Here is a 72,089-nt window from a genome sequence, read left to right as displayed (position 1 = left end):
TTTCCAGCAAAGTAAATGCATAATATTTTTTGTAATTTGAAATTTAATATGCATAACATATGCATTTAATTTTATATTAAATGCATCCTTTCATGCAGTGGGAATTAAATGATAAGTGCTATACCCCATTTTCATATGGATCTTATTTTTTTACTTTTTCTCCGAGTTGTGGTCTGTTGATTTTGGAAAAAAAGGACAAAAGAAACTAGAGGAACATTAGAACTCATAAGTCATTGCATTGTAAGTCAAAGATAAACTGAGGAATCTTGATAAAAAGTAAAGGACCTAAAGGCATACAAAGTCCAACATAGAAAACAATACACTATGAACCCACATGAACTCCACCCAAAAATTGCGGTGATCTCCAGTGCTCTGGAAGGATAATTAAGCAGATCCTGCTCCACATGATTATAGTTTTGTTAAAATTTTTTCAGTGAAGATATGTTGGCCTTATCCACACATTCCTGGATTATTTACTTTGTCAACATTTGCTGAATTTATGTTTTTAAGTTCATGATAATATTTGGTTTTAAATGGTAAAAATTGGTTATTGATATTTGGATCTTTGAATATTACTTTGTTGAATAGTATGTTTAATTTCAACATTTGTATGTTAGTATAAAAAGAATAGGCGAGACATTTCTGTAGATACGTCAACAGCTTATGTACTGTTAATTGGTAGTCTTTACAAGTCACTTCAGTCAAATCCAACATGCAATGTACATGGTTTTAAATTTGATAAAATGGATGAATAAAGATGGAGAAATAGTTTATTTAAATAAGGAGAAGTGGTATGATTGTGATTAAGACTTAAGACCAATGTTTAAATGATGTGGATGTACAATGTAAGCAACTAAAGGTCACCTTCAATTATGAGTGAAACCCATACTGACAGTTTAGCATCCAAAAAAATAAACATCAATTTATTTACCAATTCAAACAATCTCCCATGTCCTTACTTGGAACAGACACACTCTGGCCTTCGTTAGTCTTGTATGATTTTTAACTTTAGTTTGTTGTGTATAATTCATAGTTTAGTATGACGTCCAGTATCACTGTACTAGTATACATATTTTTTAAGGGGCCAGCTGAAGACCGCCTCCGGGTGCGGGAGTTTCTCGCTACATTGAAGACCCATTGGTGACCTTTGGCTGTTGTCTGCTCTATAATCGGGTTATTTCGCTTTGACACATTCCCCATTTCTTTTCTCAATTTTACATAAAAAGTATGGCAAGTAAAATGATTGTTAACCCTCAACACTTGGAGAGTTTTGATTTGGTGAACTTTACAGATTGCCTGATTGGTACCAAGCACAAAAACAAGTTAAAAAAACAAGAGTCATTCATGGTCATTACACATAAAATAGATATAAGAAGATGTGGCATGATTGCCAATGAGACAACTCTCAATTCAAGTCATAATTTGTAAAAGTAAGCTATTATATGTCAAACATGTAACTGATTTTAATAAATAACATTGACACATTTTCAGGTTATAATATTTAGTAAGTCCCATTTAAGTTTTCTTTTGAGGTGAATGTGCTTACTAATTGTATCCTGATGAATACAGGGTATTTCTAATTTAGTGTAGATTAGTATTAGTTTTTCCTTGGCTGAAGCAATATAACATAGAATTCTTGTAGTTTTCCTCTTACCTGTAGATTTAATATTATAGTACTTGTTTATTTTGTTTTTGTTGCCAGTAAACCACACAACATAGTATTGCTTATCCTATATTCCTATTACTCTTTAACAGAATAGTTGCTTATTCAATGTGCATGCAAATTATATAGCAAAGTGTTATTCCTGATGCATACTAATTTTGTAACTGAGTTCTTTTCTATTAACATACAGAATTGCTTTTGCATGCAATTATATTAGAAAATAAATATCACATAATTTTACCCTTTCCTCTACGGATTTAAAAAAAAAATAATTATACCCCCGCTTTAAAAAAAGGGGGGGGGGGGTATACTGTTTTACCTCTGTCTGTCCGTCAGTCAGTCCGTCCGTCCCATGAATATTTTTCGTCGCATTTTTCTCAGGAACTACAATACAAGGATTTCTGAAATTTGGTTTCAGTGTTTATCTAAGTCAGCTATACCGTGTGATGCAGTTTCAGATTGATCACTCGACAACTTCCTGTTTACCGAACACTTGTATGATTTTACACATGATAGCCAAGTTGAAAATTTTCGTCACATTTTTCTCAGGAAGTACAATACAAGGATTTCTGAAATTTGGTTTCAGGATTTATATAAGTCAGCTATACCGTGTGATGCGTTTTCAGATTCATCACTCGACAACTTCCTGTTTACCAAACACTTGCATATTTTTACACTGTTAATATTATCCACTTGCGGCGGGGGTATTATCAGTGAGCAGTAGCTCGCAGTTTCACTTGTTTGATTTGCATAGGATTTTTTCAATTAAAAAGAATTATTAGGTTTATAAGGTTTAAAGTAGTAAATACAGTGTGAAAACACATATTTCATCAATGAAATTCCAGTCATATATTCATGATATCCTTTTTATATTAGATACAAATTTTATTAAGTCTGATACAGATTTTTCCTAGGTAAGATGTTTCAAATTAAGCACTACACAGGCGTCATTATGGAGGAAAGGGTTAAGTGAAGTCATTGATAAGTGACTATGAGTAATCATTTGTTGAAAATATCCCCTGTTGTGACAGGATTTATTTATTCTGGTTAATGACTGGCTGTATATTTAGTTGCATATCAAATACATGTACATGTACAAGTTGCTCCCTTTTTATTTCTTCATCTTTTTTTCTTATTAATTTATTGAAATATATTTCATTTCATGTTTACTGCGAGGATGCTGGAGAGGTGTAAGGAAAACAAATATTTATCAGTTTATTTTTTACTTATTTGTTAGTTCAGTTAACTTTTAATTATTTCATGATTTACTGCTTTGCTTTGTTTTTGTTTTTTTATTTTCCTTTAAAAACAGTATTAAATAACAACATAATTTGGTTTAAATTTAAAATTGCAGTACACATGGTACAGTTCATTTATATTTACCTCTTATTTAATTATAATGCAATAAAATTTAATTTTTATTAATTATTTAGTTTCCCAAAAGCATAAAAACACATAGGATAAACTTTTAACAGACCCCTTTTTCGATATTCATAATTCAATTAAAAATTAAAAGCAATCTCTGCTTCTGCTTCAACTTTTTAGATCTTTTGAATATTAATTTAAGAAAAAATATCACAAACTCCTTTTGCCATTAATGTGAATTGTTAATACCATATTGCATTTCAGATTTTTCTTTATTTTTCTTTTTTACTTTATTCTTCATTTTTTAAATCCATTTTTGGCTTTTGGATGTTTAAATGTCTCTTAATTTAAAGCCAGCAGTAGAACTTGTACATCTGATATAGTTTCTAATCTAAAAAAAAAATAATATAATAAAAATGTTTTAATATATTCTGGTCACATCAAATAATGTTAATATCAATATTTACCAACTGTCTACATTTTCAATTTGTAAAGTACATAGATTGGATAAAATTGTAAAAAAAGATCTTTTCTAAATGTAACACGAGTTCTGCTGATGAATCAACAACCGAAATTGGATATAAATCCTTTCTATTGTTGGATCGCTAGAGGGCGCTGCAAGGGTACTGCAGTGTATCCACCAATAAAACCGGTGGGCGTGTTTATTTCTATATTTTTTATTTTATTTTAAGTGAAATACATACTCTCAGTCTGACTTTTTGGTTTAAAATCATTTATTCATTGTTAGCCAAAATTCAAGAATTAATCATTTTAAGGCTATTGTTTTCATCAGATTTTTTTTGCTTGAAATTGTTACCTTAGAAAAAAGGCTATCATGTCATAAAATGTAACCTTTTCTTTGCAAGTCATTTAAAAAACCCTGATTGTTTACTATTTTCATACTGTCTAGAAATAGTTTAATATAAAGCAGCATTCAACCACAGAATCTCTAGCATAATTGTTAATTCTCCCCTCTTAACAATTAAATTTAATGAATATATTATTTTTATGTTTGAAAAATTTAAATTTGATTGTCTGAAGTTTAGGGAAGTTCCTCTCTTTTGAAGTTTTTATGAACAAATGCAATATTCAATCATTTCATATCCATGATCTATTTTTGTGCAATCAAAATTTATTAAATTTAACTTGATATTTATTATTTACTAAAGATTTAAAGAAACCCCGACATATTTTTAACTGAACTGTAATCATGCATCAAATTTTACACAGTTTTATTGAACTTGCACTTCACTTCCCTGTACGTTGCGTGGGCCTAGTTATCTCCCTTTGGTCTCCGCTTCGCCACGAATAATCTGACACAATTTCGTATCCGGGGATTTTATGATCTATAATTCATAAATAAGATGCAGAAAATGGTTTTACTTCATATTTTATACCCCTCCATACGTTACCAAACCTATTTAAGAAATGATTTGGAATTTTCAGTAGACCTACGTAAATTTTCCAAAAAATATTTCAACCTCCATCGTTGTTTTAGCATACTTTTATAACACTTTTCATAAATAAGTATACATAATAATGAAGCTTATTCATTAAAGATTTTGATCCTACAATGTTTATTTAAGTACGAGTTGCAATAAGACTATACGAGGTAAAAAACCACGAGGTGTGAACGTTCACAAAAAAACGGTAAACTCTGACCTTTTATCACGTGACCAATGTCTTGAACTTAGACGCCATTAAATCGTTTGCCGTTCAACTGCATGGCCTTAGAATGTAACTTTAACACACTAATTAGTGTTATTAAATTAGTTGTTATAGTTTATATATTATTCACGCAATATTTCGCTAAACAAATTTGCTTCATCGGGCGTGTGCATCTATCTAGGTGAAATCGGATGCATGACAAAAATATCTTTGTAGCTTGAGCTACACAAAATTCGTGTAAAAGTTTAACATATTGATTGATGGTCTATATAAAACATATTTTTGCCGTTTATTTTACATAACAGTTTTAAATCTAAACAAATTGTTGTTTTAGTTAAATAGAATGAAATTCATGATTTATTCCTTTGGTTTTGGATATAATTGTTTTTCGTCCCTCTCATTAAGTCCATCAGCTTCAAGAGTACGACTAGCTGATGCATCTAGAACCTTTCTCTCTGTTTTCTCCTTTCGGAGTCCCAATTTTGGTTTACCTCAATTATTTGAAAGGTGATATTATCAAAAGTATGTCCTGTTCTTAAGAGATGTCTCGTAATTGGACAGTTTCTTTCTTTTGACGTATAGAACGACCGGTGATTGTTAAGTCTGATGTTGAATTTAGTTTCTGTTTCACCAACATACTGCAGCTTGCAAGTTCCACAAGTAAGAATATAAATACTATTTTCCGTTTTGCAATTAGATGTAACATAGATGTTGTATCGCTGCTTTGTTACTGTGCTGCTGAAAGAGTGGTCAGTGTTTACGTCTTTACAGCACTTACAATTGCTTCTACCGCCTTGTTTGTAACACCCAAATTTAGAAGTTTCTTGTTTCTTTACTTTTGATGTCACAAGTATGTCTTTGAGATTTTAGGGTCTGAGATAGGCAGTAACAGGAGGTGATAGAAAAATTTCTTCTAAGGAAGAATCATTTTCGATAAGACGCTAGTGCTTTCGGATAGTAGATGGAATATTTGTCAAATCGAGATGGAAGTTTACAACAAACGGAATTCTATCTGCACGGGTCGTCTTATCTTTGTATTCTATGAGGCTAGCTCATATATATATATATATATATATATATATATATATATATATATAAATATTTCGTGTAGATGTTATAATTTTGTACAGGTTATTACTTGAAAACTTTGTACAAGTAATTTCTTGTATGATGCCATGAATGGAGTAATAACATAAGCTAACATGATACCGTAGTCAAATTTAGCTTGGGGACACTTAAATACGGACTACTGGTGCAAAGTTGTGAAAAGCAAAAATAAAATAAAACCCTTCTAACATGTATTTTCAAACAAAAATCATGACAAAAAGTTGCATATATAATATCAAACGTGTATATTGGAAACAAATACAATGCCTAGTAGATAAAAGAAAATGTTTGTTTGCACAAGACAAGAAAGCATGACATCTGGAATTACATAATAAGTTCAATCTTTTGCATTTACATATGCCTGTCTTATAGTCACCATAACAGCTGCGGTGAAGATGGCCTTGGCCGCCACTCAAGGAAAGAAAGTTCAGTGTTTGTGCCAGATTTGTAGATTTCGATATCAATGTTTGTTCTGATATTGTCGTTAAGTGATCCTGGTAGTGCATGATCAACTAATATTTTCCAGCTTGACAAGACAACTAGTCAACAAGGTCTACTGTCCTAAGATTGGTCCTATATTCTTAGGACAGAAATTATCATTAAGTTAAGAATGACTTACGACATGTCTCAGCATGCACATCGAAGCTATTTTATGATTATTTTAGCTAGGATACCATTGTCATAAACCTTGTCCTAAGTTTTGGCGTAAAAGAAAATAGCAAATGAAATCAAAGTACCGAAGTACTGACATCGGATGACCACAAGTTCTTGTGGATGGTCAAAAGCACTTGTTTAAAAAAAAAATCACATATCTCACTACAAGCCATTAAAAGTCTGAAATGGCCTATATCTGTACTCGACTGTACTGATTTTTACTCGACCAGTCTGAATTCGTCTGAGATTTACTTGATAATACTCGACTGTAGTCTGAACCATACTTAACAGTCTGAATGTGTACTTGACCAGTACTTAACCGTTTTATACGAGTCTGAACTGTACTCGACCTAGTCTGAACCGTACTCGACCTAGTCTGAACCGTACTCGACCTAGTCTGAACCATACTCGACCAAGTCTTAACCAAACTAGACCTATTCTTTGTATCTATCAACTGAAATTGATCAATTTAGGGATTTTTTTTTAATAAAAAATGAAATTGGAACAACAACTTGAAATTAAAAATGTATGCGATATAGTATTGAAATTAAAATTTCACAATAATCAATCATAATATAACTTCAACTCAATATTAATCAACACTTACATCATAATATAGATCAACTTTAAAATATAAATAAAACAAGCTGATCAAATAATCTAAAAAAATGAATTGTGACTAATCTTTTCAATATTATTCAAAATTTTATGAATATTTCGGAAGTATTTTATTGTAACTGGACTATTTTTACCATTAATTTAAGCCTAGTATAGATTTATGGTGTCAGTTGAGTTCAGGTAATACAAAAATGTAACGCAGTGAATGTTTTTTTTTTTATTAAGATATATATATATAAAATAGTATATAAAACAACTTAATAAATTTTAAAAAAATGAGAGCTTAATTGGTTTTTTTTGTATAATCATTAGAATAGAATTTCCATAGCAATCCTTGATAACCTTTTTACAAAAGGAAATGTATTCCAAAGTAACAGTAAAAAAAAGTTTCAATTAATTTAAGTATTTTTTTGTCAAATTAACATGGCATACATAAAGCACTTTAATATGTTCTAATTACCTCAGTACATGTGTGTTTTACAGGTAAAAAGAAAGCCCTATTTTCTTAAATTCGTGTATTACTTATCTAGTACATACATGTATATTCGAAAGGCCTTGTTATTTAATTTTAACAGGATGTTGCAATTTTGAATCAATGTTATTTAGAATTTAATACCTCTGACCAGGTGTGATCTTATTTATGAGTTTGCCCTCAAGCAGAGGTTATACTTTATATTTCACCACTAATGAGAAACACAATTTTATTTATTTATTTAATTTTATCCCTTTTTTATATAAGTTATATATTATATAATTTTTTTTTATCCTAAATATAATCAGAGATATATTTCTTTTATAAGGTTAAAATCTTTTATAAATTTTGTTGGCTGTTGTTATATATGTCAGTTGAAAAGAAATTTATTTTAATAGTGAAAACAGTAGAGTTTTTTTTTTTGGTCTAGTATGGTTCAGACTGGTCGAGTATTGTTCAGACCTTCGGTTAAGTATGGATTAGACTGGAAAATAGGTCGAGTACATGTCGAGAATGGGTTTAGACTGTTTCAGACTGGTCGAGTAAAAGTTCAGACTATTTTCAACGGCAAAGGTAAGGGTCAAGTACGATTCAGTACAGTCAAGTATGGTTCAGACTGGGGTCGAGTAATGTCAAGTAAAAGTCAGACCAATTCAGACTGGTCGAGTAAAAATCAGTACAGTCGAGTACAGATATAGGCCATTTCAGACTTTAATGCTTTGTAGTGTCTCTTTACCTGAAACTGAGATTAATGTACGGAGAATTATTTTTTTCTGAGACACGTTCGTGTGTGGATGACGAATAAATGACAGGATATTCAACTTCACCGTAATACCTATTATGTTGTAGTGATACTATAACATGGCATTTTCATATCGCTTGTATTATTAGCCCTAGGTCCAATATCAGTCCAATATCTGCATGGCTTGAGGCTTGATATTGACCAAAGGCTGAAAATACATGAGAATTAAAAAATGACCTGTTATGATCTTTTTATCAAATGCTTCAACAGTGAAGAAAAATAACAGATTCATTGATACTTTTACGTGGTTCCCAAATAGAAGCTCAAAGAGTGAAAAGTTCACGGACGTCGGACCACAAAGTTAAAACATTCGATACGAAATCTTTCTATCATAAGCCTCAACAGAGAAGAAATGGACGAATCGACAATATACATAATAAACACTGTTTGGAAAATCAACTTTTTAAAAGTAACTTTCTAAATATTGTTTGATACTATTTAAAATCGTTTATGTAATAATTTTTTTTAAAATTTTTTTAAAATATTTTGTTATTACTATTTTACACAATATACTTTCCAGTATCCAAATAATTGTTTTATACACTACTTCGTTATGTTTTTCATTGAAAATGTAGCATTGAGAAGTATTTTCCGGAATTTGCTGAGAATCACCGGAATGCCATGCGATAACGTTTCGGAAAGGCATGTGATAACAATAGAAGCATGTGCTAAACTTTTCATATCAGCCCGCTATGCCCCAATTCGAAAAATATGGAATTTACGTTCATTTAATGCTATTATCATAAATTAAAATCATATGTTATTTAGTCTAAGTATATGATAATATCAGATTATTACATGGCATTTTTTATATTGCATGTAATATCAGCCCTAGCTTCAATATCAGCCCAAGAGCCGCATGGCTCGAGGGCTGATATTGACCGAGGGCTGATAATACATCCGATATGAAAAATGACATGTTATGATCTTTTATCATATGCTTCAACAATGGAGAAAAATAACAACTAGAATTATATATTGATCCTTTTACGTGATTCCCAGATAGAAGTTCAAAGAGTGAAAGTTCACAGACGTCGGACTCCCAATTTAGTTCATTAGATATGAAATCTTTCTATCATATGCGTAAACAGGGAAGAAAAATATTTGAATATGGACGAATCGACAAAAAAAAATAATTCAACAATATACATAATGAACACTGTTTTTGGACATGTTGAAAAGTCAACTTTTTTAAAGTAACTTCCTAAATTATGTTTATTTAATAATTTGTTGTTTGTTTTTTTTCTTCTTCTTATTTTACAAAATATACTTTCAAGTATCCAAATATTGTTTTGTACACTACTTAATAAATTGATGTTTTTAACTGAAAACGTAGCATTGAGGTGTATTTTCCGGAATTTGGCGAGTATCACCGGAATGCCATGCGATAACGTTACGGAAAGGCATGTGATAACAATCGAAGCGTGTGATAACAATCGAATCATGTAAAAAAACTTTTCATATCAGCCCGCTAAGCAGCAATTCGAAAAATTTGGAATTTACGTTAATTTAATGCTATTATCATACAGTAAAAATCAAATGTTATTTAATCTAAGTATATGATAGAAATCAGTATACACTGATTTGTGGTAATATATCATATCAAAATAACGGTAACATGTATATATGATTTCCATCAATTTGTATATCATTATATTATATTATTCTACTTATGATAGTGCAATGCAAATGCATGGCGGACACTTTTCTGTAAAAATTCGATTTCTCTAAAAGTTTGGATACGAGTAACCATTCATATTTTCCCGCAAATTATATTTTTTCGAACCGTAAGTCCGCTTACGATACTAAGAATATTGTGTCAGGTTCCTAGACTATCGGTACGTCTGCATTGATATAATCAATGCTTTCATAGAAATTGATCCAATACTTACCCATTTTGGTGCGAATCATATCTCTGGCCTTACATTGATACTGTACTATGTACGCAATGTTTCGGGTTATTTCGGAAATGTTTTTATTCCAGGGAAAACTGTATTAGAGACCAGCCCTATTGTTTTGTTTTGATTTGTTTAGTTTTGATTTTTAATTTATTTCTTTTTTATTACTATTATACTTTAAGTTATTTCTTTTCTCTTTTCTTTTAAATATTTTAAACAGTTTTTAATAATTACACTTTTTAATTTCTTTTTTGTTTTTCTTAACTTTTTCAACCAATGTTGAATTAATTAATTAAGCGTTTCATAATACGAATTTGTCCTCAGAAGAATATCAGTTTACAAGTGTTGTTTACATGGTGTTCATAAATTAGTTCCGCACAGTTAAATGTTTAGTAGGAACTGTGAGGTTTAGATAAAATATGTTATAGCTCGTTTAACTAATTCACCAATGTTTCTGTTTCTTTTTAAACCTATTAATAGGTTTTTATTGAATTTAGCACCTATTGTAGAATCCGTTTTAATAAGATGCCAGTATTTCCTGAATACTTTTTGAAGTTTTTCTGCTTGAGGATGATAATTTGTAATGAATGATACATTGTATTCATTTTCAACTTCGTTCTTTTTCTTTAACTTAATTTGTCTGTCTTGGAACTTTAGCAGATCATGTTGTTTATTTGCATTTTCAAACATAAAGTCAATTTCTGACTCTTTTGCTTTCACCATCAAAATTCCATCATCTCTCATTCTATTATGAATTTTTTTTCCAGAGATTGGAGAGTTTTGAAGGATTGAGTTTATGTGATTGTAAATAGCAATGTCACATATTTCAGTGGAAGCTGTTGCTCCCATTGATGATCCAATGATTTGGCGATATGAATTTCCATGAAAGGTAAATTCATTATTGGAAAGGATGAGTTTTGTTATTTCAATCAAAAATTTGTTGGTAGGTTTTGTTATAGAATATTCAATTTTGTCATGTTCATCGAGTGCTTTTTGTAATGCTTCGGTGATTTCTTCAAATCTGAGATTGGTATATAGTGATGTTATATCATATGTAACAAGTAGTACATTATTATCAAATGTACAGATTTCAATATTTCTGATTAAGTAACCTGTATCAGAAATGTATGTTTTTTTGTGTTTTCACTAAGGGAAGTAAGATATAATCTAAGTATTTCCCTAACCTTTCAAGTGGTCCATTACACTGTGATATTATTGGTCTACCAGGGAAATTTATAGTTTTTATTTGATTGTTCTCGTTTTCAATGTTTTGTAAAACTTCACCGTCTAGTTTGTGAATTTTAGGGAGGAAGTATGCAATAGGTCTCAAATTCCTTTCAGTTTTTTTTTTAACTCTTTCATGATTTGTTTTATGGATGTTTTTGTTGTTGGAACAAAGTTTAGTCCTTTAGCAAGAACTAGTGTTTCAGCTGGTTGTGATAATGTTTTAGAGGATAGGTTCAGCACAAATTGTTTTGCAATTCTAAGCTTGATTTCTCGTTTATTGAATTTTATTTTATTTTTAACGGCTTTGAATTTTTCAATGTTTAATACTTTTTAACTCACCTGGCCCAAAGGGTCAAGTGAGCTTTTCTCATTACTTGGCGTCCGTCGTCGTCCGTTGTCCGTCGTCGTTAACTTTTACAAAAATCTTCTCCTCTAAAACTACTGGGCCAAATTAAACCAAACTTGGCCACAATCATCATTGGTGTATCTTGTTTAAAAAATGTGTCCGGTGACTCGGCCAACCAACCAAGATGGCTGCTATGGCTAAAAATAGAACCTAGGAGTAAAATGAAGTTTTTGGCTTATAACTTAAAAACCAAACCATTTAGAGCAAATCTGAAAGTAGATGACATTGTTTATCAGGACAAGATCTATCTGCCCTTTAATTTTCAGATGAATCGAATAATCGGTTGTTAGGTTGCTGCCCTTGAATTGGTAATTTTAAGAAATTTTGCCATTTTTTGTTATTACCATGATTATCTTGAATATATTATAGATAGAGATAAACTGTAAACAGCAATAATGTACAGCAAAGTAAGACCTAAAAATAAGTCAAACATAACCAAAATGGTCAATTGACCCCCGTAAGGAGTAATTGCCCTTTATAGTCTATTTTTAACAATTTTCACTTACATTTTCCACTGAAACTACTGGGCCAAGATCAATATAGATGGAGATAATTGTAAGCTGCAAGCATGTTAAGTAAAGTAAGATCTGCAAACACATCACCATCACCAAAACACAATTTTGTCATGAATCCATCTGTGTCCTTTGTTAAATATTCACATAGACCAAGGTGAGCGACACAGGCTCTTTAGAGCCTCTAGTTCTTGTTTTTATTAAATCTTCTATGTTTTACCATGCTTTTTTTTGTATTGGTAATAATTTTATTTTGTAGTATTTTACATACTTAAATATGAATCTGTATCACTATTCTCATTGGATGTTTTTAATTGTGTTATGACCACAAGGTGTATGTCCTTCTTCATTATTGTTTGGTCAGTATCTATAATTGCTATCTAGATCAATCGTGGATACGCAGTAGGCAATAAATAAACAAACCTAGGGATATAATATTCCCAGGTTTGTTGATTTACTGTCATTAATTTGAAATATATCATCAAACCAAGTAAAAGCAAAAGTAGAGTTTAGGTATTTTAGTAATCATTTGATAAAAGACAAAAGTTTGATATCGATTCTATATAATTTGATTAGTAATGATTACAGATTTATCTCACATGAAATAATTCTGAAATTTTGTAATTTCTGTTCGTTTTAATCCATATGTATAGGAATGAGATATTTCCTTGTTTATTCATAATTAGTTTTAACGTTATGCATATAATCAGTAACTTGTTTTGGTTAACAGTTTGGCATTCGTATACTTAGAAACACCCACACTGAAAGTGAATTTCAAACCAGAAAAAATCTCTTTATTGAAAAACTGTTAGTGAGAGGATATAAACGGAAATTGGTGGAACAAATTCTATCAAAAATAAATTTCCAAGACAGACAAATTAAATTAAAGAAAAAGAACAAAGTTAAAAATAAATACAATGTATCATTCATTACAAATTATCATCCTTAAGCAGAAAAACTTCAAAAAGTATTTAGGAAATACTGGCATCTTATTAAAACGGATTCTACAATAGGTGCTAAATTCAATAAAAACAGAAACGGTGAATTAGTTAAACGAGCTTTAAAATAATGTATCTAAACCTCACAGTTCATACTAAACATTTAACTGTGCGGAACTAATTAATGACCATCATTTAAACAACACATGTAAACTGATATTCTTCTGAGGACAAATTCGTATTATGAAACGCTTAATTAATTAATTCAACATTGGTTGAAAAAGTTAAGAAAAACAAAAAAGAAATCAAAAAGTGTAATTAATAACAACACAATTCAAAAACTGTTTAAAATATTTAAAAGAAAAAAAGAAAAGAAATAAATTAAAGTAAAGTAAAATAGTAATAAAAAAGAAATAAATTAAAAATCAAAACAAGAACAATAGGGGTGGTCTCTGATGAAGGTTTCCCTGGAATCAAAACATTTCCGAAATAACCCGAAACATTGCGTACATAGCACAGTATCAATGTAAGGCCAGAGATATGATTTGCACCTAAATGAGTGGATATTGGATCAATTTCATTGATTTTTTTGTACTTATCTATATCTATATATACTTACTACAAAACATTTTCATATTATTAATTAACAAAAATATTTTTATCAGTATTCATTGAAGAGATGTATTTATATGAAACAGCAAGGAACGTTATTTTGTACTAGATTATATGCGCGTATTTATCATGTTTATAGATCGGTTAAAATCCCAAAACTAGTTTGCATAACTTATGCATTAATGGAAATTTAGGCTATAGCAATACATTGAAATGACCTCAAGGTCATAGCGATGTAAAAATTGAAATATTGTATCAAAATTAAGGTAGCACAATACAAAGATTTTTCATCCCCAATCAGATATCTTTAAACTGATGTAATTCCACTCATCTTTCTTTAAATTTTATAAATGAGGTACTAAAAGAAAGAAGAAGGATTAATCTTTCAAATTGTGATAATTTCATTATGACATAATATACATAATTAATTGTTATGTAATTAGTTGCCATATTGTGATGTCCACACTTTTATGAATTTAGCTTCTTTGTTATTCATAGCATCCCAAATTTGTTTATAGATTCTTGCACAACACAGTTTGACCTCCAAAACTGTGTCTTTGATTTTTCCTATTGTATTTAATCCTCTCATAAATAATTAATGAAGCTTGCAACATCAATTCATAAGAGACCACTAAATTTAATTGGGTATACAATTTGTTCTATTGATGTTTTTAGAAATTTGAGACACAGTTTTGGAGGGCAAGCTGTGTTGCACAAGAATCTATAAAATATTTTGGGATGCTATGAAGAACAAAGACGCCAAATTCATTCAAGTGTGGACATCACAATATAGCAACTTAATTACATGATAATTAATTATGTAATAATTATGTCATAATGAAATTATCAAAATTTGAAAGATTAATCTTTCTTCTTTCTTTTGGTACCTCATTTATAAAATATAAAGAAGGATTAAATGAATTAAATCAGTTTAAAGTTGTCTGATTGGGAGTGAAAAAATCTTTGTATTGTGCTACCTTAACCTAAACATTTCTTGCAATGACTTTATGACTAGGCGTTAACTTATTACCTAGGATTTAAGCTTAATGCCTAATTTTACTTATTACTGCTAACATATTAAACATTACCATGATCACCTCAATTCCGATATATTTTGTTTAAATTGCTCCTTATCTCTTTTCATTATTTACATGCTTAAAATCTAAAAAATCTAAAAAAAATCCATAATTCTGTGAAAAATAATAAGCATTTCTTTGAGTTATGGGGGTTATCATTCCCTTAAGAGTAAAAATTACGACAGACCGGTAGGACATTTATATTTTAAATATACAATGCCATTTGATAATTTCTTACTTTATTAAATTTTGAACCAACACAATGTCAATTTGAAACTGAGAAATAATAACTTTGAACTGAGTAATATCAAGTTTGAAGTTTGAAAAGTCAAGTTTAATATGATAAATTTTAACGACAGTATGTAGAAAATTACCTCGTTGTTCATACACAGTCGTATCGTAAAATGGGAAGATCAAGATACATAAGAAGCCAAATGAATCCAACATGATATTTTGCTCACCATGTTGAAAAAAGTCTGGTTTCCGTTTTGTTTTTCCAAAGTATCAGCAGCCCTAGTATACATCTTGTTTGAGTTTAGATAACATATTATTGGTACGTTCCTTTTTGTAATTAAGTGAATCGGTTATGAAAATGATAAATTATCAAACTTTCAATAGTGTCCATCAAACTTATGTAATAAGTTATAACGCCTCGGACAATGGATATACATTTTATGACTTTTAAAATTGAATGTTCATTTTGATGTATGATAATTACCCATACAATATAGCTCTTTGGAGTCTGACAAGTTTATGTATTTTTTTTAGAAGAATAGAGACTGGAAACGGGAAATGTGGAAAAGAGACAATGATCCAGTGCAACTAAAGAGAATAAGATTGTTTTCTGTTTATCTCAAAAGGAATAAGAATTTCCCATCCAACGGTTATTATAGAAAATAATACTTTTTCTCACCTAACAATAGAAGATTTCATCAGCTTCCATATTGCCACGTATACATACGTGCTGTAGTAACATATCAGCAGCGCTAAGATATGCCGTATATACCTCCAATTTATACGCTATTCAAGATCTTTCAGTTCCTTATTGACGCCATGTTGTTTTGATTTACCGTTATGGAATATTCGTTTCTCAGATGACGACATATATGTCGTAATTACAGTTTGTCTTTTGATTCTTTTTACCTAAGGTTTTGTAAGTTTCGACGTACATGAGTTTGAATATCCTTTTGGTATCTTTCATCTCCCTTTTAAGTAATGTCTATCTTTCAGGAGACATTGTAGGGATTTTCCTGTTTATACACAACATTCTGAACAAGTCCTATTTCTTTCTGGATCTGTTCCCGTCATGACGGCCAGTTCAGATCTTAATTCGTGGAAAAGTCATTTAAGCTAGGCTTGTTTAAGTCATTTGATTCTGAAAGTAAATTCTATATGAACATGGACGCTTGTTTTCTTTATTGTTCTGACATAGCAGATATATTTGAACTTTCGACATTAACCATTATACACTACTTACGTACCTGATATTTCAAACTTACTTATAATACATTTGTACATTGTAGTTGGCTATCGAAATATAAGTTGATATTGTTTTGGTATATGGGAGATAATCCAATTTGAATCACGGTACAACGTCCTTATAAATGCATTACGAGAATTTTTAGGCTAATAATATACGATACTAAAAAAATAAGGTTTTTAATGTGGATAGCTTGGTCATCTCTAGCAGGAGTAGTATTACGTTAAACGAGCTTTGCGATTAATTAATATCTGTCTGATAGGATAAACAAATTGTATTTTCAAAATGATAATATGTATGATATATGATATATAGCTATACTTTTGTAGTCTGCCAGATGATATCTCAACCGTTTTTCTGTTGGTATTTTTGCTATTCTACCTTTTTACAAATTAAGTGATGTGCCAAGCAACTATATTTCCTTCTGAAAATGTAAATCTTTAACACATTCTTGAAAAATGTGTTTTGAATTCTTGTTGATACTTGATTTTATTAACATATAATTTTTAGATAAAAATGCGTCGTAAACCAATCCAAATATATCAATACAACTCCTAAGACCCAATTTTCCTTTTCTTGTAACAGCATATATCTTTAGAGTTGATGAAATAGGAACTAGTCCTTAAGCAATACAAACATCTCAATACTATCTCTCGGACACAATCTTCTATTTTTGTAACAATATGTTTATTCAGAATATCAAAGTAAGATCTCATTATCTCATCATTTAAGACATATATAGTTTATTTTAATATTCTTAAATATTTGAAATAGTCGGCCAATATTACTATTCGTTTCGTTTTGAACAAAACTATGTAGGCAAGTATCTATTGTAATATCACTTCAATATTTCAATCATACACGCATAGATACGCATAGATTTGGGTAGAAATCCTTGATCTGATGGTGCAAATTCACCTTGCGTTTCGGTTTAGGTTTTATATTACCTAAGCATTACCTTCAGTTACTATAGCCTTACAGCAACATGATAAACATAAACGAAAATTCTGGGGCACGACACTGGGTGAATTATCCTTCTTTCTCTTTATAATAAATTGCGAAAATCATGAAAATTTTGATATAGCTCAATCTTCTATGTTCTATTTAGTTTAGAAGATGTTAAATATTCTTTTAAATTCTTGTGTTTCTGGTATGCAATAATGGGTGTTTTTTTAAAGTTTGATTGCTGTGCTATCATTCGAAATTAAGTTTTCCCCAGTTGTTTAAACTCTAGGATTAAATTGTGTTATGAAACATAAAGATGGTGATATCCCTCTATGCATTGCTTTGTGCCGTCACGGCTGGTAATCTATTGCAATGAAAACCTTAGAGGTTTTTGGTTATGCTTGAGTGGAGTAATTGTCACTGCTTCGACAGATATTTACATTTTTAAATCGAAATTCTCTAATTCAACTGATCAAAATATTGAAAATCAAAGAATGCAATGCTGTTGTAAATACTTTAACAAAGATACACATGAATCACTTACTGTTGAGCATGGAGTAAAACACCAACAAAATCAATGGTCCAACGAGTAATTGTCGAAAAAAGTTATGTTTGAATATTTAGATGGTTCTAGTAACAGACCTACAACATAACCAAAAAATCCTTCCAGGGTTTTAATTGCAGCACCGGTTGTTCTGTGTGTGTACATTACCAGCCGTGACTGTAATGAACTTTCACTTGTTCTTCTAATTTGTGTTGTTATTATGGGTTCAATTTCGTCTGCAACATAACCCCAATTCTGGAGTTTTTCTCTGAACAATTGAATTTGTGATTCTATGTCCTCTACATTATTAGATGACCGAATAAATCTTATAATTTCTCCTGTAATAAAACCTTTGAATACAGACGATAGGTGGGATCGTGATCTATGCAGGTATAGGGAGTTATCTGTTGGTTTGTGATATAGTTTGATATCTAAGATTTCATTTGTATTAAATCTATTTCCTTAAATTTGTTCACTGTTACATCTAAAAATTGAACGTTTGTCCTTGAGGTTTCAAATGTGAACTTGCTGAGTGGATGAGTTCGCTATTTCTAAAAAGTCAAGCAATTCATTTTCATTTTATATACTGACAAGCGTATCATTTTTAAAGCATGTGCAAATTTTCCAAGTATTCTAGAGATGATTAAAAAAATTCTCAAGTCTGTTAAGCTTGGCGACATAGGGGTCCCACGGGAATACCAAATGATTGTTTATATATTACGCTATTAAACCCCAATTTATTGTTTTCTAGTGTAATTCTTAGTAATTCCAGAAGTTCTTTCCTTTGTGTGAATGGGATTGCATATTTATATGTTATAAGTTTATGCCGCGATCTGAATTATTTCTTCGTGACTCAGATTTGTGTACATACTACTTAATATGTTAAATGTAGCTAGTAGTGCCCCACAGTTTTCGTTTATTTTTATCATGTTGCTGTAAGGCTAGGGTACCTGATGAGGATAAAGCCTAGGTAATATTTAACCTTAACAGAAATGCAAGGTGAAATAACATCATCAAATCAGTTATTTCTTACCAATATTTATGTGTATCAATGCATGCATGGTTGAACTATTGAGGTAATAAAAAAAATATAGATACTTGCCTTCATTGTTTTGTTCAAAACAAAACTAAAATATTGACCAGCTATATATTTCAAATGTTTAAGTAAATGAAAATAAACTATATATGTATTAAATGATGAGATAATGAGATCTTACTTTGATTCTCTGAAAATAGATACTGTTACAAAAATAGAAGATTGTGTCCTAGAGATATTATTGAGATGTTTGAATTGCTTAAGGACTCGTTCTTTTTTTTAACATCTCTGAAGACATATGGAACGGGGACCCAGTTATTTGCCCCATTGGAACGCATTGAAAGTCATAGTAAATAAATGGGGTGCTGTTCGTTAAATAATTTTGATAGCCACCTTGGGACTTCTGTTTCATGTTAGGCATTAGGTTCCAAGTTTCTGAGTGCAATCTCAGTGCCTCATGACCGGCATTCCGTTGCAAAATTTTGTTTTGATTGACAACAGGGTCACTCAGTCTACTTCCGGTGAAGAATAAAGGCTAGAATTTAGACAATTTACTCCATGCACTGACGCCAGATTTTATTTAAATCAATCATTTTTTTTACAGAAATTCAAACTAGAAAGCCTACCCTTTCAAATAAATCTACATTCAGTTTCAGAACTTGTGTAATAATGACACTACACCATTTTAGAGAAAAGTTATAGTTTTTTTTTAAGAACTACATTCGTGGGTACCGGACTGGTTACCGTAACTGGGATCCTATTCCTGTCAGACTTTAACTTTTGTTCCAGACTTAAAACTTTACTTTTAAAATAAAGATATACATCTCAGTAGTTATTCTGAAAAGTTTTAATAAATTTCATCGAACAGTTACAGAGTTATTGATCCTTATCTATAACGTCTGATTTCTCCTCAAATATCAGAAAATTGGTCGGATAAAATCACATATTCATGAAGTAAATTTGCTTAAAATCAGCACAACATTTTTATTTGAAAAGATATTTACATTCTGTAAATTGCACATGGTAGATAAATTCATTCATTGTATGAAAATTTAGTAAAAATTAAATTTTAATGAATTTTTTTTTAATTAAAATCATTTTTTATTTAAAAAAATAAAAAATCCTTATTTTTTTTATAGGAATTACAAAAGGAAAGAAGTTAAAAGTGAAAAACTTACAAAAAATGTATATCTATGAAGGCAAATAAGTTCCTTATCATATATGAAAAGCAGTAGTTTACATGGTAATGCAATTAGTGGTAATCCAATAAAATGTAAGCCCTACTGTACACACACATGATCTCTTAGAATACACTGTCCAGCACCTGTAAATCCCCATAAAAGTGTCACTGTCAGCAATTAGTGGCAAAATTGTGTCAAGGAAGCTGACAGCATCTTCCAGTGATATAAATAATGCAAGAAAATGTAGAACATCATAAATTATCAGTCAATGGTACTGTAAATTACCATGAAAGGTGGCAAAAATCGACGTAAATCTTGCTTTAAAGCGGGTAACAGACCCCATAACAAGGGAATAAAGCATGAAACACAGTCTTCAAACAGTCAGCCAAGTTCATCTAATACACAATGGAAGAGGCTAGATGCAGAGAAGTTCTCACTTGTAGCTAAATCCGGTCAAGACGGCACCTCCTACAGTTTACCAGATGTCGAGGGAAATCCTGGATCTGCCAAGTTATTACGTCCACAGCCAAAATGTTTGAAGGTTCTGAAAGAAGAAGCTAAATCTGAGTCTCATGATGAAACACATGTTACAGATGAGTCATATAGAGTTGTTAAGATGAATAAAGTTACTCTGCTACTTAATGTAGTTGTTAAATTTCACAATTTACAAGACATTAAATGTGATAACCCAAACTTTGAACTGACAAAGTTAATTAAGTATGGATCTTGTGTAAAGTGCATATATAAATGTACAGAATGCAAGTTTACATCACCATGTGTTAACCTGTTCGATGAAATTAAAACTCCAAAACGTGGACCTAACCCTGGAGAGTTAACCCGCATGCTTGTATCTGCCTTACAGGAGACTCCTATTGGAATAAAAAGAGGAAGATTTCTGATGGCCGCAGGACTAAATATACCACCACCCACTAAAAGAACACTGCAGAGGCATTCTAATTTTGTTGCGAATGAGATTAAAGAGTTAAATGACAATGATATGAAGAAAAAACTTGAAACTGTGAAAGAAGTTAACAGAATTCGTGGTGTAAAAGAGCCGTCACATATTCCTGTAGCAATCGACACGCGTTATAACAGTATGCATATAGTAAGCACAAAAAAACCCGGACAAAATGCTTCCCAGGCAATATCATTGGCATGTGAGCAAGTGACTGACCATAAGTTCATTGTTGCATCAGTTTTTCACAATAAACTTTGCTGGACAGGTTCTTGGCTTAAAGGGAAGGGACTTAATGTAACCTGTCCAGATGGACATGCTGGTACATGTACAGCCAATGTTAAGCCAACCAACCCTTTAAGTGAATATCTCATGGGTAAAGAAATTGGACTTCAGATTGATAGGCAAAATGTGCTGGTAAAGTATGCAGTTACAGATGGAGACGGACGTGGAGCAGAAGGTATAAATGATGCACTCAAAGTTTTACACCCGTTGTGGAAAGTTGAACGCCAAGCTGACCCAATTCATCTCGGAAGATCACAGTTTCGACAAAGTAATTCTGCAAATTTTAGTTTGAACATGTTTTATGGTTCGACACGTGAAAAGAAAAAACAAGGACAGAAAGTTTTAAGTCAAGATTTGAAAGCCAGATGTAGCTTAGTTTTCAATGAAATGTGGAAAGAAAACTGTGGAAATTTGGAAAAGATTAAAAAATGCTTACCTAGAGTGCTTGATGCTACTGTGCGGTGTTATACCGGCGACTGCTCTAAATGTCCCACTAGCTCATACGTGTGTGGTGGGGGTCACACAAACTGTTGGTGGCTGAGATCCATGTACTTGGGTGCAAACAAGTTAACCAACCTGAATATGGATGACAATGACAAATTAATAATGCAGGAACTTTTAAAAATGAAACTTAGTGAGGAAGCATTAATGAAAATGAAATTTAATTTCAACACTCAAAAATGTGAAGCCGTTAACAGAGCACTAAGTGTATCCTTACCAAAAAATGTGAACTTTTCTAGAAATTTTGAAGGGAGGGCATCAGCAATAATTCACACTTTGAATAATGGTATAGCTAATTCCTGGAAACAAAAAGCAGAATGTATTGGTTTTAAAATATCACAAGGTTCATTTAAACACTTAGAGCAGATGCAAAGGGAGTGTGAAAGGAACAAAGTATACCAAAATACTCCAGAAAGGAAAAAGAAAAATTTACAACAAACCGGACAGAAAATTAAGGATCATGTGGAAGAAAAGGAACAAAGTAAATTTAAAGACCGATATCAAAAAGGACAACTTGATCCCAAACTTAATACGGCATTTGTTCAAAGCACAAAGGACGATCATTCATATGGGAGAGTAATGCCTGCTAAGAAGAATATACCTACCAGAAGCTGTACTTCAAAAATTCCAAAGTCAAAGAAGACATAGCTGCATCCATCTACATCTGAAAAAGATAAAGACAAAATTAAAGGTTCTTTTAAGGACCACCAAATCTTTCAAAAAGAGTCTAAAATTGTTGTACATTTAGTCAAAATTCTTTATATATAAGCTATAGCCCTACCCCTTAAATATCTTCTAAAAATAAATCCAGGCGGCAATCTGGATAATTGGCATGGCCCTGGCAAGAATTGCGGTGCTTACAATAAATCCTGTTGTTATTTATGTGATGCGGCTCTAAATTAATGTGAGCCGCATTCACACACAAACTATTATGACACAAATGACTGGCATCTAATATTTTATTTAACTCTAAATAATTGTTATAAACCATGTAACTGAATCTATGGGCTTTTTTCTTTTTCCAGGTACCAGAAATAGGATCTAGAAAAGAAATAAGCCCATATTTTCCATCTTTTGTTGTTCCCTGATCCCATAAAAAGCATTCATGATTTCTTGCCAGGTGGCTCTTTTCTATTATTTTTTGCCTATATTTTTCAAAAAATCCCTCCATTTTAACTTACAAGTGTATGAATTTAAATTTCCAACAAATGACCTCACTGTGACCTCTTTTTAAACTTTCAAATGAAAAAAAACCTTTTTTAAAATTTCATAAATTTAAATTTAAATTTAATTTAAAAAGTTTAATTCAAATTTAAAAAATAATTACACCATTGTTTTCCTTATTAAATTTTGCAGTTTGTAGCAAAATTTCACCCATGTTACTCGAAAAATAAGCTTACAGTTGTAGATTGAAGTGTTCAATATATGCCTTCTGACAGGAACGGGGACCCAGTTATTTGCCCCATTGGAACGCATTGAAAGTCATAGTAAATAAATGGGGTGCTGTTCGTTAAATAATTTTGATAGCCACCTTGGGACTTCTGTTTCATGTTAGGCATTAGGTTCCAAGTTTCTGAGTGCAATCTCAGTGCCTCATGACCGGCATTCCGTTGCAAAATTTTGTTTTGATTGACAACAGGGTCACTCAGTCTACTTCCGGTGAAGAATAAAGGCTAGAATTTAGACAATTTACTCCATGCACTGACGCCAGATTTTATTTAAATCAATCATTTTTTTTACAGAAATTCAAACTAGAAAGCCTACCCTTTCAAATAAATCTACATTCAGTTTCAGAACTTGTGTAATAATGACACTACACCATTTTAGAGAAAAGTTATAGTTTTTTTTTAAGAACTACATTCGTGGGTACCGGACTGGTTACCGTAACTGGGATCCTATTCCATATGCTGTTACAAGAAAAGGAGAATTGTGTTTTAGAAATTGTATTGAGATATTGTGATTGATTAAGGACTGATTTTAATTCAAACACTGGATTTATACCAAACTTTGACAGAAGCTAGTTTATGATCAAATGCTAGTATCTAGATGGTAATATGTAAAAAAATATTTCCTGTTTTTCCGTATATTACTTATAAATGGACTCATGTTTCTTCCAATAACATGTAAAATCACATACAGCCTGCAGTTTGAGTTAGTTAAACATTTAGTAGATTCACAAACCATCCAGGATTTTTACCAAAATTGGAAGAAGCTTCTTATACTCAAAAGATAGTATCGAGAATTTTATTTTTAATAATTTCCCCTTCCCCCATTTTTGTTTAGCCTGCAACTCAAAGCAAAAGTAGGCGACACTATTTTTCGCGAAACCCTTAATTACATACATTTTTGCCATGGCGTTGTCCGTTGATTTTTGATCTATGAGTTTGAATGTCCCTCTGGTATCTTTCGCCTATCTGTTGCTGTTCTTTGATATATCCTATCTACAGTCTGACCTAGTCTATAGAAAACTGAACTTTGAATTAAGGTTCAAAATGCAAAGGACTCTCAATAGCCAATTTAGCTCTTCATTTATTGTACGCGTCTTTCTATCTTTGATATAGTGGGGCTGGATTAAGCCAGTTCTTCAATTTAATTCACCTGCTCATTGAGAGTTTCTATCACCACTTGGAATCTGTCGTCCTTTAACGAATCATGAATCTTCACTGAAATAATTTGGCCGACTAAATAAATGGCAACATTTGTAAACTGGTGTTCAAAGGTCATAAAACGAGTGAGAGAAAACGGATCGGAGTAACAAACTAAAATCGAGGCAAACACATCAGATATAAGAGGAAAATAAAGGAACAACAGGAACACAGATCTGCCTCAAGAACAAACGCATACATACATAGAAACTAAACTAGAACTGTTTGATAACAACTGCCGTATTCCTGACTTGGTACAAGATATTTTAAGAATTTGTTTTTGAACCTGATTTAATGGCTAGCAAAACAAGTCACTTAATGACAATGTTAAAAATACCATTGAAATGACAACACTACTCGACAGAAATACAGCGCAAACACACGTCAGAACATATATCACAGAGAAACACACAAACACATAACAATATTTGACATAACAATCAAACTGCAGAACAAAAACAAACATATTCCATCAACGACAAACACCACAGGATATATACAAAAAACTGTGACGAGCATGCAATCTTACTTTTCTCGTCCAAAGAATTTTAATGAAAATGATGTCATAGAAAGGCAATTTTGTATTTATTTGGACTTCAAGCGAAAAGAAAACAGATTATTCAACCGAAACCATAATTTGATCATAAAAATTGAATACCGGTTCATAAAGTTGGATGTACAAAATACAGAGACTCATCGTATAGTAGTGCAAATTTATCAGATGTTCTGCAATTCTTTATGAAAGTATAAACATGCAATATATCCGAGCTTTCATTCACCTAGCTCAGCCTACTGATAATATTTGTGCTATTTATGTACATTGTCTTCGACCTCATTTCACGACTCCATGAACAAGGTTAAGTTTACGTGGTCAAGTCAATATCTCAGATACTACAATCAATAGGTATACTATATTAAGTTATATGGTATATTGAATGATTGTAAGGTGTACATGTCCAACTGGCCTCATTTTTATGGTTCAGTGGTTTTAGTAAAAATTCTGTGTTTTGGTATTTTTGTTCTAATACTATATGCAACAGGTAAACTGATAAATTATAAACTACTATGCAGTCCTTGGGTCTAAAACTTTTTAACAAACAAAATTCCTGTCATATTTAGAGTACCACAAGACACAGTACTTGATCTAATTTTATTCTTAATATTCATTAATGATGCCACTGCTGGTGGACGTTTCGTCCCCGAGGGTATCAACAGCCCAGTAGTCAGCACTTCGGTGTTGACATGAACATCAATTATGTGGTCATTTATATAAATTTCCTGTTTACAAAACTTTGAATTTATTGAAAAACTAAGGATGTTCTTATCCCAGGAATAGATTACCTTAGCCGTATTTGGCACAACGTTTTGGAATTTTGGACCCTCAATGCTCTTCAACTTCGTACTTATTTGGCTTCATAAATATTTTTATATGAGCGTCACTGATGAGTCTTATGTAGACGAAACGCGCGTCTGGCGTACTAAATTATAATCCTGGTACCTTTGACAACTATTAGCAGATTATATTGAGCATAGTATGTTTGAATGGTTTGCAGATTACAGCATTATTTATAGCGAAATTAAGTAACCAGATGACTGTTATAAATTACTGTCTGATCTAGAAGTGGAACTGGCTCATTCTTTTCACCATGATAAATGCAACATTCTCAGTGTAACACTAAAACGAAAACCTTTAGAATACCTGTATATATGTAGAAATATATGTATGTTTCATGATTTAATAGGACCGCCTTGAAAAATATGTTGTATGAAACATGTAACATGATATATAATGCCGTTCGGTGAGTTATATTTATATTTGATTTATAATAAATTTATCTAAACTTGCTAGTTTTCTTGTATGTATATGCCGTCAATTTCAAGAAATACTGTTACAAGTCCTGAAAAGGACGGCATCAACATATAATAAAACTAGTTGCCAAAAAGTTGGAAAACAAGTTTCCGTACTGTAAATATGAAATACTAGCAAGTTGCCGTACTCGAGGCTGGATTCATTTTTATTGATATTCTTTAAAAAAAAACCCGTTTGTTTTAGAAAAAAAAATCAGAAAATACATTGGCATACTATCATAATCAAAAGATTTGTCAGGAAAAAGAATGAAAATCAGATCAACGGTGGGATAGAGAGCGGTTGACCTTGACAATGTTTGGTACTAAGTACACCGTTTTGGAGTATAACACAACATTTGTTTGCTACTTGTTGGTATAACAAATTAAAGCTTTATATATCAGTAAATCGTCCCAGAATCGATATCCTCATCAAATCGTTAGAAATGGTATAAATTAAAGGAATTCTGGACTTGTTTATTTATTTTTTCTTTCTTTAGTACATTTAGTACCTATTTTCTGGTGAAGATGAAACACAGTGTACCTTGTAAATTATAAATCAAATATATAGTCGACGCCCGGCTAATATTCTTCAATAAATGAAGAATTGCTAGAAACTTGAAGAATAATAACTATATCATGTATATTTAAAGCAAGAAATGATTGTAAGGTGTATATGTCTGTCTTGCAAGATTCATCAGACCGTCACCTATATATCTAAAGCATATTTGGTGTATGAAATTACTGTAAGGTATACATGTATTTTAAATTTATCCAACCTAGACCTCATTTTCTTTAATCGTTTATGTGAACGTTATAGTCAAGTCTTATATTAAGGACTACATGTATCAACACTCAATCAATCCTATTATGGCCCATAAAGAAGCTGAGACATTTCCACCTTACCCTTCTCATTCCGCTTTTGTAAACTTTACGTAACCGGAAAATGTTAAAAAAGTAACAACTAACATGATCTAACATAGGAATGTAGATAACGTTAAGTTTGTTTTGAAATAATGGACATTTACGGGCTGTCGTATATATATATTGATAGTTTTATCATGTTTATCAGGTCGTAAGCAAACAAGTAAATGACAACGGGTTCACAGTTGTACTGGGAGGGGAGACTCGGTCAAAATACACAATGATTTCATAGTTTTATGAGTTCCTGTTCTCTGTGAGAAGGTTTATACGAAATATGAAGAATCACATCTAGTAATTACAGCAACAGGCGCAACAATTACCTTTGCATAATGTATATGTTTATATTTTTTGTACTTATCGATACGTGTTAAACTTCAATCAGGTATATTATAAAATTGGGTCATTGTGTATTTCTTTCTCGCTCTTGTTTGTTATGTATTGAGACGGAAATAAGAACCCACAGACACTTCCCGTGTAAGAACCCTACTGAAAAGATGTCATTGAAATTATAAACTAGGACAATACGCTGTCCAAAAAAAAAAAATCCATGTTGCACTTACATGTAGCTAGGTTTAATCTTATCAATAGTCCAAATATAAAAACACTGTATTTACAATAACAATTTCATAAAGGATTTTAAAACAAATCATTTCAGCCCTGTACATTGTTTCATTAACATTCATCATAACAAATAGACGAAATGGCTGTATTTACACCTAAAAACTACTCTTAACACATAATACTGTCCAGTTGGAAAAGTTTTAAGGCCTGTCATCCACTAGATAGACAGGCGCTTGTCTCATAAAAAATTTCCTATATACCCAAATGTTATATTAAGGTATATAGGATTTATTTATTCTAAAACAAGCCTGTGACTAGATATATAAAAGTTAAATGCATTTTGTGTTTCAAAAAGATATAATATTTTTTGGATTTGATGGGCATTTTTCCCATCTGCTTACCCTTCCGGAGCACCTGAGACCACCACCAGTTTTTGGTGAGGTTCGTGTTGCTTAGTCTTTAGTTTTCTATGTTGTAACTTCTGTACTATTATTTGTCTGTTTGTCTTTACTTTTAGCCATGGCGTTGTCAGTTTTTTTTCTGTTTATGAGTTTGACTCTCCCTCTGGTATCTTTTGTCCTTCTCTCTTTTATTGTAAACAGAAAGGTTATACTTTCAATCATGGAGGTAACACAAAATAAAACGAATTCGTTTAGTATATTTATATGTAACTCTTATCGCTATGGATGCTTGAAGTAAAGGTAAATACTTTCATTGGCAACATTTCTAGATAATCTATCAAAAGTCATACTAACAAAATACATCTAGTAAGTAATCAAATATTGAAGTTACTATTAATATATATTATTTTCATTGAAGATATCTACTAAAATGGTGTCAGATCTAGACTGTATGGTCTCTTCTAAGTGATAAATTTGTTCTATTAACACTCTTTAACAACTATAACCAATTCAATTCAATTCAAGTTTATTTTCATATAATTCAACATGTTTAACCCAGCCACATTCTGTATGTATGTGCCTGTAGGTCAGTGGCAGTCGTTTGTTAATGTGTTACATATTTGTTTTTCGTTCATCTTTTTGTACATTAATAAGGCCGTTATTGATCTCGTTTTAATTGTTTTGCATTTGTCATTTTGGGGCCTTTTATAGCTGACTATGCGGTATCGGCTATGTTTATTTTTGGAGGCTGTACTTTAACCTATAGTTGTTAATCTCCGTGTCATTTGATCTCTTGTAAAGAGTTGTCTCATTGGCAATCATAATACATCTAATTTTTATTAAACAATTTGTGATTAAAAAACCAAACCCATAGTATTATATAAATGACAAATAGAAAGCATGTATGATTATAATGAACAAGCTAATAAATACTTAGAATTATATAGTAGAACAGTTAATAATTGAATAATGAATCCCCACCCTAAAATGAATTACTGGATAATGTATATCACACGTAAAATTATAAATAGAAAACACCTACTGTTGACATTTTCAGAATATTTTTTACCATTTTTCCAAGTCAATCCAAAATAAACGCCATTATAAAATGAACATAAAAAAGGACGACGTCTGGAAATTGTTGAAACTAAAATTCTGAACACTGTTAGCCTAGAACAAGACTTCCACAAGATTAGTCCTGATTAATATCGTTTTTACTCTGTTTTAGAAAATGGAGTATCAACCATGTCAAGACCAGGGTCAATCTGTGTCTGTACAATGTTGGTGCTCCGAATGCGAGGAAGCACTTTGTGATAACTGTAAATCCTTACACAGATCATTCAAAGTTAGCAGAAATCACAACGTGTCAACATTAGCCCCCTTTTCAGGAAACCAATCGTCTAACAAGCAAAAAAAACTGGAAGATAATGGAAAAGACAAATGGCTGATATGTGATGAACATTGCGATAAATACTTAGAATACTTTTGTATACATCATGACAAGGCGTGTTGCATTCTTTGTAAACGACAATACCATAGGGATTGTTGCGAAGTTGAAAAGATTGATGACGTTATACATGAAAGCAAACTGGCAACTACCACAAATAATCTCTTATCAGGGATCGAAATACGCAAAACCATCTTAACTAAAGCCGCAAACAATGAACTATCACATATGGTCAATTGCATTATAGAAGTAGAGAACACTAAAAGTACCATTGATACGCATCTAGATTTTTTTTGCAAAATGAGGTCGAGAAAGACATAAACAAAACATATGAAAACGATAAAAGTGATTTAAGCAAAAGGGTAAAGAATATTTCAGCCAAAATAGATTTTATGACCGACCTACACAACATTATTGATGACACTGCAAATCAATCTAAGCTGTCTCTAGGACAAAAATATTTGATGTTAATACGCATGACACATATGGAGGATGGTAACATCAAAAGTCAAGAGACCCTATCAGAATGCAATTTGCAAGGTATCAGTGACGCCAAACTGTCTTACGAGAAAACTGAAGATAGTATAACCGTACGAGTCAATCGCAATTTGCCGAAAACAGATAGCAAGCTTGAAAAATCTCTTAAACATGAAAATAATATTTAATCGTGCTCTTCTGTAGTTGAACTTGAACCAATTGAACCAGAAACAGACAGTTTTGAATTGCCTGAACCAGTTATAGATTTAACTTCTCCTCAGACAAACGCACCTTCCATGCCTGTCTCATATTCTACAACCTTGCCTTCAGAATTGTCATTAGTGTCATTACCTGTGACATTGTAGTCACTTTCCGTAAGACCAACTACCAAGGGTCTTTGTGCAGCAGCCAGAGAAAAAGTTTCAGTATTTAAATTCTTTCTGAGAAATTCATTTTTTTATTGAAAAAAGAAACAAATATATTTTTATTACTGATGCAAAATTCATGCCAAACAATTTCTATAACAGAAAAATCATATCCTAAATGTATGGTGTATAACAAAGATGGTCTGAAAAAAGGTCAAATTGAGCTAAGCGGTTAACCTGACAGCATTGCAGTTATGAAAAGCAATCGCATTGCTGTAACTCTTACGGGAGAAGGGAAAGTATGTGTGATAGATACAAATACATGGCAGTTTATATACATCAACTTGAGTGTAACTTGAGAATAACTTAATAGCTAACTGCATAGATGAAGGTTTTGTGTATATAAATGATGCTGGAAAAATAGTCCAACGAAATAGAATTACAGGGGAATTTTACTTCCATCTTGACAACCAAGGAAATCTGTACTCCCTTGAAATGCAAACTAATAAGGTCAATGTACACAACTTGACTAGTGAGAAATATTCTTTATACCATCTCAAAGGTCTTAATAATACGGGAGGCAACCGACAGAGAAAAGAATTTACTTGTTTCATGTAATGACCATAACTTAATTTGTGTAAAACAGTCACTTCATTCAACAACCAATGTTGTATTGGACCGTTCAGACGGCATTGAACGACCATGGAGTATAGACTGCATTCTCGATAATGACGAACTGCTCGTTATGAATGATAATGCACGATCAGTATTCATATTCAAGAAAAAGTAACAAATTGAATCTTTATAGCGTTAAAAAAGTTGAATAATCTTAACTGTAAATAATATTTTCCATGTGAAATAAAGTCGAATTTTGTCACCTATTCTTTTACCTCCGTTCTAATTTTGTCGGGTATGACCTGCTATAGTATTGGTTACTTGAAAACCTTCATATTATATGTGCTTTTAAGAAATATTGAATAAAGTTCAAAATATAAATTCAAGTAGCATTTATTCATCGATGATCAAAACTCTAAACCAATAAAGAAGATCATACAGATTAAGGTAAACAGCAAAATAAGTTAGGCATTCACAAGAACCCCTAAAGGAGCAAGACATGATGCTCGGATAAGGTAAGCGTATCCTGCTATGCATCACACGCCATATAAATCCAACATTAGTTAACCTAGCTCAATAAGGGCAAAGTATGGTTATAAGCACCTTTTGCGGACTGGTATATACTGGTGAAACGGCGTAATAATCATATATGCAGCCACAACTAAGACTAACCAAAACATACAATGACATTGTTAACCACATTTTAATCATTCTGGTAAGTTAAAATTTCTGTGAGAGTTCACATCATCGAAAAACAAACAACAGAATAAACAATCATCATTTTGCAGCCCTTCTCCGTAGAAAAAAGGATTACTAGTGGATTTGATGATTATAAAAATGAGACCCCCTTTTCCGCTTTGGGTTGGGATTCGTGTTGCTCATGTAGTCTTATGTCTTTTCTATGTTGTGTTTTGTATACTGTTGTTTGTTTTTCGTTTTTATCTGTTGCGTTGTCAGTTTATTTTCGACATATGAATTTCGATGTCCATTTGGTATGTTTCGCATCTCTTTGTGAACTTCGAAAGCAACGATACCATGTGGTTGCAATAACAAAATTTGTGTTATTAGTATTCTATCTAGTCCTGCGTGTAGTTTAGTGAATGTGATAGATATCCCCACCCCGAGTAGACGTAGTCATTGGTATCGTCATTATACATCACCTACTCTCTTACAAGGAACTTAAGTCTATTATGCAGAATCTGTTGTGTATTCTTCATATTCGCACTAAACGTTATTCACTTCCCCATTTCGTTTTCTGTGCAACATCTGATGTACATCTTTCTAATTACCAAAGGTCTAAATAATCCGATAGGAATGGAAACAACGGAGAAAAGAATTTATTCAAATAATGAAAATGGCACAATTTTTGTAAAACAGTCACAACACTTACAAGCCAAGCTTGTTTCATACAGCTCAGATGACATAAACTAGAGGTATTTGAATATCTAAATATTATCTACACGATTGACATCATAACAATTGGTGATTGACTTTAAAGTCATAATAATTTTTTATAACAAAATGGATAGTTTTCATTATACAACTTATGTACATATACTTTTTTCTGAGGAAAATTCTTTTATTTGTCTACATTTAGAAGAAGTTTATTTATTCCTAATTGCTTGCTTCCAGGAAACAATTCGCCGACATATTTTCCGTATGCATAGTGACCTGGCGTAACCCTCCTCGTAAAAATCCGGCGATCGCAATACGCATGGATCTTTCATTAAAATAAACAATTATCTGATTGTACAAAAAGTCATGTAAAACACGTGCTCAATGCACATGCTTTTTGCTATTTGTCTACTCTAAGGTGACAATCGGTAAACTTCGACTTTAAAAACGGTATTTAATGAACAGCCATATTTGTTAAATCATAACAGACAGAGAGAAAAAAAAATTGACGATTATACGATATATTTGCGTAAAAAATGACAAAATCGTGCACAGAGTTCTAAGTTAATGATATATACAGGCATTGGTTCAAGAATTGGATAAACATTATTTTTCACCACTCACTGGTTTCATATGACTTTAAGATACAATAACAATAAAATCAAAAGTTATTTATACAGGTCTACTTACATTCGTTTTTACAATACATGTATGCTTAAGTTTTCGATACCTGTTTTCGTAGTCAGAATATCAGACTTTGTGTGTCAGTTTGTGACAAAAAGAAGACGCATTGTACAATCATTTGTGTATCACAATATGCATATGTAACTTGCCTAGATACATACATATCATCGAATGATTTAAAAATTCTGATAAGAGTTGAAAAGTTTACGAATGGATTGAGGGTCTGATATCACATTTATCGTCCTTTGATATCGTTGTCTTTAGAATATAGTCACCAGTGTGAACAGTGTATAACGCATTTTTTTCATGAACTTTACAAATTTATTTCATTATATTACGGGGATGAAAATGCATGAGCTGTCAAACTAAATTTAAGAGACCATATCAGGCTCCTGACTTGGGACAGGCGCATAGAAAATACGGCGGATTAAAAAATGTTTTTACGCGCACAACCCTTCCAATTAAGAATGTTTTCTGTTCATATTATATTATATTTAACCTGTGTTATCAATTAGTATTTAAGATATATGCTTTTGGTTCTGATACATCTATCAGCGTGGCTTAAGATAATAAAATAAGTTTATTTTATCCCAGTCTTATTTTGCTGATCACGAATCCTTTAATTGGAATGATAATATCGCTACCTTTATCGTATATTTATATACTGCAATAGGGATTGGTACATCGTGCAATACGGAATGATGTTTTTTGCATGGATAATTGTGCATCGTTTATAATTGGACTTATTATTAGGGTTTACACTAAGGAAACGACATATAAAGAAACAAAACATGTTTTCATATTCGATTTTAAACAATTGTAGTTATAATATAACCGAAAAGGAAAATTCTTGTTGGAACTAAGACAATAACAATCAAAACCAAGAAGTATCCAAAGACTCACAAAAACAAAGGACATTTACATCAACAGTTAGAAATAATAAATAAGAAACAACACGAACTCCACTAAAAACCATTTCTGACTCATTCACGTGAGTAAAAATCAAACGGAAATTTGTACTGCTGTTCTTCACACAAATGTCACAGTAAGCCCTTTAACACAATGTCTTAGTTTGGTTGAAACTGTACGTTTACGTTTTAGAGAGCTATTGCTCTCAAAAGACCCTTTTCAACGATTTGAATTCATAAACAGATGAGGTAAGATGACGAAAAGATGAAAGCTTATGAAATTACTCTTTTTAAAGTTTTTGCTACGGTGCAAGAAGAGCATATACGACTCTTGTGAGCTTCTAGTTATTATTTCAATATACAAAAAAGGAAAAAAAAGTGCCCGTCAAGGTCCTCATTATCAATAAAAATTCAGGCCTTTAAAGTCTTTTTAATCAATAATCTTAATACTTGTTGATCAACTGTAGTCGATCTTATCTCTAAAGAATGCATTATAACCACTATTTTAAAATGGTTTATATTTTATATTCCTGATATTGTTCATGTTGTAAGAGTTAGATAATTTGTTCATATAAAAGGAAAAAAAATCAAATCCTGACAAAAAAAAAAAAAACGGAATACAGCTTTACATATTTGTTGTCGAAGTGATTTGATATTGCAGATTTGACAAACTAGCTACAGGTACGTGACAATTTTATACTACTAATTTTCGCTTGCAGGGAAAAAAATTATATCCATGTTTAGTGCCTCATAATCAAAAATTCCAAACTTAGGAATTTCCTTGAATAAGATTATGTCTACATTGACCTTTGATAGTTCATATACACTATGTTTGTTGTATATCGTATCGAGCAGGGTTGATAAAACACCAAGAATGGATAACTTATCAGTAACATTTGAATTCGTTCTTACTATGAACGAGTTTTCTAATTTCTAGACTTATATATATATGCAAGTAATCAATAGCGTTAGATGGAATTCCAAGGAATTCCATAACGAGATATTTTATATGTGCAGGCGGTGTCGTCTTATAAAATGAAAGAATCACAGAACTAAAGATTTGGTATCAAATAATTGTAGAAAAAATCGGGTTTAGGCAAATTCATTGCATTTTAAGACTCGCCTCGAACAAAATCGTTACAGAATGTGTGACACAAGGAATACAAGCAGGCTGCTGCGCACGGAAGCGAAAACTATTTGTACAAAGAATTTTGTTTCAGATGGTCTAATATCGTTAATGTAATAGTATTCGTAGATGATTTTGTCATAAGTTACTGGAGCGGTAATCTGTCTGAGTCATTAGTCGGCGTCACAAGTTATTGATAATACTTACTTTAAGTTAATGATAAGGTGGTGTTCTATATATATATACAATGCCAACTAGAACGCCCACTAAAAGCACATTAGAACCATCTTATTCTTGTTTATCGTACCATGAGAACAAATCGTTCCTCGAAGATCGTGAAATCGTTATTTGGTTTTTTTTAAATCCCTACCACCAAATTATTAAAACCTTTAAGACGATGTCTACCTGTTGATACTTTTTATAATGTTTTTCTTGTTATCTTATATTAATACGGATCTTGTCTATATACCAGCTTTGATTATTTGGAATATCTACTAATTTTCACTTGTTCGTACTACATTTGTATGAACATCAAGATTATTCTCCTTAAATCTGCACAGGGAAGTTTTAGCTAGCTCTAATTGTATAATTTTATTGTTTATATTCACCCCAATTTGTATCTAGTGTTAAATTATGTATGTACATGACATAACTTTCTTGTAATTCCGAATTATTGGAAGAATTTTATACACATAAGTAGTATACCTAACACGACAAAGTTATTTTTCATTTCCCTGTAGATATTATAAAAACCGGTTTTTTTTTCAAAAGTGATTATTTTCGAAGGGTTGAATATTTCGCGGTGGTGTTTTGCCATGGCTTTGTTTGGACTTTTTTGTTTGCATTTTGGCCTTGTATGTTTGTCCCTAATATTTTATTAACTGTACATTTGCATTCAGGTATCGCAGATCAAATTTATTCGTTCATAGTGTGGTAATTTACGTTTTTTGATTGAGTTAAGCCTTCCAATTGATATTTTATCGTATGGTTTTCTATGTCGTGATGTTATGCTATTGTTTCAGAAAAAATGAGAAGGTTTGGTATCTTGGTCTTGGAAGGAGTACGGTAAGGTCCTAAAATGGCCTCCTGTTTTAGCGTAAATTTCAATTTAGGATTTAGTGACCAATATCACAAGAAATTATAGCTAATACAATGACGAGATAGGAAATAAGCCAATTCGATTTGTTGAAAATTTACGTTCCTGCTTTTTATGATGACGTCACAAGTTGTACGCATATTGATTTTCCACGAAAAAATCAATAAGAATGGCTAAATTTCCATAGATTATTGGACAAGAAACATAGAGCGCATACGCCGACAACAAAGTTCTTTAAACATAATGGTTGTGAAGATATTTCGCATGTCTTATTTGAATATCTAGTTTGTCGACGCCTGCGCTCTATGTTTCCTGGTCCTGAATATGGTTGAAATTCAGCTGATTTTGTAAAATTTTACCAAAATCTCATATTTTGACATTTTTGGGATGTACAAATCAACGTGCTAGAATTAAACTTTGACAAAAAAAGTTCCATTTAAGTTTCTCACACGTCTTAATGTCAACTTGAAACATTTTTCGTCTCGTAACATTGAACTTTATAATCGGGGCCAAATATGACCCTTACTGAACTTACTCCTTTGTAATGTTCTTTTTTCTATTTATAGTTTGGATACGTATTCTTGAAGTTTTATGGCAATATTTATATTTTTGGTAACATGTTCATTAAAACTTCAAAAATCTGTTACAAATTCAGAATAAACTCACGCAATAAAGATGATTTATGAGATATGCAAAGACAAAGTCTTGAATTAAATGCCAAATTTGATATTTAAAATGTTTCTGTTTCCATATTAGATGGAGAAGAACCAAGGTAAATTGAAACATACTTTAAATGAGGATGATAACAGCGAAGTATATCATATATATGATAATCTAATCAACAGGATGATCCAATGTATTCAAAGAAATTAAAACTTCTCTCTAAATGCCAGAAACTTGTTGGAAATGATAGACAAGGAAGACCACCATTGAACATTGCTATTATTGGACAAACTGGTTGCGGAAAGTCATCGTTTCTTAACACGGTTTTTGCCAGTTTAAATACAGATTGTTGGCGGGATATAGCTAGATCAGGATTTTTTAAGATAGAAGGTTCTCAACTACATTGCACAGAGCGGTTTAGAAGGTTAGTGAAATTAAAGGATGTTTATGAATAAACAATGGGCAATGCTCAGGCATTTAATCATTTATAAATCATAAAAATGACATCCAGTTTGCATTCATTTAATATTAAAAGTGGTATTGAAATCATGTATGAAAATCTTGAACTCAATATACACTTCTTCATATTGCTTTTATTCAATGCAAAAGGTGAACTTGCTATTCCAAAGCGTTGCTTTTCATCAAATGTCCAGTATTACTTGCTTGATACTGCTGTTGGTGAACAATCCGAACTCAAGTAACTAGTCGTCAATGATCAATACTTTTATTTGGGCAATATTGAATATGAAATATGTTGATTGTAAATTTTAAGTAAGAATCTTTTTAAAACTTAGTTTGCAATACTCAGTCAAAAATGTAAATTGACACGACGCGGTCTTTTTTTTATTGTTTTTCTTATCATTGTATGCTACTTTATATGTTGCCTCGTAGCGTTTTGATACGATAGTATACCATATGATATACTCAATACAAAACCTCATGATAGGAGGTAGGTGGCTTGGAAATATTTTCAGGGATATAATATATTTGATGAAAACAAAGGTTTAATTTTATTTCATATTCACTTTTTGAGCCGTTTTTGCACCATTTTTGGAATATTGGATCTTGCTCTTCAACTTTGTACATGTTTGGCTTTATCAATATTTCGATTTGAGCGTCACTGATGAGTCTTATGTAGACGAAACGCTCGTCTGGCGTACTAAATTATAATCCTGGTACTTTTGATAACTATTTAAACCACTGGGTCGATGCCACTGCTGGTGGACGTTTCGTCCCCGAGGGTATCACCAGCCCAGTAGTCAACATTTCGGTGTTGACATGAAGATCAATAATGTGGTCATTTTTATAAATTTCCTGTTTACAAAACTTTGAATTTTTCGAAAAACTAAGGATTTTCTTATTCAAGGCATTTGATAAAATTTACTGTTTGCAATAGCATTAATTGTTCTAAATAATAAGGATCTCTTATCCCAAGCATAAAAACTTAGCCGTATTTGACACAATCTTTTTCAACTTTTGATCTTCAGTGCTGTACAACGTTGTACTTTTTTTCGCTTTCGATCTTTTATATCTGGACGTCACTGGGGAGTCTTGTGTGGACGAGGCGCGTTTTTGACGTATTAAATTTTAAACCTGATGCTTTTTGTTATTCATTAATCATGTGTTTCTTTGTCTAATACGTTTTCCTATTTATTTGTATTATAGTCCTGTAATATTATGTTGTCATTTCTATGTTATATTTAACAATGCCATTAAAGTGCGAGGTTTGGCCTGCCACAAAACCAGGTTCAACCCACCATTTTTTCCTTTAAAAATGTCCTGTACCAAGTCAGGAATATGGCCATTGGTATATTATAGTTCGTTTCTGTGTGTGTTACAATTTAACGTTGCGTCGTTTGTTTTCTCTTATTTTTGAGTGTAAATTGACATTGCGATAAGACGTGTCACGGTACTTGTCTATCCCAAATTCATGTATTTGGTTTTGATGTTATATTTGTTATTCTCGTTGGATTTTGTCTGATGCTTGGTCTGTTTCTGTGTGTGTTAGTTACATTGTAGTGTTGTGTCGTTGTTCACCTCTTATATTTATGCGTTTCTCTCAGTTTTAGTTTGTTACCCCGATTTTGTTTTTTGTCCATGGATTTATGAGTTTGAACAGCGGTATACTACTGTTGCCTTTATAGATTACCTTAGCCGTATTTGGCACAACTTTTTGGAACTTTTGGTCTTCCACGCTCTTCCACTTTGTACTTGTTTGGATTTATAACTGTTTTGATCTGAGCGTAGACGAAACGCGCGTCTGGCGTATTAAATTTTAATCCTGGTAACTTTGATAACTATTTGATATAGAAAATATATGCAAATTTATGTTAAACTTCAGTATCCTGAATGAGGGTTGCTCTAACAATCTGCATATCTTAAATTCGAAAATGAGTACATGTATTGTTCTGAAAATAGCAATTGAAATGATCATAAAGATTTTATACCTTACTACACGATATGACAGCTATATATTGTTGAAATTTGTATTGATACATGTGTTACTTGCATCTACGTCATTGGACATCTAGGTCATAGTAAGAAATTCTTACATATTTTTATGACATTATGTTGGGTTCTCAAACTCTTATTCCTCGATAATTCACAACAGCAACGATTTCATATTAATATCGTTTTAATATTCAAAAAAGTAAACTTATACATGAAAGACTACTTGTGATAGAAACTCACCGAATTTGCCGAGTATTTAATAAAATGAGTCATTCATATTAAAAGATGAATATGGAAGCTTCTTTATATGTCGCATTTAACAATATTCCAACACACATTTAGTTATTATTATTCTTCCTTGTGTTTCAATAATTCGTTGACCATTACGGAATATCTGTTTCACAGATGACGACGGATATGTTCAAATAGTCGTTACTATAATTCTGCTATCTATTTCCAGAAATGTGACATACCGAATAAAATTTATCACCGGGTTTGTAATTTCCTAAGCAGATGGAGTAGATCTGATTATCCTTCCTGGACAAATGAGATGAATCTTAGTTGTTTTGTTTGAGTTCGTGATTCTATATAAGTGTCTATAAGTTTTTATGTTGTGTTTTTTTTATACTTTTGTTTGTCTTTTGATCTTTTTTTTTTGTTCTGGTGTTGTCAGTTTATATTCAATTTTCCGTTTGAAAGTCACTTGGGTATCTTTGTTCTCTCTTTTGCACGTTTTGCACGAATAACTGATGTTATTACGTTTTGATTTTTGAATTTGAACGTGTATAATAAAGACATCCAACATAAACTCAATCATGATCACTGAAGAAGTTGAGATATTTAAGCGTTATACTCTTATTCTAAACCGAAAGTTGTTCTCCATGGCACTCTTTTTTTTCAATTGGTCGAGGTTTAAAAAGGGAGAGATCAATTGCTAAAAATAGCACAATACAATTAATTGTTTTCTGCATATCCGAGGACCTTAAAAGTATTTGATTTGTCTTAGCCATATCGTTAAAAGAACTTTATGTTGTTGGCAGTTGTTAGTGGTGACTATTACAATTACACCCTCTTTAATTGTTGAACACAAAGTTTCTCACGAGTTATTGTGTTGTTTGAAAACTGTTTGGTAAATCCATAATTTAACACCGCCAAATGTTCATCCATGCGAGTGTATGGATAAGACATTATACTAGGACATCACTAGCCTTCTGTAACATTTAAAAGCCTGATATTTTCATTAGTAATTTTATTAAAATCCCCAAATTTACCTTTTATCTCAAGAGTGATTTCTCTCATCAAACACACTTACACTAATAAGAAGAAAGAGAGTTGAGTGCCTGTAAAGTTTTCTCAACATTTTGTTACTACTGATTAAATTCGAATAAGTGAAGATTTCAATAAACTCTTCATCAAAATTATTCGGGAACGTTGACTTTAGTTTAAGTGAATAACAGTAGACTAACATCAATCTATAAAGCTGCAACGATAGAGAACGAACAAGAAATACACATAATATCTAAAATTGTATTTTAATAGCTTTTCAAAGAAAGACTATTACCGAGCTAAGAATGACAAAGGTGTCCTGATGCCGACGTTTTTGGACATGACTGGTTTTCCTGATGAAAATACTAAAACTGTTTTGGACCTGTTGGAGATAATATTTTCTGGTCGAATCAATGAAAATCAGAAACTGGCTGATATCGAGGAAGGAGTCAAGTCCATTTCCGCAGAAGCTGTGAACTATTATAATAAAGAGGTCAGTCATTTACCGGTCGATCGAATCATTGTTGTTTCTACACTAGATCCTGACTCGCCACTTCCTAGATACCTTTTATCTGCCATTTCTGAAGCGGCCAAAAAAGTCAGAGGTAAGTAAAGACAGTTTACCGCTGTTGAAAAGTCATATTTCGATTTAACAAAAACAAATTAGGGTACCAAATTAAAACCGAGTGAACCACATCAACAAATTGTAAGCTTCTTTATGAATGGTGACAATGACTGCATCGGCAGTAACCATGCACATGCAGATGCATCTGCTCTGCACAAATTCGATAGACAGTTTGATATCATAACTTTTATAGTGGAGCGGCGAATTTTGAAAAAAAGTCGCTTAGTTACCGAGTGTGAATTAGTAAGTATCTCATGCAATTTTAATGGTTTAAATTGTATTTCGATTATTCAGCTTTAGACAAATCTGTGTCGTAAATATCAAGTGTGGTACAAATGACGTTGAAAACAGTCGTAAATGACGTTATCCAACCTACAAATAAACTCATCATAGATACCAGGACTAAATTTTTAATATACGCCAGACGCACGTTTCGTCTACAAAAGACTCATCAGTGACGCTCGAATCCAAAAAAGTTAAAAAGGCCAAATAAAGTACGAACGTATACCCCACTGCTGATTCGGTAGACAGATCTCAACGCCTTCTAAAAAATATTTGAGGACGAAATTGGTAAATAAAGTTACTCTTGAACCTCATACACTATAGGGCATTTTGTAAGTCGTCCTGTGTGTAAAGTTCAATGCAACTTAAGGTGGTACCCAACACTTTAACTAAAATTAATTTGGCTCGTTTAATTTTCCCAAAATTTTTACAAAGTATTTACTTTAACCCTTTGACAAAAATATAAAAATTTGAAAAAATTTGAACCAACCGTTTTATCAGGAAAATTACACAGGTTATATAGCAGTTTGACAAACACTTATTTTGATCATTGAGAAGCTTAATTTTCTCTTAACAACACAACGTAATTAAAACGTTTAGCTGATTTTACAGAGTTATCTACCTGTAGTGTTAGGTACCACCTTAAAATGGTAAAAATTGCACCGAAAGTTAAATTCGTCAGAAGATAAATATTTGGCTAAATATCTGCTTTTTATCAAGATTTCGAGTCCTAATATTTGTTACACATTAAGCGACACTGTTGTGGTTTCTAGTTATACGCGATTAAAATAAGGTCATTTGGAGTCATTATGAAGCTGATTTCTGTTTCTTTGTAGATTTTTTTATGTTGTTTATCGTTTATGTTGAATTAAACCAAGAAAGTGAATGTTATTGTAGGGTTCTTTTGCTTTGCATGTGTCATTGATTTGTTTTGTATTCAGGAAAATGAACAAATTTACTGTCTCGTTAAAATTGACTCTACCCGATGCCGAGAAAAGGCGAATTGTAGTTGGTGTTGACAAATGCATTATCTACGATTCTGGTTTTGAAGAAATATTAATTATATCAACAGAATCTTGACGAAAAAAGTTTGATTATTGCGGCAGCAAAAGAGACGTGATGGCTTGTTGTTTTTTGAATTCTGTAATGGTATAGGAACTGTACCAACCGATTTAGGTTCATAGGTCGTTAAATAAAAGCTGCACAAATTTGCATAGTTTGAAATCAGTAGCACATTCTTTGGCTGAAAAGAAAAACGTATAAATTCTTGTTGATCAAATCCTTTGCTGTCTGTATATAATGTTCATCTTCTCACTTCATCAAAGCGTGTCATTTGCAATTAACTATCTTATAAAAGGTGATAACATGACATACCATTGTATTTGTTTAAAGATTAGCAAAATTAAAGATGCTGCTGCTAAAAATGGATAATTATTTAGCATGTTTCTCTATTGTTATAAAAATTCATAATATCTACTAAAATTATTAGATTTAGCTAACAAAGTCCTTATATTTCAATAAGGTAACTTTATTTGTTAGTGGAAAATTGTTTTAATGTTAATTAGGCTTAAATTAAAAATTGTTTGCTTTCCCCTCTCTGTGATTAAGATAACTCTGGTCAATTTTCCTAACATTCAATCATTATGGGAAGATGATATATATCTGTTTTTATGTATAGTCTTTTTCAGAAAAGTTATAATTGTTTTGGGTAGGTCCCAATTACAATTTTACACTCTAGCATTCGGCATCAGTTAGAAGCTTCTGGAATAAAGTGGAGGCTATGGTGTACTGTTTTGTGTTTGTGCGTATGTGGTTTTGTGTTAGGCGTTATTACACTTCTTTTATGTATTTGTCTTAATGGATCGAGTAACGCAGATAAGATGCATCAGCTTTCTGCTTCATTTGAGTTCTGGAATAATCGTATACACCATATCGATTTTAGAAACAAACTCCTTTATGAGTACAAGGAAGAATGCTGTTGGACATTTTTTTTTATGCATACCACAACTTGAAACAGAGTATTCTTGACAGCACAATTAATGTTTTTCACCGGAATATTGTACCTCAAGCTTCCGCGCCTCATACAAAATGTACTTCGGTCAACGCTTTTCCACGCAAATGAAGATTCAAAAGGAAGCATTCAATTCATAAATAAATGAAATTTTTATTCTGAAACGAGTGCCTGTGATCTGTGATTTAGAGCAGTTTGTCTCATCGCTCTAAGAAAGTTAGTGATGATGAAGGTAGATTTGACCTTGCTTATTTTTGACGTATAAACACGGTAGGAATACTTACAGATAACAAAAACATATTTATAAGATAACCAAATAATAATTTATATTGGTATACATTAATTTTAAACATTTCAAAACAAATAAAAGAAATTATAGATATACATAAATGTCTTTGATAAACTAATGAAAAATACGAGTATCTAGTACATCACAGATTTTGTAACGATTTTAAATTCATTAAAAAAAAACTAAGATGAAATTATAAACCTGTTCAAGGTAGACAATCAGCATATTGACTTTTTGAAATTGAACATAGACTCATATACTCGAATTATTTAGCGGCAAATTTGTGCGCCACCTTCAAGGTAGATTCTAAATTATCAATATAACCACAAGTTGTTAATCTATAGATACTGACGACTAATGAATGCTAACCACAGTAAAGAATATTTGTTTGAAATTTTTACTCAGAAAAATGCTCGAACTACTTGACTTTCAAAGCTCATAATCAACGTGTTTACACACTGATATAATATGGTTGTTAAACATTACAAACCTGTAATCGTATAAGACACTATACACATCGTGTGCTTGCTTTAACTTATCCAAAAATATATATTTATTTCAAACCTAAATATTTCGACATGTTGTTTACATTTTATAAATTTTTGAATTATATTAGTGTCACAAATTCCGGTTAAGTTTTGTCTAAATACCAATATCCTGATATCGTCAGGTAAATATGCTAGATAAATAACGATAGGAAATGAAAAATCATCTATTTTACCATAAATTTTAGTATTAAGCTTTCCGTTAATGATGAATATATCAAGATCGAGGAAAGGGCAGTGGTCATTGATAGTATAAGCTTTATTTTAAGTTCAACAGGATAATTTTTTTTAGTATACATATTGAAGTCGTCATTTTTGAGAGCCAATATATCATCCAACTATCTAAAAGTATTATTAAATTTTTATATCAAATGTTGTTTCGATTGGTCTTTGCTGATTTTAGTCTTAAATTTTAACTCATAGCAATACAAAAAACAGGTCCGCAATAAGTGGTGCACAGTTAATCCCCATTGGAATTCCGATAACCCAAAGCGAACAAAAATGATATCTAGTAAAAATTCAAGGGCAGATATAGTATCAAAGCATGTCCAAGTGACATATAGTTCTTTTGTCTATTGTTACTAAAAATGACCTAAAAGAGTTTGAACATATATAAAGGCAACAGTATGCTCCCATTCTGTTTTTTTAAATGCCCATTTAATTAGGCGTGTGAATTTTTTTCTTAATGAGAATGTGAGGCAATGTGGTATGTAGGGTAGAAAAATCAAAACTTTGAACAGACTCAAAATCACCAATATAAGCATGCAATTTATCAAGTACTTCCAACGAGTTTTTGACACTCCAAAAGTAATTAATTCCACTATTTTTAAAAGCCTTATTTGAACAATTTATTATCAGGTTTTTGATTGTACCAAGTGTACTGGTAAGAAGAATAGACAATTCAGAAGTGGAATAATGGCTTGAAGACGAAATAAATCTATAATTGTAAGGTGTTGTTTTGTGTAGCTTCGGAAGCCAATACATCGTTGGGACTTCATTGTATTTGGTTCGTCTTGTAAAGAGGTAGCTTAAAGTTTATGTTTGTTACAGATGTCGTTTTCTGAAAATGGAGTCAGTTGGAATGTTGGTGAATTTGTGATTTCTTTTTTCAGAACCTCAATGTAAAATTTACGTCAAACAATAATAATATTATTAGCAGCTTTATCGGCCGGGGCAAAAACAAATTCCTCGGCTAGTTCTTTTAGTGTATGTTTGATACGAGAAATAGGTTAATTTTGGTTGTTGTTAAGAGTAAACTGTTCTTTAAAATGTTGGATACGTATATCAACTATTTTCATTACATTGTACTGATTAAAAATAGAGTCAAAAGATTTTTTGTCAACTTTTTCCCGTTTTATCCATTTCAAACAGTAAGTACGAAGTGAGTCGTGGATGATAATATGAGGCAGGCATTACCTGTAAATGGGGGACGAAGTCTATGAATTATTTTTTTGTAACTTAAATATTTGTTAAAAAAAAGAAACGGAAATACCGTAACGTTTCCGGTTTTGTTGTTAGGGATTTTAGTTGTGACGTTATTTAAGTTATGACGTCATATGCAATGCAAACAAAGAAACGCTATCATCAGGTAACGTTTTTTCATATCAAGAAATTATTAAAAATGAAATTGGTATTGTGTTCCTTCCTATTTTATACTAGACTGAAAAATATATATTTTACTCAAAGTTTCATACAAACGAGACCGGAAAAAGGAAGTACATTGTAGATTTCTGCGCAGATGCGGGAATTCAAAACATGACATCAAAAAATTTGAACGATTTTGAGTTCATTAGCACAATGAAAATTTCGGGAAAATTTTCTCGATTTTTTTTTGATTTTTCTACTGTTATTTGGGACTTCGTCCCCATATTACGACACTGATTCCAATTAATGACTGACGTGGGACGCTATTTAGGTTCTTTACTGAGGAATGATTTTAACTCTTGGTCTTGAAAGATGTTAAGATCTCCTGTTATAACATAGGAAATGGGAATTACTGCAATTAAATGAAGTAGGTGTATTTTCACTGATATTAACATCTTTATACAATTGGCTTTAACTAAATACATATTTCCGGGTAGATCTATACTTGTTTATAAGTACTTATACTGTTTGAAAGTGCTTTTATTCGTGGGGAATCAATTTTCGTGGTTTTCGTGGATGACTTTATCCACGAATTTAAGTGTCCAACAAAATAAAACAACCGTTATCCAAATCAAGACATGGAAAGATCACACATGTAGGTTTTTCTTCTGATATATAGAATATATTGCATATCGCCAAATCTGAGAATACAGGACAAATGTAACGCACTATGAACTACAACTGCAGGCAGGATTATACATATTCAATCTTTAAAAACCTAAACTGTACAACTTTTGATCTTTTAATATTCATAAAAAAATATTTTTGATCGATGAAAGTCAGAATTCCGGTATTGATATGCTATGATAAGTGTTAATGTTATATCCTCATAATTCTCATACGTGAGAAAAATAATAAATCATTCATTTGTGACCTAAGAACTGCTCCTTGTTAGGTCACAATTTGTGTCATTTCTTAGCTGGATTTGGCAAAACTATTAGGAATTTTGGTCCTCAATGCTCTTCAACTTCGTACTTTATTTGGCCTTTTTGACTTTTTTGGATTCGAGCGTCACTAATGAATCTTTTGTAGACGAAACGCGCGTCTGGCGTATGTACAAAATTTAGTCCTGGTTTCTATGATGAGTTTATTTACAACCACTGGGTCGATGCCACTGCTGGTGGAGATTCATTTCCCCGAGGGTATCACCAGCCCAGTAGTCAGCACTTTTTGTGCTGACATGAATTATCATTGATATGGTTATATTCATAAATTAACTGTTTATGAAAATTAGAATTTTGAAATACTACGGCTTTTCTTCCTCAGGCATTAATTACCTTACCTTGGTTTGGCAAAACTTTTTGGAATTTTGGTCCTCAATGCTCTTCAACTTCGTACTTTATTTGGCCTTTTTAACTTTTTTGGATTCGAGCGTCACTGATGAGTCTTTTGTAGACGAAACGCGCGTCTGGCGTATACAAAATTTAGTCCTGGTATCTATGATGAGTTTATTCACTTTTAAAGCTTAAATCCAAATTTAAGTATCAGAAATGAAAAAAAGTCAAACAAACAGTAATACACAATAGTCGTACTACTAGCACAGACGAAGAACCTATTATTTAAGGAATGCATGAGCTTGCCTCTTAGTTTTAGTGATGTAAGGTTTGTCCTTGTCAGTTTTTAACTTTTCCGTAATTATCGTCTGTAGACTGTCGTATTTTTCTCACATACATGGTGTCGCTAGTCTTTCTTCAACTTTCTAAAATTATATTCTTCTGCCTACTTTTTATAGACATCCCAACTTACGGAGTTTTGACAGGAAGGGATAAATATAACCCATCCAAGGTAGCAGTGGCAGATAAATTAACCAAATTTAGACAGATTCTTGGACTTCCGGTGAATCGTTTTGCATGTATCACAAACTATTGTGAGGATTCTGATCCAGACACAAAATACCAAACTACAACTATTCCACAATTCGATGTACCAGTTCTCAAATTGTTAAAACAGGTAAAAAGTAAATTAGCAAAAATACCGATCTCCAAGAAAAATAAAGAAAGGGAAAGTCCTTAATCAATAGGCAAAATCAAAACCTCAAAAACACCAAACAACTATCATATTCCTGACTTTTGTAAGTGGTAGATTTAACTCGATTTTTAATCAAGCTACATCTGAATGTCACAAAGAATTCTATTATGTTGACAAAATTATCTGGGAAAATCAAAGTGAACTAATAGGTAAAATATTCAGAAATGAAGTCACTGAGCTTTTAGTACACAGAGGTGATTTTAAATTGTTACATGACATCATTAAAAAAAATTGGGGTCAGAAACATACGAAATTTTTTAGTTTTATCTTTTATTAATTTGCATTTATTAAATTGTACAAACTACTTCCTGTTAATTTCTTTTGAATAGGAGTATTGTTTACTTACAATTATAATAAAAAGATTAAGGTGCGAAACACTTTTAAATTTTAGATGGACAAATAAATTTAGAAACATCAAACAAAAAACCATGAACACCCTGACCTTAGATAGGCAATTTAAAGTTTTAGTTAAACAGAGAATATTGTTCGATGCATTATTATTTATCATTTATCATTTGTGTTGACCTTAATGCTTTATTTTATTTTGATTCAGATTCTTACTCCATCACGTGAAGACTTTTCAAGCAAAACGGTAGGAACAAGACCCGTGTACTTTCAGGTAAATGATCCGCTATTATCTTGCAATATTCGATGTAAATAAATGAATAATTTGAAGCTTTTGGTCACCTCAGAAAATGGTCTATATTTCTGGTATCTGTCAACGTCCAACTGTCATGTTCCATTTGTTATCGCAATAGTGTTCTTTTAATGTCAATCGTATATTGGTTTGAGTGATTTAATCAAGTACCGATGGATGAAATGTATTTCAGCACGTTTTGGTTTTCAACTTTTGATGTGAAAACTAAAGATTTACACAAACATATATTATTAATTACGGCTCATTTATTCACAAGTTTTCTACATTGTTTATTTAAATCACTCTATATTTTAACGGATGCAATACGTGACACTTACAACCTGAGATCACCCCTAGTTTTTGGTGGGGTTCGTATTGCTTATTCTTTAGTTTTCTATGTTGTGTCATGTGTACTTTTGTTTTTCTGTTTTTCTGTTTGTCTTTTTCATTTTAAGCCTTGATTTTGTCAGTTTATTTTCGATTTATGAGTTTGACTGTCCCACTGGTATCTTTCGTCCCTCTTTTACAACAATAAAAACAGAGTCTTGAGATACCAACACTACAAACCATTAAAGTCTGAAATGGCCTATATCTGTACTCGACTGTACTGATTTTTACTCGACCAGTCTGAATTGGTCTGACTTTTATTTGACATTACTCGATCCCAGTCTGAACCATACTTGACTGTACTGAATCGTACTTGACCCATATCTTTGCCGTTGAAAATAGTCTGAACTATTACTCGACCAGTCTGAAACAGTCTTAACCCATTCTCGACATATACTCGACCTATTTTTCCAGTCTAAACCATACTTAACCAAAGGTCTGAAAAATACTCGACCAGTCTGAACCATACTAGACCAAAAAAACCTCTACTTTTAACTGTTAAAATAAATTTCTTTTTAACTGATATATATATATAACAACAGCGAACAAAATTTATAAAAAAAATTTAATCTTTTAAAAGAAATATATCTCTGATTATATTTAGGATATAAAAAAAAATATATTATATATAACTTATATCAAAAAGGGATAAAATTAAATAAATAAATAAAATTGTTTTTCTGATTAGTTGTGAAATATAAAGTATAACCTCTGATTTGGGGCAAACTCATAAATAAGATCACACCTGGCCAGAGGTATTAAATTCTAAATAACATTGATTCAAAATTGCAACATCCTGTTTAAATTAAATAACAAGGCCTTTCAATATACATGTATGTACTAGATAAGTAATACACGAATTTAAGAAAATAGGGCTTTCTTTTTACCTGTATAACACACATGTAATGAGGTAATTAGAACATTTTAAAGTGCTTTATGTCTGTCATGTTAATTTGAAGAAAAAAAATACTTAAATTAATTGAAAACTTTTTTTACTATTACTTTGGAATTTTCTTTTTTAAAAAGGTTATCAAGGATTGCTATAGAAATTCTATTATCATGATTATATTAAATTCTTGGTTTAATAAAACAAAACAATTAAGTTCTTCTTTTTTTTTAAAGATTTATTAAGTTGTTTTATATATTATTTTATATAAATATTAATAAAAAAAAAACATTCACTGCATTATTACCTAAACTCAACTGACACCATACATCTATACTAGGCTTAAGTTAATGGTAGAAATAGTCCAGATTAATACCATAAAATACTTCTGAAATATTCATAAAATTTTGAATAATATTGAAAATATTAGTCAAAACTCATTTTTTAAATTATTTGATCAGCTTGTTTTATAAGTTGATATACATTATTATGTAAGTGTTGATTAATATTGAGTTGAAGTTATATTATGGTTGATTATTGTGAAATTTTAATTTCAATACTGTATTGAATACATTTTTAATTTCAAGTTGTTGTTCAAATTTCATTTTTATTAAAAGAATTCCTAAATTGATAAAATTCAGTTGATAGATACACAGAATAGGTCTAGGTTGGTTAAGCCTTGGTCGAGTATGGTTCAGACTAGGTCGAGTATGGTTCAGACTAGGTCGAGTACGGTTCAGACTGGGTCGAGTACGGTTCAGACTAGGTCGAGTACAGTTCAGATTCGTATAAAATGGTTCAGTACTGGTCAAGTACACATTCAGACTGTTAAGTATGGTTCAGACTACTGTCGAGTATTATCAAGTGAATCTCAGACGAATTTAGACTGGTCGAGTAAAAATCAGTACAGTCGAGTACATATATAGGCCATTTCAGACTTTTAATGGTTTGTAGTGCAATGAGTCAATATAGACACATCAATTGATTAAAACAAACAATAATATGACATGAACAAAAACGACGAAAGACAAACAAGAGGTACTCAAATACACATTCTACATCAAGTTTTTGTTGAAAAAGGTCGTTCAATAACACTTAACTGTAGATCTTAAAATGTATGAATGAGTATAAACACATCTACAATTATCTATCAATTTGTTGCCATTGATTGTTCCAAAACTTAAACTTTAAATTAATATATTTTACTGCACCTTTTTATCGCGACCCGTAACCTTGTTGAGAACCTTCAAAAAGGGGACATTAACCATAGCAATTATTATTTTATATTCGATTCAGATAAAGTTGTATTGATCCAACACTACATATATCTATGACATACTTATGTGAGAAGAACATGTGAGTAAAATGAGATCGGAAGCAAAAACGAAACGTATAGATAAAAACGCAATTGGAGTATACATGGATATAGGAAGATGTGGTATGAGTGCCAGTGAGACAGTTCTTCATCAAAGTAAACCATTATAGGTCAAGGTACGGCCTTCAACACGGAGCATTGGCTCACACCAAACAGCAATCAAGAAGAGTACAAAATTACTAGTGAAAAAACATTCAAACGGGAAAACCAACGGTCTAATCTATATAAAAACGAGAAACACGTATGAACTTCATAAACATACGACAACTTCTGTACATTTGCAAACATTTGCAGCGTGATTGAACGTTTTAATGATACCAAACCTTCTCCCTTTTCTGAAACAATAGTATAACATCACAAACTAGAAAGACACACTATAAAATATCAATTGGGAGGATTAACTCAATCAAAAAACGCAAATAAACACAAAATGAACGAATAAATTTGATCGATGATACCTGAATGCAAATACATAGTTAATAAAAATTATAAGGGACTATTAAAATTAAGGTTAAAGGTAAATATACAGGTTTAACTAACTGTGTCCCACTTATCGCGGACCTGTTCTTGTATTGCTATGAGGTACAATTTATGACAAAAATCAGCAATGACCCATCGAAACAACATCTGATACAAAATTTAATAGTACTTTTAGATATTTGGATGATATATTGGCTCTCAATAATGACGACTTCAGTATATATACTTAAGAAATTTATTGTGTTGAACTTACTTTAAATAAAGCTAATACAAGCAATGACCACTGCCCTTTCCTCGATCTTGATATTTACATCATTAACGGAGAGTTTTTGATACTCAAATTTATGATAAAAGAGATGATTTTTTATTTCTTATCGTTAGTTATCCATTTTTAGATGGTGACGTTCCCTTGTCGCCATCTTACGGTGTTTATATATCCCAACTTGTACGATTCGCTCGTGTAGGTAACAGCGTTTTAGATTTTAACGAGAGAAATTTGTGTATTACTGACAAAAAAATATTACACCAGGATTTACGATATCACAAACTAGTCAAAACATTTACTAAATTTTATCATCAGTACAAGGACATCATTCGTCAATATAGCTAAACAGTCAAACTTCTTATACGTTCAGGTATTTCACATAAACTCTTTTATGGAAATATTCTTTATGAACACAAAAATGACAGTATTCACCTCAGAAGCTAACAAAACCTTTAAATAGATACTATTGCCAGGTCATTAAATATTGCATATTTCGGCTATAAAATTGATTCACTTATAGGGTTTTTGCATCGGAACTAAACACATTTATTTAAAAACTAGTTGTTGGCATGGCACGGGCTATGTTCTTCTCATATATGTTATGATGGTATGATACTAAACCCCTAACGTTAGGAATTGTGCCTGATATTCATATGATGAAGACATAATCCTTCAATAAGTTTGATTGAAGTTTTGAGCTGGCATGTCAGTTAACTGCTAGTAGTTTATTGTTATTTATGTATTATTGTCATTTTGTTTATTTTCTTTTGTTACATCGTCTGTATTCAGACTCGTACTTCTCTTGAACTGAATTTTAATGTACTTATTGTTATGCGTTTACTTTCTACATTGGCTTGATGTATAAGGGAGGGTTGAGATCTCAAAAAGATGTTTAACCCCGCCGCTGCTGAAGGACGCCTCCGGGTGCGGGAATTTCTCGTTGCATTTTAGATTTATTGGTGACCTTTTGCTGTTGTCTGTTCTATGGTCGGTGTGTTGTCTCTTTGACACATACCCCACTTCCATTCTCAATTCTATTAAACAAAGTTAAAGTATGATACCACTGTGAAATGTTAAACAATGTTTAGAAATTATTACGTTTGAAAAAACCTGCGTGATATTATACACATGTAAATGAAAGTAATTGTGTTGTTAAGTATACTTTGTCTTCAATGTGTATAAAATCTTCCATTTAGGAATACCAAGAAATTTCTTTAATATCAATAAAACTAATCTAACACTTGGTACATATGGGATGAATATCAACAATAAAACTATACAGGTTGCATTTCTGTAAATATTGACAATGTATTTTCCCATAGGAACTCCCTTTACGGCTAAAATTGTCTCACTTTAACTATGAAGTTTTGAAAAAAATCATATCCTAGAATTAAAAGTTCATATACACTACTATATTTTTCAAAGGTCAAAATATAGGTCTGTACGGCATATTGTAAATGCCCCGAACTTCTTAATTACCCCTACCTCGAAAGATTTTAATATAAAAGATATTCACATGTATATTTACTGGTACCATTCCCAAGTTATGTTTCTATGAGATGCAACCTACAGATCAGAACTGGGAACCAGTATGTAAACATGATAAATTATCTATGAATATTCTCTTTCTCACCAAAAGAGGCGCGGTTTGAGAAACAGCTGTATTTACAAAGTGCAACCTATACAATTAGTGCTAAATAAAACTTCCTGTACAGGTGCAAGAACAGTATTTAAGAAGAAATGAAATAATGTTGATGCTTATAGTACAAAGAAGTAAGAATTTGTAGTAATTCCAAATAATGTATACGTATTATAAGTATATCGACGTTGTGCATTGGTGGAGGTTATACGGTGATTCATAGTTGCATTCACCAATGATATTTGGTTGCAGATGGATGGTTGTCTCGTTGAAATCATACCACATCTAATTTTGTATACGAAAGAATAAAACACTTAACATACCATGTGATCTTTTCGTAAACTATTGTAGGTTACAGATGAATCTGAACAAAAAGAACTAAGGGATAAGTTACTTGAAAGATGTAAGAAAGTAGTCGGTATTAGTGGCAAGGATAAAAATCCGTTAACAATTGCGGTAATTGGAACGCCTGGAGGAGGGAAGTCGTCATTCCTTAATACTATTTTCGCCGCTTTGAGCAATGAACGGTGGATAGAACATGCAAAATGCGCAGGCACTAGTACAGTAGGAAGACAGATTACTCAACGACTGACACGGTAAGAACAAAATAAATCACATTAACAACATTTGCAGAATAAAACTGAAATCTTTGTTACAATAGAGAATTTTAAGTTTCCAACGAAACTTACGTACGTTAACGCAAGTAACTTATAAGACATAATATAAATTGTGGTTGTCTCCCTTCGCCTGTATCAGCACTTCAGTCAAATAGTTTATTATATTGTTTTAATGCTAAAATAACATTCATGTATCATGCACGGACCATTCGATTTTCGGGGAGGGGCTTGTGAATTTAAAATAAAGATATTTCTGGCCCTGATTTTGACTGAATGAAATTGATTTCTCAGTCGGCCAGCACCTTAAGTTAAACAAGGTCTATATTTAGCCATTTAATAATTTTCAAAACAAAAGTCGGCATCACCCCCCCTCTCACCCCCCAAAAAATAAGACTCAATCGAAATTTTGCCAAAAAAAAATTAGAAATAAAACAAATTTATCCATTCTCCCCTCCCCTAATAATAAAAGGGTTGCTCCCTTATCAAAAACATGGACATTTATTTAGCTGAAAATGTGTACAAAAATTAGAAAATAACACATTTACAGAATATTTTACACAAACGTTTTTAGAATTTGAAAGTAAATGTTTTCCGTTTTTTTTATCCGTCTTCTGTTTTCTCGGGATTATGGGAATTTATCGACCTCACTATACCATGATAAAGGCAAATAGGTCAGCATGGTCGGCGTTCTATCGAACTGACAGAAAGGAGTTCAACAATCTGACTTTACTATACTTCATAAGGCGGGTCAAGTAAAATAACTGTAATTCCATCGGAAAACGGAGGATTAAATCAGTGTATCTTAAAAAGTAAATCGGTTTATATGTACAGAAGTTGACAAAGTAACAGGTTGACACTAGAAAGGTTTACAGGTTGGCACTAGAAAGGTCTACAACGTTGACAAGTGTTAAGGTCGATAGGTTGACAAGTGTAACGGTTAACAGGTTGGCAGGTCGACATGCTAAAAAGTCGATAAACGCATAGGTCGACAGGTTGACAAGTGTATAGATTAAATCTCATGTATAGTTGAGTTATGTGCTGGACTTTCAAAGAGAAGGGCTGAATTTATAAATGATCTGTAATTGCTTTACAAAATCATTTTTGGGCCTTTTATAGCTGACTGTGCGGTATTGGCTTTGCTCGTTGTTGAAAGCCGTACAGTGACCTATAGTTGTTAGTTTCTGTGTCATTTTGGTCTATTGTGGATTGTTATCTCATTGGCAATTATGCCACATCTTCTTTTTTTCATATTGATTAAGGACAGTTCCAGAATAAGGCCATGCAAGATTCGTTTTTTTTTCTCGTTCTTACAAGATAAAATCATCAAAATTTAAAAACCTTTTCACTCCATTTTTCAAATTCAAGTCCTTGCGGTAAATTAAGATTGGAGGAGTTCTTTTCATTTTAGCATACCAAGTCGTGTAGGTGATTGAGACTTTTAAAAACAGACTCAACTGATATATACATTACAGCAAGGACTGTGATCTGAAAATTGGACTGTAAAAACTGAAAAATCGAAACATTTTGTTCTCAGTCATTTTTAACATGTTGAAGACTTTTCAGTTCGATTTGAACATTTTTAGTCTGATTATTGGTAACTAGTGACAATTTTTACGTCGTCACTACGAAAACATTTTTCTCATCAAGTTTAATTTAAAATGAAAAAGTTAAATAACATAAACGTTTGTCTCATGACTATATGATTTGAAACACATGAATTTTTAGATACATCTAGAAAAGAGATACACTGAACAATTAAAAACCAATTGTTCAGAGAACAATTGAAGGTCTTTCCACCAGTTAATATCTATTTTGATATTAAAATATTAAAATCAGTCTAAAATATCAGTTCATATGGCTTTATGATGTATAGATATGAATTTAAAGCAAAGGTCAAAATCTAAAACGTCAAATTAACCTATAACCTTGACCTGAATTTGAAGGTCACAAACTGAGGATATCAAATCAAAAGACCCTAGGTCTCTAATACGTATGGTTAATAAGTTATATCACTTTACACATAATTTTAGATGTGATAGGGGCAAAAACTCCCATTCATTGTCTACGCACCCTTTCAACTAAAATTATTAAGTTACGACATGTCGCAACTAACAATTTAGTCAAAATAATTTGTCGATATCTTATACGGTTTCTGGAAATCAAGCAAGTCCAGTATCGTTGCAATTGATAATACTCGGTGTTTCCCTGCAGACCATGCAAGCTAACCATGTACTACAGATAAAAAGTTACAAATAACTTACTCAGTAGCTGTACCAGGGGTGGGGTCTGTGAATGGATCCTACCTTTCGGAAAATTAGAAAATTACGTGAATATTACGGAAGTCTTTACTATAGGACCTCCTTTGAGCAGATACACGAATTTTAAACAAATCAAATATGTTGCTTTATCAGCTTTGATTGTCGCTTATGCCAAATTTGGCTCCAATATTTAAGGCAATGCAACAGGATAAATATAAGGATTACTATTTCCGAAAAACCCTACTCGGCATGGCTAACCTGTGATGGTAATTATTGGTTTGATTGACAGCATAGCTACATTTAATAGAACAACATTGCCATGTGACAGTCAATTTCTAAAGTTAATACGCTGATCGTGGTAAAAGTGTCCAATAATCTTAAAATCAAATCACGCTTCGTTGACATAAAGGGTTAAGATATTATCTCCTATTCCGCGTACCGTATCTCGCCTTAGATAACATGTCGCCTTGGATTTTTTTGTCGACATGCCGACATTTTCTCTCCCCGCGACAGCATTTTTTCAGAGTAATTACCTTTCCCCAGCGATGCTTCGAAGGGTAATAGTAACGCAATGGTACCGTCAATCCCTTTGCCTGTCTGTCGGACCGTCCGTTTGTATAACACCTCTGTTGACACTCTTGAATCTGCATCAAGGCATTTTATACATGGCAAATTTATCACACCGCGATATGTCTTTTTTCACTTGTAATAATGAACTTAGCAGATAAAACTTTTCAAACTGCTTTTCTTGATAGATCATTGATCACACGACACGGATCATTCATTTAAAAGAAAAAGAGAAAAGTTGAGTTATCAATAGGACAACAAAAATATGTTTGGTATTCTTACATATATTAACAAAAGCCTTCTTATACTCATGTTAAAGCCAATACAATAAAATAACCCCTAAATAATCTAGGTATTTTTATATACCTAAATACTAGAAAAACATTAAAACCTTCATGTATATATTTACCTAGATTGCTGAACTTGTACAAAGTCCTTAATCTTTGATCAACTTTATCCTATTAGATTTTATATATAATTCAAAAACTCATTATCCCGTATACTCTTTGAACGCGGCACGCCATATTTACATATCCCCTGCGAACAATGTTTGCCTTTTCGTATGTTTAGATATAAGACAAGTGTAAACTCTCGCTCTTGGAATACGCTATTTCAAATAGATTTGAACTAAATGGAGAAAGGGAGACAAACACAATTTCACAACGACCAAGTTAAGGTGTACTACGTACGTTGAAATATACGATTTGTGTTTAATTTACAAGTTAAATGGTCAACGGGACATAACAATGACCATTTTTTTAAATGTTAAGGTGTGTTACGTCTAAGTACGCCAAAAACCTAAAGTTCTCTTGTACTACTCTCGGCAATACAAGTTGCAAACAAGTATTATAATTTTCTGTTTAATGCAATATCAAGGTCTTCAAATGTATAACATTTTAATTTACGGATTAAAACAGATTAGAAAAAAAAAAACCATCGTACCATATTTTAGGCTATAAGAGTCCTGGATATCATGAAATGTCGATTTAGGCAAGGAAACCGAACCCCTCATTTACAATAAATGTGTAAACACAAATATTGTGAAATTCAACGACAACCAATGTATTATGGGACCCACACAGAAACAACAACAGTTTTTGTGCTGACATGAATTATCATTGATATGGTTATATTTATATTTATAAATTAACTGTTTACAAAATTTAGAATTTTTGAAATATTAAGGCTTTTCTACCTCAGGCATAAAATACCTTAGCTTGATTTGGCAAAACTTGTAGGAATTTTGGTCCTCAATGCTCTTTAACTTCGTACTTTATTAGGCTTTTTTAACTTTTGTGGATTCGAGCGTCACTGATGAGTCTTTTGTAGACGAAACGCACGTCTGGCGTATATACAAAATTTAGTCCTGGTATCTATGATGAGTTTTTTATGCAGATGCACATGTGTACAAATCTTATTTGAAAACTCTAATGTGTGAGTTTACTAGGAAACGCAGTTTAACTACACGTACATTACAGCAGTCAAAATGAAAATTTGTACTTTCGTCTCGTATTTTTTTTAGTTCATTAATATTTTTTTGAGTTTAGAATGACGTTCATTTTTACTGAACTAATAAAAAATTTTTGTTCCGATGGCAGGCTGAAGTCTGACTCTTTGGTAGGGTTTGTTTTCCCTTTGAAATATTCCCAATTTTTATTCTATATTTTACATGTTTTAAAACCAAATTTTATTTTGCGTCCGTTCAATCAGTTATTCCGTCGTACGGTTCAACATCAATATTTATAGAAATGACCATATAATTGATATCCATGTCAACACCGAAGTGCTGACTACTGGGTTGGTGATAACCTTTGGGAAGAAACGTCCACCAACACTGGCATCGATCCAGTCTTTTAGTATCGACAAAGACAATTTTCAAATATCTAAAAACTCAGACAAACAGAGGAGATGAAAATTATGAAAATTAGATGAACAACGAACATTACAGTTATAAATAAGATTAAAATATTTTGTAATATTTTTTCCTCCTCGAATTCTAAAATCATCTACAGCAAATAAGGAAAATGAACAGCACACCTGCCTGTATAAATTAAAGGAGGGACAAACTCTACCCTTCTCAAGTGGGAAAACAAAGTAAAGAAGAATTACAATGTCACATCTAAAAGAGGGACGAAAGATACCAGAGGGACAGTCAAACTCATAAATCGAAAATAAACTGACAACGCCACGGCTAAAAACGAAAAAAGTACACAGGACACAACATATAAACTAAAAAATAAGCAGCACGAACCCCACCTAAATCATCATCCGTCGTTGGATACTGCTAAACATCTAACCTAATTTAGCTTGAAGGAATCAAGTATTAGGCGTTTTGAAGTAGTTTTTACACTTTTTAATCTTGCTTGAATGGAAAGGAGTTATTTTTTTTCATATAAACTGTTTACAACATATGTTCATTTCTACATGTCTTTTATGACTTGTGTGCTGAATGGTTTGCAAATTGTCACGGCAAATCTCACTTACAAGTTAAATTATCACTTGTATTTACATATAATGTACACACAAAACATTTGCTTTCAGTTTTTTGAAGAATCACTACTACTATACAGAAGATGATTATCTAATGCCAACATTTCTGGACATGGCAGGTTTTGAAAATGATGACTCCCTCGTGACAAAAGAAATGCTTAACATTGTTCTTAGTGGCAAATTTAAAGACGGGAAGAAACTTTCAAAAATGGTTTTATTTGGTAGAGAAAAAGGCAAAAATGCTTTAAAAGAAAAATATTCAAAACAAATGTCGGAGAATGTAAACAGGCTTATAGTTGTTTGTTCGGCTGATCCTGATTTGACTTTACCAAAGGCTTTGTTCGAAAGTATAATTGATGCTACGAGCAGAGATCGAGGTTAGTTTTAATATTTTTGCTGCAACTTTTGGCAGAAAAATAGATAATTAAACAAAAGGGGAGATTAAAGCAAAATACAATAAAATATATTAACCGCAATCAAACGAAGATAAATAAGGTCAAAAATTGTTTTAATATCAAATTTAATATGGCATTTACGGTACGACTGCAATTGCTCCTGATTAGCATCGGCAGTGATTATCGAGGCCAAATAATCATTTGAAAATGCATGTCTTAATAAAAACGCTGTAACTAAAATTTAAAATTTTGGTTAAACAGATTCAACTATCTGTTCGGTTGGTGTATTGTAAACTAATTAAACTTGTCGGTCGTTTTGCTCTCAAGATCATTACATGTGGTGCATCCTTCAATCATCTGAACATCTCAATTTTCAATGGGAATATTTTGATGAATGTTAAGGTCAATGATTAAGTAATAAACGTTATCGGACAAAAGATAGAACAATTTCCGTAATTCCGTAACATAATTATGACTTTCATAAAACTATCAAAATCAATGTATTGTATAATAGGCGAGTGACTTTAACCATAAAATTAAATTTTTAATGCATCCACCTAACGCACGGCTAAATTATATATCATTTGAAAGCTGCACATCTGTTATGCCTGGTTGTAAAAAAATCGTATGGTGCAATTCAAGATCAAGATCAAAAGTCAAGGACGAATAAGTGCATATTTTCTTAGATTTCAACTTGATTGCAAAATATGACTTTTATATACTAAATTGATATATGCAAACAATTTAAACTTTTATTAGTCATTAATCAAATGCATTTTTAAATATTTAAAGCGTGTTTTTGATAGACAGCACATGTTTCTTGAAATTCGAGTAAAAGTTAACAAAATGTTTGAAAACTTACATTGTTCTTACTGATGTAGCTGCTAATCGCTTAAAACTAATAAAAACCCTGTAATAACTATCAAACATCATAAATTTTCTAGAATTATGCTTACTTCTAATCAAATAGCAAATCATAACAATTCATACAGTTGCCCAAAATACCGCCATCTGCGAAAAAAAAACCCCAATTTTTAGCATTTCTTTCTATTCAAACATTGTATGTAGTCAATATAAGATTTAATAACAAATTTTTAATAATCTGAAAAAATTTGAGACATAAATAAATACAAAATAAAGAAATGAAAATTGACAATTCAAAGAATTAAAAAACCAGTCAACACATTATAAAACTTGACTTTTTAAATGGCGTTGTTTATTGGTTAAATGCATTAATTCATCAAAAAAGAATAATTTTGAAGGGAAAAAATCCGTTAACACGCAACGATTCTAGTTACATCTAGGCGTGGGAGTTTCTCGCTAAATGGAAGACCCATTGGTGGCCTTCGGCTGTTTTCTGCTCTATGGTCGGGTTGTTGTCGCTTTGACACATTCCTCATTTCCTTTCTCAATTTTATTCCGGAATAGCTTGAATGACTAGTTCATTTTTCATATTATAATGACTTCATGTAAAAAGTAAAATCACAAAAATACTGAACTCCGAGGAAAATTCAATCGGAAAGTCCCTTATAACATCGAAAATCAAATGATAAAACACATCAAAGAGGAATGGACAACAACTGTCATATTCCGGACTTGGTACAGGCATTTTCAAATGTAGAAAATGGTGGATTGAACCTAGTTTTATAGCGCTTCTGGTGACGACTGAAAAAAGCTATCATTATCTTGAAACTTCACTTACCACTATATAGATGATGTCATCTCACTGATGAATAGTGCCAAATGTGTGATAATGTTGGACTCGTATTTTCCATTGAAATTTAATAAAAGCCTCAGCAGATAAAATTTACTCTATCACGTATCTTGAAATCGACGATGAGGGTTGGTTGAGAACAAGTGTCAACTGCCATATGCCTGACTTGGTACAGGACATTTGGAGAAAATGATGGTTTGAACATGGTTTTAAACCAGAGTTCAAATGAAAGTTGAAATCATCCCGTTGAAAATTTTTTGGAGGTCACTACGAGTTGGTTGACAATTATGTAATTTCGCCGAATGACGACTAATGATTTGCAATCGACGTAACCAAGATACCGTTATCTCTGCCTTGAATGTCACCTACCGAATAAGGCTCGGCACCGAGGTAGGAATTACATGAGCCGCAAGACGGTTGTCACATGTGGAATATGATCTGCTTACCCTTTGGAAGCCCCTGAGCTCACCTCAAATATTTTTGGGGGTTTGTGTTACTCAATCTTTAGTTTTATATGTTGTGTGTTGTATACGGTTGCTTGTCATGTTTGTTTTTTGCCCGGCTTTGTCAGTTCGTTTTCAATTATGAGTTTGATGTCCCTTTGATATATTTCGTCGCTCTTCAACTTCAAGTAGTAAAAGTTTTAAAAAATTGTAGATGATTGTAGTTAAATGTTTCTACTTTGGTTCTATATATATCACCGTGAGCAAATGCAGTTATTTTCGCGGATATCTGTCTACTTGCGTTAATCTCCTTTATTACTGCAAGTTAATGGTTTTAACGTAAAATAATACGAAAGAGACAATCAACATCTCAAACCATGAATCAAATAAACTTAATCAAAACCATGAACCAAATAAAATAAAAGTTCAAGAGACGAACAACAGTCCACAAAACACAGCACAGCATGAAAACGATCACTGCATAAAACAACGAATGATCACAGGAAGGGTATTCCACTTTTTTATTTTTTTTTATTTCACAACTTCTAATAGTGTTTTACATACACAATGACCTGCATTTGTTTTTTAAAAACTTATGTTGAAAATACTTAAGCATCTTTTATTCAAATAATTAAAGAGATTAAACTTCTAAACACGATTTTAAACTAAATAAGAAGCAGTAGCATTATATTTAATTCGTTTACATCCCGCTTTAGACAACCCAGTGTTTCTAAACAAGGTAACTTATTTCAATATTGCCTACGATTTATTCGCAAAGTCATGTTTGAATTTAAACATGATCACAAAAAGTAACTAAGTTTGACTGCGTAAAAAACATATTTTTACCTCTATTAGCTCATACATATTCTTTTCGAACTTTAAATACTCCTTCTTTTTATTATGGAAACTCATTCTCCTCCCTGATATTGACAATTAGCGATGTTCTATCTCAACAGAGAATTACAAAATGATTGCTATTTGCAGTTGGCAGATTTTGGGGCAACTTCAAACACTTCAATAGAAGGCTTTTCTATGAACATTAATTAATAGTTTCATTTTAAAATTACAGAACAAATATTCCTTGACCTAAAACATGTACATTTATCTATTTTTTTTAGCATAAAAATATCAATCCCCCAAGATATAATTTATTTTTGGAACAATTTTTCATTGTTTTAGGTTTTGTGATGAATTTCATTTTTTTGGGAAATATTGCGCATGTAACCTATTATTTTTTGTTTGATTTGAAAATAATATATCGTGTTATATAAAGTTCTTATCATCCTTTGGAGAATTTTATGGTACAAGAATTAGAAAATGGCTTTTTGTTTAGTAATCGCAAAAAATGGAATGTTTTTTGGTGACCTTTGACCTTGATTTAACAGAAAATGCACCGTACGAATTTTTTTACGACCGGGGAAAACAGAAAGTACAGATTATTAGCTTTTGAATGATATATAATACAGCCGTGTGTAAGATGGGTGCATTGAATTCGTTAACTAAGCGTCTTTTTGAAATAAGTCACTTGCCTATTACTAACCATATTTAATAGATATAAATTTTACTGTAAAATCTCCCGGGTTAAATAGTAACTAATTTACAGGGATACTGACTTAATGCTGTGAGTCGATTAAGTTGTAACCAAATCCGTGAAAGGAATCAGAGCTTTGCACGAGGGAGATACATTCCTTAATTTATAATAATTCTAACATTTTGTAAGAGCAAATTTTAATAACACAAAAATCCGTATTTTCATGCCAGTACCGAAGTACTGGCTATTGGGCTGGTGATACCCTCGGGGACTAACAGTGTACCAGCAGAGGCATCGTAAAACAGTAGAAAAATGTGCAATAAAAGATTCATTTTATAAAAAAAAAAAATAAAAAAAAAAAAATTCACGAATAGCATAAAATGTGCATTAAAATTAGTAGATGTGGCATCAGTGTACAAGGGATTTCTTAACTGAAACAAATTGATATGATTATGACGCGCAAATTACCCTTATCGAGTAGTAAATAATATTATATTAAACTTTGTACTTAAAAACAGAATACCATTTTCTTTAACATATTGCAGGTAGGACGTCTTTATATGATGTGCTTCTTTCGCTTTGTGAATAAACCAAGATCTAAATCCCATAACATTTGTTTGCACATGCGTAACTTAACTACTGCAAAATAATGAATTTTATCAAATTGGCATGCATTTATTATGATTTATTGACTTAGAACACTTCCAAACTCTGAAAAGATGCACATGGTGTAACTTATTTATTTATTACGACTGTAATGTGTTGTAATTGAAAATTGACATATTTGACCTAGATACTAATACCATTCATAAATTTCCAAATACAAAACTACGAACTTTTCAAAATAGTAAAGATGTTCTTACCTAAGCTGTATTTGGCACAACTTTTTGGAATTTTGGGTCCTCAATGCTTTTCAACTTTGTACTTGTTTGGCTTAATAAGGACTTTGATATGAGCGTCACTGGTGAGTCTTATGTAGACGAAACGCGCGTCTGGCGTACTAAATTATAATCCTGGTACTTTTGATAACTTATTGCATCAATTATTTCTTAATCAAATTAAATGTTTGGTAATAGGAGAGATTTATAAAGGAATAACAGGGATTGGTACCTCATCATTAACTTATAAATCATCCTTCAAAACTATGCTAACCACAAACAACACCTGGTTCAGATCGCTTAACTAAATTAAGGCGCAAAAAGTGGTAGGATTGAAAAAATCAATCTTTACATAAGCCAATCTTGTTAATTTTAACCAAATGTCTTTAAAAAAGCATTAAAAAATCTTGTCAATCGTCCTACTTGCAACTGGTGTTATATTAAACGTAGCGTCACTGATGAGTCACAAGTAGACGAAACGCACTTGGGTCCTGTTTAATTTAGAACTTCTAGTAGAATGAAATCGTCATTAATTTTTATTAGAATTGACAAGCTGGTGGAGAAAAGTTTTTTTGACTAAATTACTAAATATAATCTCTATATGATTTCACCGATGTAGTTATTATTGATAACACAATAGTATAGAAATACCATCGGACGTGATTTTTTAACTGACAAATACGTACTTAAATGATTAATAAACAGCTGCGCCATGAGCGCATGATACGCCCGACATCTTGTTTGGAAGTTTTATGCAATAATCATAAAAAGTTTCTGCGAAAATTTTAAGCAATAACCGTATATTGTTTTTGAGACACGGCGGGACATGTTAAACCCCCAACCCTGTTTTTTTTAACAAAAAACTAAATATCACTAAAATAAAATTTTGAATCAAAACCAAAAAGTATACAGATCTTTAGATTAATATAACAAAGAAGTGTGTAAAGTTTTAAGCAATCATCATAAATTATTTTTGAGATACGGCGCGACATGATGTAAAAAAACCCTCCCCTGTTTAACAAAATATTCAATAACTCCGAAATAAAGTTTTGAATCATCACCAAAAAGTATACAGATCTTTAGATTAATATAACAAAGAAGTGTGTAAAGTTTTAAGCAATAATCATAAATTGTTTTTGAGATACGGCACAACATGTAAAAAAAACCTCCCCCTTTTTTTACAAAATACTCAATAACTCAAAAATGAAATTTTGAATCATCACCAAAAAGTATACAGATCTTTAGATTAATATAACAAAGACATGTGTAAAGTTTTAAGCAATAATCATAAATCGTTTTTCAGATATGGTGCGACATGTAAAAAACCCTCCCCCTTTTTACAAAATACTCAATAACTAAAAAATTAAATTTTGAATCATCACCAAAAAGTATACAGATATTAAGATTAATATAACTAAGAAGTGCTTAAAGTTTTAAGCCATAATCAAGAATCGTTTTTGAGATACGGTGCGACATGTGAAAAAAACCACACCCCTGATTTAGTTACAAAGTGCCGTAACTCAAAAAGTTTACAGATCATTTGACCATCATAAGAAACAACTATGTTAAGTTTCATGAAATTTGGATAAGTCGTTCTCAAGTTACGGTGCGAAATGTTTACGCCGGACAGACAGACGGACGGACGGACAGACAGACAGACGGATGGACGGACGGACGGACGGACGAACGGACGGACGGATGGATGGACGGACGGACGGATGGACGGACGGACGGACACCGGACATTTGTATACCATAATACGTCCCGTCAAAATTGTGACGGGCGTATAAAAACAAATCCTGCAAAAAGGACGTTTTCAGATAAGATATTTATATTTTATATTTTAAAGCCTATTCACTAACACGAAACTACATATTTCACAGATATTACCCTTTATGGAGTGTTTACTCACATGGATAAATACAGATCCGATGATCCAAAAGTTGTCGAAAAAGAAAGACAATTTTTGACAAAGTTAGGAATTTCAGAAACACGATTTGCTAGAATAAAGAATTATTGTCCAGATGTTGTCCCTTCCTTGAACTACAGGGAAACAACAATACCATATGTGGATATACCTGTTTTGCGATTTTTAGAAGTGGTAAGATTTTGTATTTGATTATTGTTAAACTTTGGCATATTTAATACAATTATATCAGGTAGAATGAATATTTAGTACTAGATAAGAAGAGTTTACATCGTTACTGATAAAAGATAAGTTACAATTCATTACAACATATTTTGATTTGATAAATACATATAAACAAATAAATGGCAGATATAGAAGAAAAAAATGACAGAATTAAAAACAATATTCAAAATTAATGCATTTTTTTCATTAATGTAATGGATTTTAATAATCGCTATTTTCTATGTTGACAATTTCTCCGAGCTCTAATAGCGCTAATCTGAAGGAATAGAGAAGATGAAGATAACAGGATAGAGATCGCAACAATAAAAATAACCCCTGTCCTCTATGCCAATAACAAAAATTTGAAAAAAAACGGGACCGGGATTGCGACAATGCAAATAAACCCTGTATTATGACAAAGACACAGATGTATCAGTATTTCGATAAACTTACTGTTTGGTATCATCAGTTTTTCGATTTCGAGTTAAACGAAAACTATGAAAACAGAAGTTGACTTACACTTTATAAAGTCAGCTACTATTTGTAAAAACCACTCAATCACACAATTGGAGTCACTAAATTTACGTTAAGCTATATCCGTTAAAAGCATTTCAGTTGTATCATTGAATATTTATTTCAGGTGTTGACACCTGAGGCTATGGACTCTGTCAAAGACACTTCTTCAAAACTTCATCCTCTTATGAAGCTGAATCCTGTTGATATTGCTATGTTTGTTGGTGTTATCGTTGTTTTGATTGGAATGTTTATTTTCTGGCTTTGGAAATATTAGATAGCGTAGCACAAAAAAAAATAAACAAAGTAACCTAGGATCCAAAGATATCATTATGAAAGAAAATCGAAAGATTCTAAAGGGAAATTCAAACTCATAAGTTGAAATCAAACTAACAATGCTTTGGACCAAAAAAGAAAAACGTTTTTAAAACATATATAACCACTTGTTTGTGTTACTTGCTTTTTGTAATATTGGGTGCTAAGAACAGATTTTGTTTTATTGTTTTTGTATACGAAATTGACAAAAGGACTAAAAAGAAGAACACATTTTGTTTCCGACAAACGTATTTACATTCGAGCACAGCTTTATCAAAAGTTATCTTTACTATTATGTTAGTTATATTGAAAATAAGTCTATTATCATATCATTGTCTAACTCTTTTCTACATCCAGTTTTCCAAATTTTAACAACAACGCTTAACCCATCGATACACATGAATTTATGTTAGTGATTTTCTCAAACTACACTTTTATACACAAACAGATTCCATTCTCAATTTTATCATTAAAGCGTAAAACAGGAAATGCATATATATCCTATTACAAGAAAAATAAATATTGAGGAACATTCTCCAAGAGCTTATTATATTGCATACAATACGCGTACGTTACAATTCAGCTAACTAGTTTTTGTTAAAATCATGGTAAAGTATTATTGGGTGCTGCAAGGGGACGTTACATAAAGGCAAGTTATTTTAATTACTATTTTTATGTTGACGATTGAAATATTTGTATAAATAAGATAAACATATCATTTATTTTTAAGATACATTTTTGAGAGCCTCTTATTTTAAGCCAAGATGAAGAGTTTTGATTGGTCAGCTATATTTAGATATTCCATAACCATTTTTTATAGAGAAAGAGAATTGATACTATTTCTAATCAATAAGTTATTTTCGATCTCTTCGATTTTTTCCGACGTCTTTCCTCATCATCTTCTTTCTTTTTTTGAAATTAGTTGAGAAACTATTGTCAAGTACATACCAAAAATGTCCACTAAATCAAATGAAGGTCAATTGTTAAATCGTAGACCGTAATGAAGTGGACATATTTACACTGTGGATCATTTTTTAATACCAACGGTATTTCAACATCACACACACTGTGATTTTTTTTCTTTAAAACACAGAGTATTGATTATAATTACTAGTGTATAGCTACAGACGTGATGTTTCGTGTTATCTTGAATCTTGATAAAAAAAAATCCCGTCACCAAGTAGAAAAGATAAGAATATTGGGCTACCTCTACTCTCTTAAATGCCAATATTTGTTGATCCATTGACAGAGTTATCTTTTTATGCTTTCATTAAGATATGATACGTAGATTTAGTGTTGCGGTATTTAGTAGATAAATCAGGGGTGTCAGACTTTATATTATAGCAAGCAAAAACATTATCGTTCTGTTGTTAAAAAATATCAATTACGCTCTAATATGATAAGATTAATCTGAAACCATGTCCAAATTCTATCTTAACCTTTTTGATATCAATCTATATTGGATTTTTTTTTATCTTAAAACGAAAATTGTAAGATTTGAGTTTATATTAAAATGTCTATTTTGATACGATAAGTAGTATTTTTGGAGTTTTGAAAATGCAGTTTTGGGTCATTTTAAAGCTTTGATCACGATTTCCAATAAAAACCAAGAATGTATTTCTTATTTTTCTTTTGCAAGAAGGAAAACTTACGTTGCACAATGCTGGACACTACAATTCAAATGATGGTAAAGCCGTATTTGCCTGACAGGTCAACCGTAATACAAAATGAACGGATTTAAAAAATAAGCCATCTATAGGTTCAAGGATTTTTACAGGTTCACACTAAGTACTTTAAATGAATATTCAATTGTATTACATTTAGATTTGTCGTTTAATGCGTTTTTATTTTTTTTCCAAATGTTGAATCAATTTGTAAGAATATGACAAAACATTCAGATTATGTATTGATTCTATGTATTTTTGTCTGGATTGCCTTTGAATGTTTAGTACTAAATTATGTTATCCTTTATTTGTCGTTGTCTATATATGCACTATATGGGGATTCAATCTAGTATCATGTTATATTCAAGCATATCGGTTTACCAGTTTTTGGTAAACTTTGACATATTCTCACTGAACATGCTGAAGTTAAGGGGTTTCCTGTACTGAGTTATAATCTCCCCATTATCAAAGTAAAATAAAAAATGCATTTTGCTTCATCTGGAACGCCCAAACCGAAAATTATGTCTAAACTTAAGTACATGAATACTGGTTATAAACAGAAAAAAATGTTTGAAATAATGTCAATACTTGTACAGTAACTACTAAGCTGGTGAGACTGTGTGAGATAAGCAGTCTAACACAAGCTGTTTGACCAAGTACCATCAAACTTTTCCCAGTACAATGAGGGTTGTATATTTCATACTATAAGTAAACAGAAAAATGCTGCATATCGGATGTAAAATTGTTTGCTCTCTTCAACTCAACATTATCAAGCTGGTGACCAAAAATTTATTTATTTCCTTCCTGAAAAGCAAAGAAAACTTAGGCAAAAGTTTACTACCCGATGTTTTTCGGACGGTTTGACGAGTAGACGGATAGAGTCAGTCGTGCGATAACTAGACATACTTCCGCTTTCATAGTCGCACATCAAACAATCATGCATCATATAAGTTTGTGCATTCGGAAGACACTTTCTAGATTTTCCTTTATCTAAAACTCTAAACAATCAAGCCAGTCACAGCTAAGAATATCTAAATACTTGCAATCATAAAACAAAATGTGTCCAAAACAACAGAATGTACAATAACAGCAAGATAATATATACTTAAATCATTTAGAAATAGTTGCTAGACAATTTAATTTACCAACATAAAATTTAATTTAAAACAGTAAATTCCTAATATATTGTTCGAATCTTGCTGTATTGTCGATGATTATAATCATTTATGATTTCTGTTTATCTATTTGATGAATAATATAGTGCTCAAGGTAGAAAAACAACAGTTTTCCCAGGAAATCGTCGTTTATGGGGAATAACTAAATTAAGGAGTAATCCAATCCTATAAGAAATAGTTAATTCGTACGATTTATCATTTTAAACAATATCTCCTTTCAGCGGTTAACTTACGGTTTCTTATTGATATCACATGCTTATTAGGTCTTTCCACTTTTCTGTGGAAAGACCTATTGTATTTGTTCTGATTATTAGGTCTTTCCACTTTTCTGTGGAAAGACCTATTGTATTTGTTCTGATTATTATTAGGTCTTTCCACTTTTCTGTGGAAAGACCTATTGTATTTGTTCTGATTATTAAGTCTTTCCACTTTTCTGTGGAAAGACCTATTGTATTTGTTCTGATTATTAAGTCTTTCCACTTTTCTGTGGAAAGACTTATTGTTTTTGTTCTGATTATTATTAGGTCTTTCCACTTTTCTGTGGAAAGACCTATTGTATTTGTTCTGATTATTAAGTCTTTCCACTTTTCTGTGGAAAGACCTATTGTATTTGTTCTGATTATTAAGTCTTTCCACTTTTCTGTGGAAAGACTTATTGTTTTTGTTCTGATTATTATTATTAAGTCTTTCCACTTTTCTGTGGAAAGACTTATTGTTTTTGTTCTGATTATTATTATTATTATTTGTTTTTTTTCCGCCAACTTTTGTTCTTGCGATAAATGTTTGTTTCGCAATATGTCGCTTAGATATTTTTCATATTGTATCGTATAGTTTATGCGCTTTTAAATTTCACCCTGCTAAGCCGAACCATTTTCTTTGTAAGAGTTATCTCCCCTTTCACTGTTTATCATCAGAGTGCATTCTCCGTAACAGTAGAAAAATGCGACAAATTTATTTTATAAAATTGCTCGTTATATCCTTCGCATGATTTGTCCTATTTTAACCAAAGCGATATGAACACTCCATATGAGAGTTATTCCCCCTTTTGCATTTGATATTAGTAATATGCATTTCTAACTGGTAAACCATAGGTAATAGAGACCTAGGGTCTTTTGATTTAAGGTCCTTGGTTCAAAAAGATGAAAATTAGGTCAAGGTCAAAGGTCAAGGTCATATTATAAATTTTGATTTTGGCTTATTTTCACTTTTCTTCAAAAACTGTATAACATATCGACATGTTATTTTTACTAAATTGTTAGTTACATAAATTTTAGTTGAAAGGGAGCGTAAACAATAAATGGGAATTTTCGCCCATCTTATATTTAGAATTATGCATAAAGTGATATAACTCATTATCCATACATATTATAAGACCTTGCATCTTTTGATTTGAGGTCCTTGGTTTGTGACCTTGAAAATGAGCTCAAGGTCATTGGTTAATAGGACGTTCTAGATTTTGACCTTTGATTTAAATTCATATTTATACATCAT

At 31.7% G+C, this 72,089-nt stretch overlaps 1 protein-coding gene and 1 long non-coding RNA gene across 2 annotated transcripts; one reads left to right on the top strand and one right to left on the bottom strand.

Moving 5' to 3' along the window:
• Positions 1–20,150: 20,150 nt before the first annotated feature.
• On the bottom strand, positions 20,151–22,901 carry LOC139486185 (uncharacterized). The gene is made up of 3 exons (XR_011655496.1): positions 22,551–22,901; positions 21,881–22,020; positions 20,151–20,748 (listed from the first exon to the last, which is right to left on the bottom strand). It is a non-coding gene; the product is annotated as an uncharacterized lncRNA (long non-coding RNA).
• Positions 22,902–34,816: 11,915 nt separating this feature from the next.
• Positions 34,817–69,728, top strand: LOC139486202 (uncharacterized). Its single transcript, XM_071270992.1, has 9 exons — positions 34,817–34,893; positions 37,191–37,521; positions 41,088–41,419; positions 47,943–48,160; positions 48,792–48,857; positions 54,259–54,503; positions 59,891–60,216; positions 66,684–66,901; positions 67,572–69,728. The coding sequence occupies exons 2-9, from the start codon at positions 37,289–37,291 to the stop codon at positions 67,719–67,721; spliced, it is 1,788 nt and encodes a 595-aa protein (XP_071127093.1). The 5' UTR covers positions 34,817–34,893; positions 37,191–37,288; the 3' UTR covers positions 67,722–69,728.
• The last annotated feature ends 2,361 nt before the right edge of the window (positions 69,729–72,089 follow it).

Source organism: Mytilus edulis, chromosome 8 (genome assembly GCF_963676685.1).
Source record: "Mytilus edulis chromosome 8, xbMytEdul2.2, whole genome shotgun sequence".
Classification (NCBI taxonomy): domain Eukaryota; kingdom Metazoa; phylum Mollusca; class Bivalvia; order Mytilida; family Mytilidae; genus Mytilus; species Mytilus edulis.
Note: the sequence above shows the minus strand (reverse complement) of the source record. Positions and strands in the feature narration are given on the sequence as shown.

Bases quoted from the DNA above. Each gene is read 5' to 3' on its own strand.
- LOC139486202 (XM_071270992.1), top strand. From the start codon at position 37,289: ATGTATTCAAAGAAATTAAAACTTCTCTCTAAATGCCAGAAACTTGTT. The intron at 41,420-47,942 runs GTAAGTAAAGAC...TACTTTTTATAG, and splicing joins AGCGGCCAAAAAAGTCAGAG to ACATCCCAACTTACGGAGTT. The intron at 54,504-59,890 runs GTAAGAACAAAA...ATTTGCTTTCAG, and splicing joins ATTACTCAACGACTGACACG to TTTTTTGAAGAATCACTACT.